Source organism: Scyliorhinus torazame, unplaced genomic scaffold, assembly GCF_047496885.1.
Source record: "Scyliorhinus torazame isolate Kashiwa2021f unplaced genomic scaffold, sScyTor2.1 scaffold_40, whole genome shotgun sequence".
Classification (NCBI taxonomy): Eukaryota; Metazoa; Chordata; class Chondrichthyes; order Carcharhiniformes; family Scyliorhinidae; genus Scyliorhinus; species Scyliorhinus torazame.
The window spans coordinates 1,731,763-1,799,234 of NW_027307767.1; positions in this window are offsets into that span (position 1 = coordinate 1,731,763).

Genomic DNA, 67,472 nt, shown 5'->3' on the forward strand with positions numbered 1-67,472 from the left:
AGTGTGTGAGGAGAGAGTGAGACAGTGTGTGAGGAGAGAGTGAGACAGTGTGTGAGGAGATAGAGAGACAAGGTGTGAGGAGAGAGAGAGACATTGTGTGAGGAGAGAGTGAGACAGATTGTGAGGGGAGAGGGAGACAGTGTGTGAGAAGAGAGAGTGAGGCAGTGTGTGAGGAGAGAGAGAGACATTGTGTGAGGAGAGAGAGAGAGACAGTGTGTGAGGAGAGAGAGTGAGACAGTGAGTGAGGTGAGAGTGAGACAGTGTGCGAGGAGAGAGTGAGAAATTGTGTGAGGAGAGAGACAGTGAGTGAGGAGAGAGTGAGACAGTGTGTGAGGAGACAGTGAGACAGTGTGTGAGGAAAGAGAGAGTGAGACAGTGTGTGAGGAAAGAGTGAGACAGTGTGTGAGGAGAGAGTGAGACAGTGTGTGAGGAGAGAGTGAGACAGTGTGTGAGGAGAGAGCGAGACAGGGTGTGAGGAGAGAGAGAGACATTGCGTGAGGAAAGAGTGAGACAGAGTGTGAAGGGAGAGTGAGACAGTGTGTGAGGAGCGAGAGTGAGACAGTGTGTGAGGAGAGAGTGAGACAGTGTGTGAGGAGAGAGAGTGAGACAGTGTGTGAGGAGAGAGTGAGACAGTATGTGAGGAGAGAGAGTGAGACAGTGTGTGAGGGGAGAGAGTGAGACAGTGTGTGAGGAGAGAGTGAGACAGTGTGTGAGGAGAGAGAGTGAGACAGTGTGTGAGGAGAGAGTGAGACAGTGTGTGAGGAGAGAGAATGAGACAGTGTGTGAGGGGAGAGAGTGAGACAGTGTGTGAGCAGAGAGTGAGACAGTGTGTGAGGAGAGAGAGTGAGACAGTGTGTGAGGAGAGAGTGAGACAGTGTGTGAGGAGAGAGAATGAGACAGTGTGTGAGGGGAGAGAGTGAGACAGTGTGTGAGGAGAGAGTGAGACAGTGTGTGAGGAGAGAGAGACAGTGTGTGAGAGGAGAGTGAGACAGTGTGTGAGGAGAGAGAGAGACAGTGAGTTAGGAGAGAGTGAGACAGTGTGTGAGGAGAGAGAGTGAGACAGTGTGTGAGGAGAGAGTGAGACAGTGTGTGAGGAGAGAGAGAGACAGTGAGTTAGGAGAGAGTGAGACAGTGTGTGAGGAGAGAGTGAGACAGTGTGTGAGGAGAGCGAGTGAGACAGTGTGTGAGGAGAGAGTGAGACAGTGTGTGAGGAGAGAGTAGGACAGTGTGTGAGGAGAGAGTGAGACTGTGTGTGAGGAGAGAGAGAAACAGCGAGTGAGGAGAGAGTGAGACAGTGTGTGAGGAGACAGTGAGACAGTGTGTGAGGAGAGAGAGAGTGAGACAGTGTGTGAGGAGCGAGAGTGGGACAGTGTGTGAGGAGAGAGTGAGACAGTGTGTGAGGAGAGAGTGAGACAGTGTGTGAGGAGAGAGTGAGACAGTGTGTGAGGAGAGAGAGAGGCAGTGAGTGAGGAGAGAGTGAGACAGTGTGCGAGGAGACAGTGAGACAGTGTGTGAGGAGAGAGAGAGTGAGACAGTGTGTGAGGAGAGAGAGTGAGACAGTGTGTGAGGAGAGAGTGAGACAGTGTGTGAGGAGACAGTGAGACAGTGTATGAGGGGAGAGAGAGAGAGACAGTGTGTGAGGAGAGAGAGTGAGACAGTGTGTGAGGAGAGAGTGAGACAGTGTGTGAGGAGAGACTGAGACAGTGTGTGAGGAGAGAGTGAGACAGTGTGTGAGGAGAGAGTGAGACAGAGTGTGAGCGGAGAGTGAGACAGTGTGTGAGAAGAGAGAGTGAGGCAGTGTGTGAGGAGAGAGAGAGAGACATTGTGTGAGGAGAGAGAGAGAGACAGTGTGTGAGGAGAGTGTGAGACAGTATGTGAGGGCAAAGAGTGAGACAGTGTGAGAGGAGAGAGAGTGAGACAGTGAGTGAGGAGAGAGTGAGACAGTGTGCGAGGAGAGAGAGAGGCAGTGAGTGAGGAGAGAGTGAGACAGTGTGCGAGGAGACAGTGAGACTGTGTGAGGAGAGAGAGAGTGAGACAGTGTGTGAGGAGAGAGAGTGAGACAGTGTGTGAGGAGAGAGTGAGAGAGTGTGTGAGGAGACAGTGAGACAGTGTATGAGGGGGGAGAGAGAGAGAGACAGTGTGTGAGGAGAGAGAGTGAGACAGTGTGTGAGGAGAGAGTGAGACAGTGTGTGAGGAGAGACTGAGACAGTGTGTGAGGAGAGAGTGAGACAGTGTGTGAGGAGAGAGTGAGACAGTGTGTGAGGAGAGAGAGAGACAGGGTGTGAGGAGAGAGAGAGAGACAGTGTGTGAGGAGAGTGTGAGACAGTATGTGAGGGGAAAGAGTGAGACAGTGTGTGAGGAGAGAGAGTGAGACAGTGAGTGAGGAGAGAGTGAGACAGTGTGCGAGGAGAGAGTGAGACAGTGTGTGAGGAGAGAGAGAGACAGTGAGTGAGGAGAGAGTGAGACAGTGTGTGAGGAGACAGTGAGACAGAGTGTGAAGGGAGAGTGAGACAGTGTGTGAGGAGCGAGAGTGAGACAGTGTGTGAGGAGAGAGTGAGACAGTGTGTGAGGAGAGAGTGAGACAGTCAGTGAGGAGAGAGAGTGAGACAGTGTGTGAGGAGAGAGTGAGACAGTGTGTGAGGAGAGAGAGACAGTGTGTGAGGCGAGAGTGAGACACTGTGTGAGGAGAGAGTGAGACAGTGTGTGAGGAGAGAGTGAGACAGTGTGTGAGGAGAGAGAGAGACAGGGTGTGAGGAGAGAGAGAGACATTGTGTGAGGAAAGAGTGAGACAGTGTGTGAGGAGAGAGTGAGACAGTGTGTGAGGAGAGAGTGAGACAGTGTGTGAGGAGAGAGAGAGACAGGGTGTGAGGAGAGAGAGAGACATTGTGTGAGGAAAGAGTGAGACAGAGTGTGAAGGGAGAGTGAGACAGTGTGTGAGGAGCGAGAGTGAGACAGTGTGTGAGGAGAGAGAGAGTGAGACAGTGTGTGAGGAGTGAGTGAGACAGTGTGTGAGGAGAGAGTGAGGCAGTGTGTGAGGGGAGAGAGTGAGACAGTGTGGGAGGAGAGAGTGAGACAGTGTGTGAGGGGAGAAAGTGAGACAGTGTGTGAGGGGAGAGTGAGACAGTGTGTGAGGAGAGAGTGAGACAGTGTGTGAGGAGAGAGTGAGACAGTGTGTGAGGAGAGCGAGAGACAGTGAGTGAGGAGAGAGTGAGACAGTGTGTGAGGAGAGAGAGTGAGACAGTGTGTGAGGAGAGAGAGTGAGACAGTGTGTGAGGAGAGAGTGAGTGAGACAGTGTGTGAGGAGAGAGTGAGACAGTGTGTGAGGAGAGAGTGAGACAGTGTGTGAGGAGAGAGAGAGTGAGACAGTGTGTGAGGGGAGAGAGTGAGACAGTGTGTGAGGAGCGAGAGTGAGAAGTGTGTGAGGAGAGAGTGAGACAGTGTGTGAGGAGAGAGTGAGACAGTGTGTGAGGAGAGAGAGAGTGAGACAGTGTGTGAGGGGAGAGAGTGAGACAGTGTGTGAGGAGCGAGAGTGAGAAGTGTGTGAGGAGAGAGTGAGACAGTGTGTGAGGAGAGAGTGAGACAGTGTGTGAGGAGAGCGAGTGAGACAGTGTGTGAGGAGAGAGTGAGACAGTGTGTGAGGAGAGAGTAGGACAGTGTGTGAGGAGAGAGTGAGACTGTGTGTGAGGCGAGAGAGAAACAGCGAGTGAGGAGAGAGTGAGACAGTGTGTGAGGAGACAGTGAGACAGTGTGTGAGGAGAGAGAGAGTGAGACAGTGTGTGAGGAGCGAGAGTGAGACAGTGTGTGAGGAGCGAGAGTGAGACAGTGTGTGAGGAGAGAGTGAGACAGAGTGTGAGGAGAGAGTGAGACAGTGTGTGAGGAGAGAATGAGACAGTGTGTGAGGAGAGCGAGAGACAGTGAGTGAGGAGAGAGTGAGACAGTGTGTGAGGAGAGAGTGAGACAGTGTGTGAGGAGAGAGTGAGACAGTGTGTGAGGAGAGAGAGAGACAGGGTGTGAGGAGAGAGAGAGACATTGTGTGAGGAAAGAGTGAGACAGAGTGTGAAGGGAGAGTGAGACAGTGTGTGAGGAGCGAGAGTGAGACAGTGTGTGAGGAGAGAGTGAGACAGAGTGTGAGGAGAGAGTGAGACAGTGTGTGAGGAGAGAGTGAGACAGTGTGTGAGGAGAGAGAGACAGTGAGTGAGGAGAGAGTGAGACAGTGTGTGAGGAGAGAGAGTGAGACAGTGTGTGAGGAAAGAGAGAGTGAGACAGTGTGTGAGGAAAGAGTGAGACAGTGTGTGAGGAGAGAGTGAGACAGTGTGTGAGGAGAGAGTGAGACAGTGTGTGAGGAGAGAGCGAGACAGTGAGTGAGGAGAGAGTGAGACAGTGTGTGAGGAGACAGTGAGACAGAGTGTGAAGGGAGAGTGAGACAGTGTGTGAGGAGCGAGAGTGAGACAGTGTGTGAGGAGAGAGTGAGACAGTGTGTGAGGAGAGAGTGAGACAGTCAGTGAGGAGAGAGAGTGAGACAGTGTGTGAGGAGAGAGTGAGACAGTGTGTGAGGAGAGAGAGACAGTGTGTGAGGAGAGAGTGAGACACTGTGTGAGGACAGAGTGAGACAGTGTGTGAGGAGAGAGTGAGACAGTGTGTGAGGAGAGAGTAGGACAGTGTGTGAGGAGAGAGTGAGACTCTGTGTGAGGCGAGAGAGAAACAGCGAGTGAGGAGAGAGTGAGACAGTGTGTGAGGAGACAGTGAGACAGTGTGTGAGGAGAGAGAGAGTGAGACAGTGTGTGAGGAGCGAGAGTGAGACAGTGTGTGAGGAGCGAGAGTGAGACAGTGTGTGAGGAGAGAGTGAGACAGAGTGTGAGGAGAGAGTGAGACAGTGTGTGAGGAGAGAGTGAGACAGTGTGTGAGGAGAGCGAGAGACAGTGAGTGAGGAGAGAGTGAGACAGTGTGTGAGGAGAGAGTGAGACAGTGTGTGAGGAGAGAATGAGACAGTGTGTGAGGAGAGAGAGAGACAGGGTGTGAGGAGAGAGAGAGACATTGTGTGAGGAAAGAGTGAGACAGAGTGTGAAGGGAGAGTGAGACAGTGTGTGAGGAGCGAGAGTGAGACAGTGTGTGAGGAGAGAGTGAGACAGTGTGTGAGGAGAGAGTGAGACAGTGTGTGAGGAGAGAGAGAGACAGTGAGTGAGGAGAGAGTGAGACAGTGTGTGAGGAGACAGTGAGACAGTGTGTGAGGAGAGAGAGAGTGAGACAGTGTGTGAGGAGAGAGAGTGAGACAGTGTGTGAGGAGAGATTGAGACAGTGTGTGAGGAGAGAGTGAGACAGTGTGTGAGGAGACAGTGAGACAGTGCATGAGGGGAGAGAGAGAGACAGTGTGTGAGGAGAGAGAGTGAGACAGTGTGTGAGGAGAGAGTGAGACAGTGTGTGAGGAGGGAGTGAGACAGTGTGTGAGGAGAGAGTGAGACAGTGTGTGAGGAGAGAGAGAGACAGGGTGTGAGGAGAGAGAGAGACATTGTGTGAGGAAAGAGTGAGACAGAGTGTGAAGGGAGAGTGAGACAGTGTGTGAGGAGCGAGAGTGAGACAGTGTGTGAGGAGAGAGTGAGACAGTGTGTGAGGAGAGAGTGAGACAGTGTGTGAGGAGAGAGAGAGACAGTGAGTGAGGAGAGAGTGAGACAGTGTGTGAGGAGACAGTGAGACAGTGTGTGAGGAGAGAGAGAGTGAGACAGTGTGTGAGGAGAGAGAGTGAGACAGTGTGTGAGGAGAGATTGAGACAGTGTGTGAGGAGAGAGTGAGACAGTGTGTGAGGAGACAGTGAGACAGTGCATGAGGGGAGAGAGAGAGACAGTGTGTGAGGAGAGAGAGTGAGACAGTGTGTGAGGAGAGAGTGAGACAGTGTGTGAGGAGAGAGTGAGACGGTGTGTGAGGAGAGATTGAGACAGTGTGTGAGGAGAGAGAGTGAGACAGTGTGTGAGGAGAGAGTGAGACAGTGTGTGAGGGGAGAGAGTAAGACAGTGTGTGAGGAGAGAGTGAGACAGTGTGTAAGGAGAGAGTGAGACAGTGTGAGAGGAGAGAGTGAGGCAGTGTGTGAGGGGAGAGTGAGATAGTGTGAGAGGAGAGAGAGTGAGACAGTGTGTGATGAGAGAGTGAGACAGTGTGTGAGGAGAGAGTGAGACAGTGTGTGCGGAGCGAGTAAGACAGTTTGTGAGGAGAGAGTGAGACAGTGTGTGAGGAGAGAGTGTGAGACAGTGTGTGAGGAGAGAGTGAGACAGTGTGTGAGGAGAGAGTGAGACAGTGTGTGAGGAGAGAGTGAGACAGTGTGAGAAGAGAGAGAGTGAGACAGTGTGTGAGGAGACAGTGAGACAGTGTGTGAGGAGAGAGTGAGACAGTGTGTGAGGAGAGAGTGAGACAGTGTGTGAAGAGAGAGAGTGAGACAGAGTGTGAGGAGAGAGTGAGACAGTGTGTGAGGAGAGAGTGAGACAGTGTGTGAGGAGAGAGTGAGACGGTGTCTGAGGAGAGAGAGACAGTGTGTGAGGAGAGTGTGAGACGGTGTGTGAGGGGAGAGTGAGACAATGTGTGAGGAGAGAGAGTGAGACAATGTGTGAGGAGAGAGTGAGACAGTGTGTGAGGAGAGAGTGAGACAGTGTGTGAGGTGAGAGTGAGACAGTGTGTGAGGAGAGAGTGAGACAGTGTGTGAGGAGAGAGTGAGACAGTGTGTGAGGAGAGAGACAGACAGTGTGTGTGGAGAGAGTGAGACAGTGTGTGAGCAGAGAGAGTGAGACAGTAGGTGAGGAGAGAGAGTGAGACAGTGAGTGAGCAGAGAGAGTGAGACATTAGGTGAGGAGAGAGAGTGAGACAGTGTGTGAGGAGAGAGTGAGACAGTGTGTGAGGAGAGAGACAGACAGTGTGTGTGGAGAGAGTGAGACAGTGTGTGAGCAGAGAGTGAGACAGTGGGCGAGGACAGAGAGTGAGACAGTGTGGGACGAGAGAGTGAGACAGTGTGTGAGCGGAGAGTGAGACAGTGTGTGAGGAGAGAGTGAGACAGTGTGTGAGGGGAGAGTGAGACAGTGTGTGAGGAGAGAGTGAGAGTGTGTGAGGAGAGAGAGAGACAGTGTGCGAGGAGAGAGTGAGACAGTGTGCGATGAGAGAGTGAGACAGTGTGTGAGGAGAGAGTGAGACAGTGTGTGAGGAGAGAGTGAGACAGTGTGTGAGGAGAGCGAGAGTGAGACAGTGTGTGAGGAGTTAGTGAGACAGTGTGTGAGGAGAGAGTGAGACAGTGTGTGAGGAGAAAGTGAGACGGTGTGTGAGGAGAGAGAGACAGTGAGTGAGGAGAGTGTGAGACAGTGTGTGAGGGGAGAGTGAGACAGTGTGTGAGGAGAGACAGTGAGACAGTGTGTGAGGAGAGAGTTAGACAGTGTGTGAGGAGAGAGTGAGACAGTGTGTGAGGAGAGAGTGAGACAGTGTGTAAGGTGAGAGTGAGACAGTGTGTGAGGAGAGAGTGAGACAGTGTGCGAGGAGAGAGTGAGACAGTGTGTGAGGAGAGAGTGAGACAGTGTGTGAGGTGAGAGGGAGAGACAGTGTGTGAGGAGAGAGTGAGACAGTATGTGAGGGGAGAGAGTGAGACAGTCAGTGAGGAGAGAGAGTGAGACAGTGTGTGAGGAGAGAGTGAGACAGTGTGTGAGGAGAGAGAGACAGTGTGTGAGGAGAGAGTGAGACAGTGTGTGAGGAGAGAGTGAGACAGTGTGTGAGGAGAGATTGAGACAGTGTGTGAGGAGAGAGAGAGACAGGGTGGGAGGAGAGAGAGAGACATTGTGTGAGGAGAGAGTGAGACAGTGTGGGAGGAGAGAGTGAGACAGTGTGTGAGGGGAGAGTGAGACAGTGTGTGAGGAGAGAGAGTGAGACTGTGTGTGAGGAGAGAGTGAGACAGTGTGTGAGGAGAGTGTGAGACAGTATGTGAGGGGAGAGAGTGAGACAGTGAGTGAGCAGAGAGAGTGAGACAGTAGGTGAGGAGAGAGAGTGAGACAGTGTGTGAGGAGAGAGTGAGACAGTGTGTGAGGAGAGAGACAGACAGTGTGTGTGGAGAGAGTGAGACAGTGTGTGAGCAGAGAGTGAGACAGTGGGCGAGGACAGAGAGTGAGACAGTGTGGGACGAGAGAGTGAGACAGTGTGTGAGCGGAGAGTGAGACAGTGTGTGAGGAGAGAGTGAGAGTGTGTGAGGAGAGAGAGAGACAGTGTGCGAGGAGAGAGTGAGACAGTGTGCGATGAGAGAGTGAGAGTGTGTGAGGAGAGAGTGAGACAGTGTGTGAGGAGAGAGTGAGACAGTGTGTGAGGAGAGGGAGAGTGAGACAGTGTGTGAGGAGTTAGTGAGACAGTGTGTGAGGAGAGAGTGAGACAGTGAGTGAGGAGAGAGTGAGACAGTGTGGGAGGAGACAGTGAGACAGTGTGTGAGGAGAGAGAGATTGAGACAGTGTGTGAGGAGAGAGAGTGAGACAGTTTGTGAGGAGAGAGTGAGGCAGTTTGTGAGGGGAGAGAGTGAGACAGTGTGGGAGGAGAGAGTGAGACAGTGTGTGAGGAGAGAGTGAGACAGTGTGTGAGGAGAGAGTGAGACAGTGTGTGAGGAGAGAGTGAGACAGTGTGTGAGGAGAGAGACAGACAGTGTGTGTGGAGAGAGTGAGACAGTGTGTGAGCAGAGAGAGTGAGACAGTAGGTGAGGAGAGAGAGTGAGACAGTGAGTGAGCAGAGAGAGTGAGACATTAGGTGAGGAGAGAGAGTGAGACAGTGTGTGAGGAGAGAGTGAGACAGTGTGTGAGGAGAGAGACAGACAGTGTGTGTGGAGAGAGTGAGACAGTGTGTGAGCAGAGAGTGAGACAGTGGGCGAGGACAGAGAGTGAGACAGTGTGGGACGAGAGAGTGAGACAGTGTGTGAGCGGAGAGTGAGACAGTGTGTGAGGAGAGAGTGAGACAGTGTGTGAGGGGAGAGTGAGACAGTGTGTGAGGAGAGAGTGAGAGTGTGTGAGGAGAGAGAGAGACAGTGTGCGAGGAGAGAGTGAGACAGTGTGCGATGAGAGAGTGAGACAGTGTGTGAGGAGAGAGTGAGACAGTGTGTGAGGAGAGAGTGAGACAGTGTGTGAGGAGAGCGAGAGTGAGACAGTGTGTGAGGAGTTAGTGAGACAGTGTGTGAGGAGAGAGTGAGACAGTGTGTGAGGAGAAAGTGAGACGGTGTGTGAGGAGAGAGAGACAGTGTGTGAGGAGAGTGTGAGACAGTGTGTGAGGGGAGAGTGAGACAGTGTGTGAGGAGAGACAGTGAGACAGTGTGTGAGGAGAGAGTTAGACAGTGTGTGAGGAGAGAGTGAGACAGTGTGTGAGGAGAGAGAGAGACAGTTTGCGAGGAGAGAGTGAGACAGTGTGTGAGGAGAGAGTGAGACAGTGTGTGAGGTGAGAGGGAGAGACAATGTGTGAGGAGAGAGAGAGACAGTGTGTGAGGAGAGAGAGTGAGACAGTGGGCGAGGAAAGAGAGTGAGACAGTGTGTGAGGAGAGAGCGAGACAGTGTGTGAGCGGAGAGTGAGACAGTGTGTGAGGAGAGAGTGAGACAGTGTGTGAGGGGAGAGTGAGACAGTGTGTGAGGAGAGAGTGAGACAGTGTGCGAGGAGAGAGTGAGACAGTGTGTGAGGAGAGAGTGAGACAGTGTGTGAGGTGAGAGGGAGAGACAGTGTGTGAGGAGAGAGTGAGACAGTATGTGAGGGCAGAGAGTGAGACAGTCAGTGAGGAGAGAGAGTGAGACAGTGTGTGAGGAGAGAGTGAGACAGTGTGTGAGGAGAGAGAGACAGTGTGTGAGGAGAGAGTGAGACAGTGTGTGAGGAGAGAGTGAGACAGTGTGTGAGGAGAGATTGAGACAGTGTGTGAGGAGAGAGAGAGACAGGGTGGGAGGAGAGAGAGAGACATTGTGTGAGGAGAGAGTGAGACAGTGTGGGAGGAGAGAGTGAGACAGTGTGTGAGGGGAGAGTGAGACAGTGTGTGAGGAGAGAGAGTGAGACTGTGTGTGAGGAGAGAGTGAGACAGTGTGTGAGGAGAGAGTGAGACAGTATGTGAGGGGAGAGAGTGAGACAGTGAGTGAGCAGAGAGAGTGAGACAGTAGGTGAGGAGAGAGAGTGAGACAGTGTGTGAGGAGAGAGTGAGACAGTGTGTGAGGAGAGAGACAGACAGTGTGTGTGGAGAGAGTGAGACAGTGTGTGAGCAGAGAGTGAGACAGTGGGCGAGGACAGAGAGTGAGACAGTGTGGGACGAGAGAGTGAGACAGTGTGTGAGCGGAGAGTGAGACAGTGTGTGAGGAGAGAGTGAGAGTGTGTGAGGAGAGAGAGAGACAGTGTGCGAGGAGAGAGTGAGACAGTGTGCGATGAGAGAGTGAGACAGTGTGTGAGGAGAGAGTGAGACAGTGTGTGAGGAGAGAGTGAGACAGTGTGTGAGGAGAGCGAGAGTGAGACAGTGTGTGAGGAGTTAGTGAGACAGTGTGTGAGGAGAGAGTGAGACAGTGTGTGAGGAGAGAGTGAGACAGTGTGTGAGGAGAGAGAGATACAGTGAGTGAGGAGAGAGTGAGACAGTGTGGGAGGAGACAGTGAGACAGTGTGTGAGGAGAGAGAGAGTGAGACAGTGTGTGAGGAGAGAGAGTGAGACAGTTTGTGAGGAGAGAGTGAGGCAGTTTGTGAGGGGAGAGAGTGAGACAGTGTGGGAGGAGAGAGTGAGACAGTGTGTGAGGAGAGAGTGAGACGGTGTGTGAGGAGAAAGTGAGACGGTGTGTGAGGAGAGAGAGACAGTGTGTGAGGAGAGTGTGAGACAATGTGTGAGGGGAGATTGAGACAGTGTGTGAGGAGAGAGTGAGACAGTGTGTGAGGAGAGAGTGAGACAGTGTGTGAGGAGAGAGTGAGACAGTGTGTGAGGAGAGAGTGAGACAGTGTGTGAGGAGTTAGTGAGACAGTGTGTGAGGAGAGAGAGAGACAGTGAGTGAGGAGAGAGTGAGACAGTGAGACAGTGTGGGAGGAGACAGTGAGACAGTGTGTGAGGAGAGAGAGAGTGAGACAGTGTGTGAGGAGAGAGAGTGAGACAGTTTGTGAGGAGAGAGTGAGGCAGTTTGTGAGGGGTGAGAGTGAGACAGTGTGGGAGGAGAGAGTGAGACAGTGTGTGAGGAGAGAGTGAGACAGTGTGTGAGCAGAAAGTGAGACGGTGTGTGAGGAGAGAGAGACAGTGTGTGAGGAGAGTGTGAGATAGTGTGTGAGGGGAGAGTGAGACAGTGTGTGAGGAGAGAGAGTGAGACAGTGTGTGAGGAGAGAGTGAGACAGTGTGTGAGGAGAGAGTGAGACAGTGTGTGAGGAGAGAGTGAGACAGTGTGTGAGGAGAGAGTGAGACAGTGTGTGAGGAGAGATTGAGACAGTGTGTGAGGAGAGAGTGAGACAGTGTGTGAGGAGAGAGTGAGACAGTGTGTGAGGGGAGAGAGTAAGACAGTGTGTGAGGAGAGAGTGAGACAGTGTGTAAGGAGAGAGTGAGACAGTGTGTGAGGAGAGAGTGAGGCAGTGTGTGAGGGGAGAGTGAGATAGTGTGAGAGGAGAGAGAGTGAGACAGTGTGTGAGGAGAGATTGAGACAGTGTGTGAGGAGAGAGAGTGAGACAGTGTGTGAGGAGATAGTGAGACAGTGTGTGAGGGGAGAGAGTGAGACAGTGTGTGAGGAGAGAGTGAGACAGTGTGTGAGGAGAGAGTGAGACAGTGTGTGAGGAGTTAGTGAGACAGTGTGTGAGGAGAGAGTGAGACAGTGTGTGAGGAGAGAGTGAGACAGTGTGTGAGGAGAGAGAGAGACAGTGAGTGAGGAGAGAGTGAGACAGTGAGACAGTGTGGGAGGAGACAGTGAGACAGTGTGTGAGGAGAGAGAGAGTGAGACAGTGTGTGAGGAGAGAGAGTGAGACAGTTTGTGAGGAGAGAGTGAGGCAGTTTGTGAGGGGTGAGAGTGAGACAGTGTGGGAGGAGAGAGTGAGACAGTGTGTGAGGAGAGAGTGAGACAGTGTGTGAGCAGAAAGTGAGACGGTGTGTGAGGAGAGAGAGACAGTGTGTGAGGAGAGTGTGAGATAGTGTGTGAGGGGAGAGTGAGACAGTGTGTGAGGAGAGAGAGTGAGACAGTGTGTGAGGAGAGAGTGAGACAGTGTGTGAGGAGAGAGTGAGACAGTGTGTGAGGAGAGAGTGAGACAGTGTGTGAGGAGAGAGTGAGACAGTGTGTGAGGAGAGATTGAGACAGTGTGTGAGGAGAGAGTGAGACAGTGTGTGAGGAGAGAGTGAGACAGTGTGTGAGGGGAGAGAGTAAGACAGTGTGTGAGGAGAGAGTGAGACAGTGTGTAAGGAGAGAATGAGACAGTGTGTGAGGAGAGAGTGAGGCAGTGTGTGAGGGGAGAGTGAGATAGTGTGAGAGGAGAGAGAGTGAGACAGTGTGTGATGAGAGAGTGAGACAGTGTGTGAGGAGAGAGTGAGACAGTGTGTGAGGAGCGAGTAAGACAGTTTGTGAGGAGAGAGTGAGACAGTGTGTGAGGAGAGAGTGTGAGACAGTGTGTGAGGAGAGAGTGAGACAGTGTGTGAGGAGAGAGTGAGACAGTGTGTGAGGAGAGAGTGAGACAGTGTGAGAAGAGAGAGAGTGAGACAGTGTGTGAGGAGACAGTGAGACAGTGTGTGAGGAGAGAGTGAGACAGTGTGTGAGGAGAGAGTGAGACAGTGTGTGAGGAGAGAGAGTGAGACAGTGTGTGAAGAGAGAGTGAGACAGTGTGTGAGAGAGAGTGAGACAGTGTGTGAGGAGAGCGAGAGTGAGACAGTGTGTGAGGAGTTAGTGAGACAGTGTGTGAGGAGAGAGTGAGACAGTGTGTGAGGAGAAAGTGAGACGGTGTGTGAGGAGAGAGAGACAGTGTGTGAGGAGAGTGTGAGACAGTGTGTGAGGGGAGAGTGAGACAGTGTGTGAGGAGAGACAGTGAGACAGTGTGTGAGGAGAGAGTTAGACAGTGTGTGAGGAGAGAGTGAGACAGTGTGTGAGGAGAGAGAGAGACAGTGTGCGAGGAGAGAGTGGGACAGTGTGTGAGGAGAGAGTGAGACAGTGTGTGAGGTGAGAGGGAGAGACAGTGTGTGAGGAGAGAGAGAGACAGTGTGTGAGGAGAGAGAGTGAGACAGTGGGCGAGGAAAGAGAGTGAGACAGTGTGTGAGGAGAGAGCGAGACAGTGTGTGAGCGGAGAGTGAGACAGTGTGTGAGGAGAGAGTGAGACAGTGTGTGAGGGGAGAGTGAGACAGTGTGTGAGGAGAGAGTGAGTCAGTGTGCGAGGAGAGAGTGAGACAGTGTGTGAGGAGAGAGTGAGACAGTGTGTGAGGTGAGAGGGAGAGACAGTGTGTGAGGAGAGAGTGAGACAGTATGTGAGGGGAGAGAGTGAGACAGTCAGTGAGGAGAGAGAGTGAGACAGTGTGTGAGGAGAGAGTGAGACAGTGTGTGAGGAGAGAGAGACAGTGTGTGAGGAGAGAGTGAGACAGTGTGTGAGGAGAGAGTGAGACAGTGTGTGAGGAGAGATTGAGACAGTGTGTGAGGAGAGAGAGAGACAGGGTGGGAGGAGAGAGAGAGACATTGTGTGAGGAGAGAGTGAGACAGTGTGGGAGGAGAGAGTGAGACAGTGTGTGAGGGGAGAGTGAGACAGTGTGTGAGGAGAGAGAGTGAGATTGTGTGTGAGGAGAGAGTGAGACAGTGTGTGAGGAGAGAGTGAGACAGTATGTGAGGGGAGAGAGTGAGACAGTGAGTGAGCAGAGAGAGTGAGACAGTTGGTGAGGAGAGAGAGTGAGACAGTGTGTGAGGAGAGAGTGAGACAGTGTGTGAGGAGAGAGACAGACAGTGTGTGTGGAGAGAGTGAGACAGTGTGTGAGCAGAGAGTGAGACAGTGGGCGAGGACAGAGAGTTAGACAGTGTGGGACGAGAGAGTGAGACAGTGTGTGAGCGGAGAGTGAGACAGTGTGTGAGGAGAGAGTGAGAGTGTGTGAGGAGAGAGTGAGACAGTGTGCGAGGAGAGAGTGAGACAGTGTGCGATGAGAGAGTGAGACAGTGTGTGAGGAGAGAGTGAGACAGTGTGTGAGGAGAGAGTGAGACAGTGTGTGAGGAGAGCGAGAGTGAGACAGTGTGTGAGGAGAGAGTGAGACAGTGTGTGAGGAGAGAGAGAGACAGTGAGTGAGGAGAGAGTGAGACAGTGTGGGAGGAGACAGTGAGACAGTGTGTGAGGAGAGAGAGAGTGAGACAGTGTGTGAGGAGAGAGAGTGAGACAGTTTGTGAGGAGAGAGTGAGGCAGTTTGTGAGGGGAGAGAGTGAGACAGTGTGGGAGGAGAGAGTGAGACAGTGTGTGAGGAGAGAGTGAGACGGTGTGTGAGGAGAAAGTGAGACGGTGTGTGAGGAGAGAGAGACAGTGTGTGAGGAGAGTGTGAGACAGTTTGTGAGGGGAGATTGAGACAGTGTGTGAGGAGAGAGTGAGACAGTGTGTGAGGAGAGAGTGAGACAGTGTGTGAGGAGAGCGAGAGTGAGACAGTGTGTGAGGAGAGAGTGAGACAGTGTGTGAGGAGAGAGAGAGACAGTGTGTGAGGAGAGAGTGAGACAGTGTGTGAGGAGAGAGTGAGACAGTGTGTGAGGAGAGAGTGAGACAGTGTGTGAGGAGAGAGTGAGACAGTGTGTGAGGAGAGATTGAGACAGTGTGTGAGGAGAGAGAGTGAGACAGTGTGTGAGGAGAGAGTGAGACAGTGTGTGAGGGGAGAGAGTGAGACAGTGTGTGAGGAGAGAGTGAGACAGTGTGTGAGGAGAGAGTGAGACAGTGTGTGAGGAGAGCGAGAGTGAGACAGTGTGTGAGGAGTTAGTGAGACAGTGTGTGAGGAGAGAGTGAGACAGTGTGAGGGGAGAGTGAGACAGTGTGTGAGGAGAGAGAGAGACAGTGAGTGAGGAGAGAGTGAGACAGTGAGACAGTGTGGGAGGAGACAGTGAGACAGTGTGTGAGGAGAGAGAGAGTGAGACAGTGTGTGAGGAGAGAGAGTGAGACAGTATGTGAGGAGAGAGTGAGGCAGTTTGTGAGGGGTGAGAGTGAGACAGTGTGGGAGGAGAGAGTGAGACAGTGTGTGAGGAGAGAGTGAGACAGTGTGTGAGCAGAAAGTGAGACGGTGTGTGAGGAGAGAGAGACAGTGTGTGAGGAGAGTGTGAGATAGTGTGTGAGGGGAGAGTGAGACAGTGTGTGAGGAGAGAGAGTGAGACAGTGTGTGAGGAGAGAGTGAGACAGTGTGTGAGGAGAGAGTGAGACAGTGTGTGAGGAGAGAGTGAGACAGTGTGTGAGGAGAGAGTGAGACAGTATGTGAGGAGAGATTGAGACAGTGTGTGAGGAGAGAGTGAGACAGTGTGTGAGGAGAGAGTGAGACAGTGTGTGAGGGGAGAGAGTAAGACAGTGTGTGAGGAGAGAGTGAGACAGTGTGTAAGGAGAGAGTGAGACAGTGTGTGAGGAGAGAGTGAGGCAGTGTGTGAGGGGAGAGTGAGATAGTGTGAGAGGAGAGAGAGTGAGACAGTGTGTGATGAGAGAGAGAGAGACATTGTGTGAGGAGAGAGTGAGACAGTGTGTGAGGAGAGAGTGAGACAGTGTGTGAGGAGAGAGTGAGACAGTGTGTGAGGAGAGAGTGAGACAGTGTGTGAGGAGAGAGTGAGACAGTGTGTGAGGAGCGAGTAAGACAGTTTGTGAGGAGAGAGTGAGACAGTGTGTGAGGAGAGAGTGTGAGACAGTGTGTGAGGAGAGAGTGAGACAGTGTGTGAGGAGAGAGTGAGACAGTGTGTGAGGAGAGAGTGAGACAGTGTGAGAAGAGAGAGAGTGAGACAGTGTGTGAGGAGACAGTGAGACAGTGTGTGAGGAGAGAGTGAGACAGTGTGTGAGGAGAGAGTGAGACAGTGTGTGAGGGGAGAGAGTGAGACAGTGTGTGAGGAGAGAGAGTGAGACAGTGTGTGAGGAGACAGTGAGACAGTGTGTGAGGAGAGAGTGAGACAGTGTGTGAGGAGAGAGAGAGACAGTTTGCGAGGAGAGAGTGAGACAGTGTGTGAGGAGAGAGTGAGACAGTGTGTGAGGTGAGAGGGAGAGACAATGTGTGAGGAGAGAGAGAGACAGTGTGTGAGGAGAGAGAGTGAGACAGTGGGCGAGGAAAGAGAGTGAGACAGTGTGTGAGGAGAGAGCGAGACAGTGTGTGAGCGGAGAGTGAGACAGTGTGTGAGGAGAGAGTGAGACAGTGTGTGAGGGGAGAGTGAGACAGTGTGTGAGGAGAGAGTGAGACAGTGTGCGAGGAGAGAGTGAGACAGTGTGTGAGGAGAGAGTGAGACAGTGTGTGAGGTGAGAGGGAGAGACAGTGTGTGAGGAGAGAGTGAGACAGTATGTGAGGGCAGAGAGTGAGACAGTCAGTGAGGAGAGAGAGTGAGACAGTGTGTGAGGAGAGAGTGAGACAGTGTGTGAGGAGAGAGAGACAGTGTGTGAGGAGAGAGTGAGACAGTGTGTGAGGAGAGAGTGAGACAGTGTGTGAGGAGAGATTGAGACAGTGTGTGAGGAGAGAGAGAGACAGGGTGGGAGGAGAGAGAGAGACATTGTGTGAGGAGAGAGTGAGACAGTGTGGGAGGAGAGAGTGAGACAGTGTGTGAGGGGAGAGTGAGACAGTGTGTGAGGAGAGAGAGTGAGACTGTGTGTGAGGAGAGAGTGAGACAGTGTGTGAGGAGAGAGTGAGACAGTATGTGAGGGGAGAGAGTGAGACAGTGAGTGAGCAGAGAGAGTGAGACAGTAGGTGAGGAGAGAGAGTGAGACAGTGTGTGAGGAGAGAGTGAGACAGTGTGTGAGGAGAGAGACAGACAGTGTGTGTGGAGAGAGTGAGACAGTGTGTGAGCAGAGAGTGAGACAGTGGGCGAGGACAGAGAGTGAGACAGTGTGGGACGAGAGAGTGAGACAGTGTGTGAGCGGAGAGTGAGACAGTGTGTGAGGAGAGAGTGAGAGTGTGTGAGGAGAGAGAGAGACAGTGTGCGAGGAGAGAGTGAGACAGTGTGCGATGAGAGAGTGAGACAGTGTGTGAGGAGAGAGTGAGACAGTGTGTGAGGAGAGAGTGAGACAGTGTGTGAGGAGAGCGAGAGTGAGACAGTGTGTGAGGAGTTAGTGAGACAGTGTGTGAGGAGAGAGTGAGACAGTGTGTGAGGAGAGAGTGAGACAGTGTGTGAGGAGAGAGAGATACAGTGAGTGAGGAGAGAGTGAGACAGTGTGGGAGGAGACAGTGAGACAGTGTGTGAGGAGAGAGAGAGTGAGACAGTGTGTGAGGAGAGAGAGTGAGACAGTTTGTGAGGAGAGAGTGAGGCAGTTTGTGAGGGGAGAGAGTGAGACAGTGTGGGAGGAGAGAGTGAGACAGTGTGTGAGGAGAGAGTGAGACGGTGTGTGAGGAGAAAGTGAGACGGTGTGTGAGGAGAGAGAGACAGTGTGTGAGGAGAGTGTGAGACAGTGTGTGAGGGGAGATTGAGACAGTGTGTGAGGAGAGAGTGAGACAGTGTGTGAGGAGAGAGTGAGACAGTGTGTGAGGAGAGAGTGAGACAGTGTGTGAGGAGAGAGTGAGACAGTGTGTGAGGAGAGATTGAGACAGTGTGTGAGGAGAGAGAGTGAGACAGTGTGTGAGGAGATAGTGAGACAGTGTGTGAGGGGAGAGAGTGAGACAGTGTGTGAGGAGAGAGTGAGACAGTGTGTGAGGAGAGAGTGAGACAGTGTGTGAGGAGTTAGTGAGACAGTGTGTGAGGAGAGAGTGAGACAGTGTGTGAGGAGAGAGTGAGACAGTGTGTGAGGAGAGAGAGAGACAGTGAGTGAGGAGAGAGTGAGACAGTGAGACAGTGTGGGAGGAGACAGTGAGACAGTGTGTGAGGAGAGAGAGAGTGAGACAGTGTGTGAGGAGAGAGAGTGAGACAGTTTGTGAGGAGAGAGTGAGGCAGTTTGTGAGGGGTGAGAGTGAGACAGTGTGGGAGGAGAGAGTGAGACAGTGTGTGAGGAGAGAGTGAGACAGTGTGTGAGCAGAAAGTGAGACGGTGTGTGAGGAGAGAGAGACAGTGTGTGAGGAGAGTGTGAGATAGTGTGTGAGGGGAGAGTGAGACAGTGTGTGAGGAGAGAGAGTGAGACAGTGTGTGAGGAGAGAGTGAGACAGTGTGTGAGGAGAGAGTGAGACAGTGTGTGAGGAGAGAGTGAGACAGTGTGTGAGGAGAGAGTGAGACAGTGTGTGAGGAGAGATTGAGACAGTGTGTGAGGAGAGAGTGAGACAGTGTGTGAGGAGAGAGTGAGACAGTGTGTGAGGGGAGAGAGTAAGACAGTGTGTGAGGAGAGAGTGAGACAGTGTGTGAGGAGAGAGTGAGGCAGTGTGTGAGGGGAGAGTGAGATAGTGTGAGAGGAGAGAGAGTGAGACAGTGTGTGATGAGAGAGTGAGACAGTGTGTGAGGAGAGAGTGAGACAGTGTGTGAGGAGCGAGTAAGACAGTTTGTGAGGAGAGAGTGAGACAGTGTGTGAGGAGAGAGTGTGAGACAGTGTGTGAGGAGAGAGTGAGACAGTGTGTGAGGAGAGAGTGAGACAGTGTGTGAGGAGAGAGTGAGACAGTGTGAGAAGAGAGAGAGTGAGACAGTGTGTGAGGAGACAGTGAGACAGTGTGTGAGGAGAGAGTGAGACAGTGTGTGAGGAGAGAGTGAGACAGTGTGTAAGGAGAGAGTGAGACAGTGTGTGAGGAGAGAGTGAGGCAGTGTGTGAGGGGAGAGTGAGATAGTGTGAGAGGAGAGAGAGTGAGACAGTGTGTGATGAGAGAGTGAGACAGTGTGTGAGGAGAGAGTGAGACAGTGTGTGAGGAGCGAGTAAGACAGTTTGTGAGGAGAGAGTGAGACAGTGTGTGAGGAGAGAGTGTGAGACAGTGTGTGAGGAGAGAGTGAGACAGTGTGTGAGGAGAGAGTGAGACAGTGTGTGAGGAGAGAGTGAGACAGTGTGAGAAGAGAGAGAGTGAGACAGTGTGTGAGGAGACAGTGAGACAGTGTGTGAGGAGAGAGTGAGACAGTGTGTGAGGAGAGAGTGAGACAGTGTGTGAGGAGAGAGAGTGAGACAGTGTGTGAAGAGAGAGTGAGACAGTGTGTGAGAGAGAGTGAGACAGTGTGTGAGGAGAGCGAGAGTGAGACAGTGTGTGAGGAGTTAGTGAGACAGTGTGTGAGGAGAGAGTGAGACAGTGTGTGAGGAGAAAGTGAGACGGTGTGTGAGGAGAGAGAGACAGTGTGTGAGGAGAGTGTGAGACAGTGTGTGAGGGGAGAGTGAGACAGTGTGTGAGGAGAGACAGTGAGACAGTGTGTGAGGAGAGAGTTAGACAGTGTGTGAGGAGAGAGTGAGACAGTGAGTGAGGAGAGAGTGAGACAGTGTGGGAGGAGACAGTGAGACAGTGTGTGAGGAGAGAGAGATTGAGACAGTGTGTGAGGAGAGAGAGTGAGACAGTTTGTGAGGAGAGAGTGAGGCAGTTTGTGAGGGGAGAGAGTGAGACAGTGTGGGAGGAGAGAGTGAGACAGTGTGTGAGGAGAGAGTGAGACAGTGTGTGAGGAGAGAGTGAGACAGTGTGTGAGGAGAGAGTGAGACAGTGTGTGAGGAGAGAGACAGACAGTGTGTGTGGAGAGAGTGAGACAGTGTGTGAGCAGAGAGAGTGAGACAGTAGGTGAGGAGAGAGAGTGAGACAGTGAGTGAGCAGAGAGAGTGAGACATTAGGTGAGGAGAGAGAGTGAGACAGTGTGTGAGGAGAGAGTGAGACAGTGTGTGAGGAGAGAGACAGACAGTGTGTGTGGAGAGAGTGAGACAGTGTGTGAGCAGAGAGTGAGACAGTGGGCGAGGACAGAGAGTGAGACAGTGTGGGACGAGAGAGTGAGACAGTGTGTGAGCGGAGAGTGAGACAGTGTGTGAGGAGAGAGTGAGACAGTGTGTGAGGGGAGAGTGAGACAGTGTGTGAGGAGAGAGTGAGAGTGTGTGAGGAGAGAGAGAGACAGTGTGCGAGGAGAGAGTGAGACAGTGTGCGATGAGAGAGTGAGACAGTGTGTGAGGAGAGAGTGAGACAGTGTGTGAGGAGAGAGTGAGACAGTGTGTGAGGAGAGCGAGAGTGAGACAGTGTGTGAGGAGTTAGTGAGACAGTGTGTGAGGAGAGAGTGAGACAGTGTGTGAGGAGAAAGTGAGACGGTGTGTGAGGAGAGAGAGACAGTGTGTGAGGAGAGTGTGAGACAGTGTGTGAGGGGAGAGTGAGACAGTGTGTGAGGAGAGACAGTGAGACAGTGTGTGAGGAGAGAGTTAGACAGTGTGTGAGGAGAGAGTGAGACAGTGTGTGAGGAGAGAGAGAGACAGTTTGCGAGGAGAGAGTGAGACAGTGTGTGAGGAGAGAGTGAGACAGTGTGTGAGGTGAGAGGGAGAGACAATGTGTGAGGAGAGAGAGAGACAGTGTGTGAGGAGAGAGAGTGAGACAGTGGGCGAGGAAAGAGAGTGAGACAGTGTGTGAGGAGAGAGCGAGACAGTGTGTGAGCGGAGAGTGAGACAGTGTGTGAGGAGAGAGTGAGACAGTGTGTGAGGGGAGAGTGAGACAGTGTGTGAGGAGAGAGTGAGACAGTGTGCGAGGAGAGAGTGAGACAGTGTGTGAGGAGAGAGTGAGACAGTGTGTGAGGTGAGAGGGAGAGACAGTGTGTGAGGAGAGAGTGAGACAGTATGTGAGGGCAGAGAGTGAGACAGTCAGTGAGGAGAGAGAGTGAGACAGTGTGTGAGGAGAGAGTGAGACAGTGTGTGAGGAGAGAGAGACAGTGTGTGAGGAGAGAGTGAGACAGTGTGTGAGGAGAGAGTGAGACAGTGTGTGAGGAGAGATTGAGACAGTGTGTGAGGAGAGAGAGAGACAGGGTGGGAGGAGAGAGAGAGACATTGTGTGAGGAGAGAGTGAGACAGTGTGGGAGGAGAGAGTGAGACAGTGTGTGAGGGGAGAGTGAGACAGTGTGTGAGGAGAGAGAGTGAGACTGTGTGTGAGGAGAGAGTGAGACAGTGTGTGAGGAGAGAGTGAGACAGTATGTGAGGGGAGAGAGTGAGACAGTGAGTGAGCAGAGAGAGTGAGACAGTAGGTGAGGAGAGAGAGTGAGACAGTGTGTGAGGAGAGAGTGAGACAGTGTGTGAGGAGAGAGACAGACAGTGTGTGTGGAGAGAGTGAGACAGTGTGTGAGCAGAGAGTGAGACAGTGGGCGAGGACAGAGAGTGAGACAGTGTGGGACGAGAGAGTGAGACAGTGTGTGAGCGGAGAGTGAGACAGTGTGTGAGGAGAGAGTGAGAGTGTGTGAGGAGAGAGAGAGACAGTGTGCGAGGAGAGAGTGAGACAGTGTGCGATGAGAGAGTGAGACAGTGTGTGAGGAGAGAGTGAGACAGTGTGTGAGGAGAGAGTGAGACAGTGTGTGAGGAGAGCGAGAGTGAGACAGTGTGTGAGGAGTTAGTGAGACAGTGTGTGAGGAGAGAGTGAGACAGTGTGTGAGGAGAGAGTGAGACAGTGTGTGAGGAGAGAGAGATACAGTGAGTGAGGAGAGAGTGAGACAGTGTGGGAGGAGACAGTGAGACAGTGTGTGAGGAGAGAGAGAGTGAGACAGTGTGTGAGGAGAGAGAGTGAGACAGTTTGTGAGGAGAGAGTGAGGCAGTTTGTGAGGGGAGAGAGTGAGACAGTGTGGGAGGAGAGAGTGAGACAGTGTGTGAGGAGAGAGTGAGACGGTGTGTGAGGAGAAAGTGAGACGGTGTGTGAGGAGAGAGAGACAGTGTGTGAGGAGAGTGTGAGACAATGTGTGAGGGGAGATTGAGACAGTGTGTGAGGAGAGAGTGAGACAGTGTGTGAGGAGAGAGTGAGACAGTGTGTGAGGAGAGAGTGAGACAGTGTGTGAGGAGAGAGTGAGACAGTGTGTGAGGAGTTAGTGAGACAGTGTGTGAGGAGAGAGAGAGACAGTGAGTGAGGAGAGAGTGAGACAGTGAGACAGTGTGGGAGGAGACAGTGAGACAGTGTGTGAGGAGAGAGAGAGTGAGACAGTGTGTGAGGAGAGAGAGTGAGACAGTTTGTGAGGAGAGAGTGAGGCAGTTTGTGAGGGGTGAGAGTGAGACAGTGTGGGAGGAGAGAGTGAGACAGTGTGTGAGGAGAGAGTGAGACAGTGTGTGAGCAGAAAGTGAGACGGTGTGTGAGGAGAGAGAGACAGTGTGTGAGGAGAGTGTGAGATAGTGTGTGAGGGGAGAGTGAGACAGTGTGTGAGGAGAGAGAGTGAGACAGTGTGTGAGGAGAGAGTGAGACAGTGTGTGAGGAGAGAGTGAGACAGTGTGTGAGGAGAGAGTGAGACAGTGTGTGAGGAGAGAGTGAGACAGTGTGTGAGGAGAGATTGAGACAGTGTGTGAGGAGAGAGTGAGACAGTGTGTGAGGAGAGAGTGAGACAGTGTGTGAGGGGAGAGAGTAAGACAGTGTGTGAGGAGAGAGTGAGACAGTGTGTAAGGAGAGAGTGAGACAGTGTGTGAGGAGAGAGTGAGGCAGTGTGTGAGGGGAGAGTGAGATAGTGTGAGAGGAGAGAGAGTGAGACAGTGTGTGAGGAGAGATTGAGACAGTGTGTGAGGAGAGAGAGTGAGACAGTGTGTGAGGAGATAGTGAGACAGTGTGTGAGGGGAGAGAGTGAGACAGTGTGTGAGGAGAGAGTGAGACAGTGTGTGAGGAGAGAGTGAGACAGTGTGTGAGGAGTTAGTGAGACAGTGTGTGAGGAGAGAGTGAGACAGTGTGTGAGGAGAGAGTGAGACAGTGTGTGAGGAGAGAGAGAGACAGTGAGTGAGGAGAGAGTGAGACAGTGAGACAGTGTGGGAGGAGACAGTGAGACAGTGTGTGAGGAGAGAGAGAGTGAGACAGTGTGTGAGGAGAGAGAGTGAGACAGTTTGTGAGGAGAGAGTGAGGCAGTTTGTGAGGGGTGAGAGTGAGACAGTGTGGGAGGAGAGAGTGAGACAGTGTGTGAGGAGAGAGTGAGACAGTGTGTGAGCAGAAAGTGAGACGGTGTGTGAGGAGAGAGAGACAGTGTGTGAGGAGAGTGTGAGATAGTGTGTGAGGGGAGAGTGAGACAGTGTGTGAGGAGAGAGAGTGAGACAGTGTGTGAGGAGAGAGTGAGACAGTGTGTGAGGAGAGAGTGAGACAGTGTGTGAGGAGAGAGTGAGACAGTGTGTGAGGAGAGAGTGAGACAGTGTGTGAGGAGAGATTGAGACAGTGTGTGAGGAGAGAGTGAGACAGTGTGTGAGGAGAGAGTGAGACAGTGTGTGAGGGGAGAGAGTAAGACAGTGTGTGAGGAGAGAGTGAGACAGTGTGTAAGGAGAGAATGAGACAGTGTGTGAGGAGAGAGTGAGGCAGTGTGTGAGGGGAGAGTGAGATAGTGTGAGAGGAGAGAGAGTGAGACAGTGTGTGATGAGAGAGTGAGACAGTGTGTGAGGAGAGAGTGAGACAGTGTGTGAGGAGCGAGTAAGACAGTTTGTGAGGAGAGAGTGAGACAGTGTGTGAGGAGAGAGTGTGAGACAGTGTGTGAGGAGAGAGTGAGACAGTGTGTGAGGAGAGAGTGAGACAGTGTGTGAGGAGAGAGTGAGACAGTGTGAGAAGAGAGAGAGTGAGACAGTGTGTGAGGAGACAGTGAGACAGTGTGTGAGGAGAGAGTGAGACAGTGTGTGAGGAGAGAGTGAGACAGTGTGTGAGGAGAGAGAGTGAGACAGTGTGTGAAGAGAGAGTGAGACAGTGTGTGAGAGAGAGTGAGACAGTGTGTGAGGAGAGCGAGAGTGAGACAGTGTGTGAGGAGTTAGTGAGACAGTGTGTGAGGAGAGAGTGAGACAGTGTGTGAGGAGAAAGTGAGACGGTGTGTGAGGAGAGAGAGACAGTGTGTGAGGAGAGTGTGAGACAGTGTGTGAGGGGAGAGTGAGACAGTGTGTGAGGAGAGACAGTGAGACAGTGTGTGAGGAGAGAGTTAGACAGTGTGTGAGGAGAGAGTGAGACAGTGTGTGAGGAGAGAGAGAGACAGTGTGCGAGGAGAGAGTGGGACAGTGTGTGAGGAGAGAGTGAGACAGTGTGTGAGGTGAGAGGGAGAGACAGTGTGTGAGGAGAGAGAGAGACAGTGTGTGAGGAGAGAGAGTGAGACAGTGGGCGAGGAAAGAGAGTGAGACAGTGTGTGAGGAGAGAGCGAGACAGTGTGTGAGCGGAGAGTGAGACAGTGTGTGAGGAGAGAGTGAGACAGTGTGTGAGGGGAGAGTGAGACAGTGTGTGAGGAGAGAGTGAGTCAGTGTGCGAGGAGAGAGTGAGACAGTGTGTGAGGAGAGAGTGAGACAGTGTGTGAGGTGAGAGGGAGAGACAGTGTGTGAGGAGAGAGTGAGACAGTATGTGAGGGGAGAGAGTGAGACAGTCAGTGAGGAGAGAGAGTGAGACAGTGTGTGAGGAGAGAGTGAGACAGTGTGTGAGGAGAGAGAGACAGTGTGTGAGGAGAGAGTGAGACAGTGTGTGAGGAGAGAGTGAGACAGTGTGTGAGGAGAGATTGAGACAGTGTGTGAGGAGAGAGAGAGACAGGGTGGGAGGAGAGAGAGAGACATTGTGTGAGGAGAGAGTGAGACAGTGTGGGAGGAGAGAGTGAGACAGTGTGTGAGGGGAGAGTGAGACAGTGTGTGAGGAGAGAGAGTGAGATTGTGTGTGAGGAGAGAGTGAGACAGTGTGTGAGGAGAGAGTGAGACAGTATGTGAGGGGAGAGAGTGAGACAGTGAGTGAGCAGAGAGAGTGAGACAGTTGGTGAGGAGAGAGAGTGAGACAGTGTGTGAGGAGAGAGTGAGACAGTGTGTGAGGAGAGAGACAGACAGTGTGTGTGGAGAGAGTGAGACAGTGTGTGAGCAGAGAGTGAGACAGTGGGCGAGGACAGAGAGTTAGACAGTGTGGGACGAGAGAGTGAGACAGTGTGTGAGCGGAGAGTGAGACAGTGTGTGAGGAGAGAGTGAGAGTGTGTGAGGAGAGAGTGAGACAGTGTGCGAGGAGAGAGTGAGACAGTGTGCGATGAGAGAGTGAGACAGTGTGTGAGGAGAGAGTGAGACAGTGTGTGAGGAGAGAGTGAGACAGTGTGTGAGGAGAGCGAGAGTGAGACAGTGTGTGAGGAGAGAGTGAGACAGTGTGTGAGGAGAGAGAGAGACAGTGAGTGAGGAGAGAGTGAGACAGTGTGGGAGGAGACAGTGAGACAGTGTGTGAGGAGAGAGAGAGTGAGACAGTGTGTGAGGAGAGAGAGTGAGACAGTTTGTGAGGAGAGAGTGAGGCAGTTTGTGAGGGGAGAGAGTGAGACAGTGTGGGAGGAGAGAGTGAGACAGTGTGTGAGGAGAGAGTGAGACGGTGTGTGAGGAGAAAGTGAGACGGTGTGTGAGGAGAGAGAGACAGTGTGTGAGGAGAGTGTGAGACAGTTTGTGAGGGGAGATTGAGACAGTGTGTGAGGAGAGAGTGAGACAGTGTGTGAGGAGAGAGTGAGACAGTGTGTGAGGAGAGCGAGAGTGAGACAGTGTGTGAGGAGAGAGTGAGACAGTGTGTGAGGAGAGAGAGAGACAGTGTGTGAGGAGAGAGTGAGACAGTGTGTGAGGAGAGAGTGAGACAGTGTGTGAGGAGAGAGTGAGACAGTGTGTGAGGAGAGAGTGAGACAGTGTGTGAGGAGAGATTGAGACAGTGTGTGAGGAGAGAGAGTGAGACAGTGTGTGAGGAGAGAGTGAGACAGTGTGTGAGGGGAGAGAGTGAGACAGTGTGTGAGGAGAGAGTGAGACAGTGTGTGAGGAGAGAGTGAGACAGTGTGTGAGGAGAGCGAGAGTGAGACAGTGTGTGAGGAGTTAGTGAGACAGTGTGTGAGGAGAGAGTGAGACAGTGTGAGGGGAGAGTGAGACAGTGTGTGAGGAGAGAGAGAGACAGTGAGTGAGGAGAGAGTGAGACAGTGAGACAGTGTGGGAGGAGACAGTGAGACAGTGTGTGAGGAGAGAGAGAGTGAGACAGTGTGTGAGGAGAGAGAGTGAGACAGTATGTGAGGAGAGAGTGAGGCAGTTTGTGAGGGGTGAGAGTGAGACAGTGTGGGAGGAGAGAGTGAGACAGTGTGTGAGGAGAGAGTGAGACAGTGTGTGAGCAGAAAGTGAGACGGTGTGTGAGGAGAGAGAGACAGTGTGTGAGGAGAGTGTGAGATAGTGTGTGAGGGGAGAGTGAGACAGTGTGTGAGGAGAGAGAGTGAGACAGTGTGTGAGGAGAGAGTGAGACAGTGTGTGAGGAGAGAGTGAGACAGTGTGTGAGGAGAGAGTGAGACAGTGTGTGAGGAGAGAGTGAGACAGTATGTGAGGAGAGATTGAGACAGTGTGTGAGGAGAGAGTGAGACAGTGTGTGAGGAGAGAGTGAGACAGTGTGTGAGGGGAGAGAGTAAGACAGTGTGTGAGGAGAGAGTGAGACAGTGTGTAAGGAGAGAGTGAGACAGTGTGTGAGGAGAGAGTGAGGCAGTGTGTGAGGGGAGAGTGAGATAGTGTGAGAGGAGAGAGAGTGAGACAGTGTGTGATGAGAGAGAGAGAGACATTGTGTGAGGAGAGAGTGAGACAGTGTGTGAGGAGAGAGTGAGACAGTGTGTGAGGAGAGAGTGAGACAGTGTGTGAGGAGAGAGTGAGACAGTGTGTGAGGAGAGAGTGAGACAGTGTGTGAGGAGCGAGTAAGACAGTTTGTGAGGAGAGAGTGAGACAGTGTGTGAGGAGAGAGTGTGAGACAGTGTGTGAGGAGAGAGTGAGACAGTGTGTGAGGAGAGAGTGAGACAGTGTGTGAGGAGAGAGTGAGACAGTGTGAGAAGAGAGAGAGTGAGACAGTGTGTGAGGAGACAGTGAGACAGTGTGTGAGGAGAGAGTGAGACAGTGTGTGAGGAGAGAGTGAGACAGTGTGTGAGGGGAGAGAGTGAGACAGTGTGTGAGGAGAGAGAGTGAGACAGTGTGTGAGGAGACAGTGAGACAGTGTGTGAGGAGAGAGTGAGACAGTGTGTGAGGAGAGAGAGAGACAGTTTGCGAGGAGAGAGTGAGACAGTGTGTGAGGAGAGAGTGAGACAGTGTGTGAGGTGAGAGGGAGAGACAATGTGTGAGGAGAGAGAGAGACAGTGTGTGAGGAGAGAGAGTGAGACAGTGGGCGAGGAAAGAGAGTGAGACAGTGTGTGAGGAGAGAGCGAGACAGTGTGTGAGCGGAGAGTGAGACAGTGTGTGAGGAGAGAGTGAGACAGTGTGTGAGGGGAGAGTGAGACAGTGTGTGAGGAGAGAGTGAGACAGTGTGCGAGGAGAGAGTGAGACAGTGTGTGAGGAGAGAGTGAGACAGTGTGTGAGGTGAGAGGGAGAGACAGTGTGTGAGGAGAGAGTGAGACAGTATGTGAGGGCAGAGAGTGAGACAGTCAGTGAGGAGAGAGAGTGAGACAGTGTGTGAGGAGAGAGTGAGACAGTGTGTGAGGAGAGAGAGACAGTGTGTGAGGAGAGAGTGAGACAGTGTGTGAGGAGAGAGTGAGACAGTGTGTGAGGAGAGATTGAGACAGTGTGTGAGGAGAGAGAGAGACAGGGTGGGAGGAGAGAGAGAGACATTGTGTGAGGAGAGAGTGAGACAGTGTGGGAGGAGAGAGTGAGACAGTGTGTGAGGGGAGAGTGAGACAGTGTGTGAGGAGAGAGAGTGAGACTGTGTGTGAGGAGAGAGTGAGACAGTGTGTGAGGAGAGAGTGAGACAGTATGTGAGGGGAGAGAGTGAGACAGTGAGTGAGCAGAGAGAGTGAGACAGTAGGTGAGGAGAGAGAGTGAGACAGTGTGTGAGGAGAGAGTGAGACAGTGTGTGAGGAGAGAGACAGACAGTGTGTGTGGAGAGAGTGAGACAGTGTGTGAGCAGAGAGTGAGACAGTGGGCGAGGACAGAGAGTGAGACAGTGTGGGACGAGAGAGTGAGACAGTGTGTGAGCGGAGAGTGAGACAGTGTGTGAGGAGAGAGTGAGAGTGTGTGAGGAGAGAGAGAGACAGTGTGCGAGGAGAGAGTGAGACAGTGTGCGATGAGAGAGTGAGACAGTGTGTGAGGAGAGAGTGAGACAGTGTGTGAGGAGAGAGTGAGACAGTGTGTGAGGAGAGCGAGAGTGAGACAGTGTGTGAGGAGTTAGTGAGACAGTGTGTGAGGAGAGAGTGAGACAGTGTGTGAGGAGAGAGTGAGACAGTGTGTGAGGAGAGAGAGATACAGTGAGTGAGGAGAGAGTGAGACAGTGTGGGAGGAGACAGTGAGACAGTGTGTGAGGAGAGAGAGAGTGAGACAGTGTGTGAGGAGAGAGAGTGAGACAGTTTGTGAGGAGAGAGTGAGGCAGTTTGTGAGGGGAGAGAGTGAGACAGTGTGGGAGGAGAGAGTGAGACAGTGTGTGAGGAGAGAGTGAGACGGTGTGTGAGGAGAAAGTGAGACGGTGTGTGAGGAGAGAGAGACAGTGTGTGAGGAGAGTGTGAGACAGTGTGTGAGGGGAGATTGAGACAGTGTGTGAGGAGAGAGTGAGACAGTGTGTGAGGAGAGAGTGAGACAGTGTGTGAGGAGAGAGTGAGACAGTGTGTGAGGAGAGAGTGAGACAGTGTGTGAGGAGAGATTGAGACAGTGTGTGAGGAGAGAGAGTGAGACAGTGTGTGAGGAGATAGTGAGACAGTGTGTGAGGGGAGAGAGTGAGACAGTGTGTGAGGAGAGAGTGAGACAGTGTGTGAGGAGAGAGTGAGACAGTGTGTGAGGAGTTAGTGAGACAGTGTGTGAGGAGAGAGTGAGACAGTGTGTGAGGAGAGAGTGAGACAGTGTGTGAGGAGAGAGAGAGACAGTGAGTGAGGAGAGAGTGAGACAGTGAGACAGTGTGGGAGGAGACAGTGAGACAGTGTGTGAGGAGAGAGAGAGTGAGACAGTGTGTGAGGAGAGAGAGTGAGACAGTTTGTGAGGAGAGAGTGAGGCAGTTTGTGAGGGGTGAGAGTGAGACAGTGTGGGAGGAGAGAGTGAGACAGTGTGTGAGGAGAGAGTGAGACAGTGTGTGAGCAGAAAGTGAGACGGTGTGTGAGGAGAGAGAGACAGTGTGTGAGGAGAGTGTGAGATAGTGTGTGAGGGGAGAGTGAGACAGTGTGTGAGGAGAGAGAGTGAGACAGTGTGTGAGGAGAGAGTGAGACAGTGTGTGAGGAGAGAGTGAGACAGTGTGTGAGGAGAGAGTGAGACAGTGTGTGAGGAGAGAGTGAGACAGTGTGTGAGGAGAGATTGAGACAGTGTGTGAGGAGAGAGTGAGACAGTGTGTGAGGAGAGAGTGAGACAGTGTGTGAGGGGAGAGAGTAAGACAGTGTGTGAGGAGAGAGTGAGACAGTGTGTGAGGAGAGAGTGAGGCAGTGTGTGAGGGGAGAGTGAGATAGTGTGAGAGGAGAGAGAGTGAGACAGTGTGTGATGAGAGAGTGAGACAGTGTGTGAGGAGAGAGTGAGACAGTGTGTGAGGAGCGAGTAAGACAGTTTGTGAGGAGAGAGTGAGACAGTGTGTGAGGAGAGAGTGTGAGACAGTGTGTGAGGAGAGAGTGAGACAGTGTGTGAGGAGAGAGTGAGACAGTGTGTGAGGAGAGAGTGAGACAGTGTGAGAAGAGAGAGAGTGAGACAGTGTGTGAGGAGACAGTGAGACAGTGTGTGAGGAGAGAGTGAGACAGTGTGTGAGGAGAGAGTGAGACAGTGTGTAAGGAGAGAGTGAGACAGTGTGTGAGGAGAGAGTGAGGCAGTGTGTGAGGGGAGAGTGAGATAGTGTGAGAGGAGAGAGAGTGAGACAGTGTGTGATGAGAGAGTGAGACAGTGTGTGAGGAGAGAGTGAGACAGTGTGTGAGGAGCGAGTAAGACAGTTTGTGAGGAGAGAGTGAGACAGTGTGTGAGGAGAGAGTGTGAGACAGTGTGTGAGGAGAGAGTGAGACAGTGTGTGAGGAGAGAGTGAGACAGTGTGTGAGGAGAGAGTGAGACAGTGTGAGAAGAGAGAGAGTGAGACAGTGTGTGAGGAGACAGTGAGACAGTGTGTGAGGAGAGAGTGAGACAGTGTGTGAGGAGAGAGTGAGACAGTGTGTGAGGAGAGAGAGTGAGACAGTGTGTGAAGAGAGAGTGAGACAGTGTGTGAGAGAGAGTGAGACAGTGTGTGAGGAGAGCGAGAGTGAGACAGTGTGTGAGGAGTTAGTGAGACAGTGTGTGAGGAGAGAGTGAGACAGTGTGTGAGGAGAAAGTGAGACGGTGTGTGAGGAGAGAGAGACAGTGTGTGAGGAGAGTGTGAGACAGTGTGTGAGGGGAGAGTGAGACAGTGTGTGAGGAGAGACAGTGAGACAGTGTGTGAGGAGAGAGTTAGACAGTGTGTGAGGAGAGAGTGAGACAGTGTGTGAGGAGAGAGAGAGACAGTGTGCGAGGAGAGAGTGGGACAGTGTGTGAGGAGAGAGTGAGACAGTGTGTGAGGTGAGAGGGAGAGACAGTGTGTGAGGAGAGAGAGAGACAGTGTGTGAGGAGAGAGAGTGAGACAGTGGGCGAGGAAAGAGAGTGAGACAGTGTGTGAGGAGAGAGCGAGACAGTGTGTGAGCGGAGAGTGAGACAGTGTGTGAGGAGAGAGTGAGACAGTGTGTGAGGGGAGAGTGAGACAGTGTGTGAGGAGAGAGTGAGTCAGTGTGCGAGGAGAGAGTGAGACAGTGTGTGAGGAGAGAGTGAGACAGTGTGTGAGGTGAGAGGGAGAGACAGTGTGTGAGGAGAGAGTGAGACAGTATGTGAGGGGAGAGAGTGAGACAGTCAGTGAGGAGAGAGAGTGAGACAGTGTGTGAGGAGAGAGTGAGACAGTGTGTGAGGAGAGAGAGACAGTGTGTGAGGAGAGAGTGAGACAGTGTGTGAGGAGAGAGTGAGACAGTGTGTGAGGAGAGATTGAGACAGTGTGTGAGGAGAGAGAGAGACAGGGTGGGAGGAGAGAGAGAGACATTGTGTGAGGAGAGAGTGAGACAGTGTGGGAGGAGAGAGTGAGACAGTGTGTGAGGGGAGAGTGAGACAGTGTGTGAGGAGAGAGAGTGAGATTGTGTGTGAGGAGAGAGTGAGACAGTGTGTGAGGAGAGAGTGAGACAGTATGTGAGGGGAGAGAGTGAGACAGTGAGTGAGCAGAGAGAGTGAGACAGTTGGTGAGGAGAGAGAGTGAGACAGTGTGTGAGGAGAGAGTGAGACAGTGTGTGAGGAGAGAGACAGACAGTGTGTGTGGAGAGAGTGAGACAGTGTGTGAGCAGAGAGTGAGACAGTGGGCGAGGACAGAGAGTGAGACAGTGTGGGACGAGAGAGTGAGACAGTGTGTGAGCGGAGAGTGAGACAGTGTGTGAGGAGAGAGTGAGAGTGTGTGAGGAGAGAGAGAGACAGTGTGCGAGGAGAGAGTGAGACAGTGTGCGATGAGAGAGTGAGACAGTGTGTGAGGAGAGAGTGAGACAGTGTGTGAGGAGAGAGTGAGACAGTGTGTGAGGAGAGCGAGAGTGAGACAGTGTGTGAGGAGAGAGTGAGACAGTGTGTGAGGAGAGAGAGAGACAGTGAGTGAGGAGAGAGTGAGACAGTGTGGGAGGAGACAGTGAGACAGTGTGTGAGGAGAGAGAGAGTGAGACAGTGTGTGAGGAGAGAGAGTGAGACAGTTTGTGAGGAGAGAGTGAGGCAGTTTGTGAGGGGAGAGAGTGAGACAGTGTGGGAGGAGAGAGTGAGACAGTGTGTGAGGAGAGAGTGAGACGGTGTGTGAGGAGAAAGTGAGACGGTGTGTGAGGAGAGAGAGACAGTGTGTGAGGAGAGTGTGAGACAGTGTGTGAGGGGAGATTGAGACAGTGTGTGAGGAGAGAGTGAGACAGTGTGTGAGGAGAGAGTGAGACAGTGTGTGAGGAGAGCGAGAGTGAGACAGTGTGTGAGGAGAGAGTGAGACAGTGTGTGAGGAGAGAGAGACAGTGTGTGAGGAGAGAGTGAGACAGTGTGTGAGGAGAGAGTGAGACAGTGTGTGAGGAGAGAGTGAGACAGTGTGTGAGGAGAGAGTGAGACAGTGTGTGAGGAGAGATTGAGACAGTGTGTGAGGAGAGAGAGTGAGACAGTGTGTGAGGAGAGAGTGAGACAGTGTGTGAGGGGAGAGAGTGAGACAGTGTGTGAGGAGAGAGTGAGACAGTGTGTGAGGAGAGAGTGAGACAGTGTGTGAGGAGAGCGAGAGTGAGACAGTGTGTGAGGAGTTAGTGAGACAGTGTGTGAGGAGAGAGTGAGACAGTGTGAGGGGAGAGTGAGACAGTGTGTGAGGAGAGAGAGAGACAGTGAGTGAGGAGAGAGTGAGACAGTGAGACAGTGTGGGAGGAGACAGTGAGACAGTGTGTGAGGAGAGAGAGAGTGAGACAGTGTGTGAGGAGAGAGAGTGAGACAGTATGTGAGGAGAGAGTGAGGCAGTTTGTGAGGGGTGAGAGTGAGACAGTGTGGGAGGAGAGAGTGAGACAGTGTGTGAGGAGAGAGTGAGACAGTGTGTGAGCAGAAAGTGAGACGGTGTGTGAGGAGAGAGAGACAGTGTGTGAGGAGAGTGTGAGATAGTGTGTGAGGGGAGAGTGAGACAGTGTGTGAGGAGAGAGAGTGAGACAGTGTGTGAGGAGAGAGTGAGACAGTGTGTGAGGAGAGAGTGAGACAGTGTGTGAGGAGAGAGTGAGACAGTGTGTGAGGAGAGAGTGAGACAGTATGTGAGGAGAGATTGAGACAGTGTGTGAGGAGAGAGTGAGACAGTGTGTGAGGAGAGAGTGAGACAGTGTGTGAGGGGAGAGAGTAAGACAGTGTGTGAGGAGAGAGTGAGACAGTGTGTAAGGAGAGAGTGAGACAGTGTGTGAGGAGAGAGTGAGGCAGTGTGTGAGGGGAGAGTGAGATAGTGTGAGAGGAGAGAGAGTGAGACAGTGTGTGATGAGAGAGTGAGACAGTGTGTGAGGAGAGAGTGAGACAGTGTGTGAGGAGCGAGTAAGACAGTTTGTGAGGAGAGAGTGAGACAGTGTGTGAGGAGAGAGTGTGAGACAGTGTGTGAGGAGAGAGTGAGACAGTGTGTGAGGAGAGAGTGAGACAGTGTGTGAGGAGAGAGTGAGACAGTGTGAGAAGAGAGAGAGTGAGACAGTGTGTGAGGAGACAGTGAGACAGTGTGTGAGGAGAGAGTGAGACAGTGTGTGAGGAGAGAGTGAGACAGTGTGTGAGGGGAGAGAGTGAGACAGTGTGTGAGGAGAGAGAGTGAGACAGTGTGTGAGGAGACAGTGAGACAGTGTGTGAGGAGAGAGTGAGACAGTGTGTGAGGAGAGAGTGAGACAGTGTGTGAGGAGAGTGTGAGACAGTGTGTGAGGAGAGAGAGTGAGACAGTGTGTGAAGAGAGAGTGAGACAGTGTGTGAGGGGAGAGAGTGAGACAGTGTGTGAGGAGAGAGTGAGACAGTGTGTGAGGAGAGAGTGAAACAGTGTGTGAGGAGAGCGAGAGTGGGACAGTGTGTGCGGAGTTAGTGAGACAGTGTGTGAGGAGAGAGTGAGACAGTGTGTGAGGAGAGAGTGAGACAGTGTGTGAGGAGAGAGAGAGACAGTGAGTGAGGAGAGAGTGAGACAGTGTGGGAGGAGACAGTGAGACAGTGTGTGAGGAGAGAGAGAGTGAGACAGTGTGTGAGGGGAGAGAGTGAGACAGTGTGGGAGGAGAGAGTGAGACAGTGTGTGAGGAGAGAGTGAGACGGTGTGTGAGGAGAAAGTGAGACGGTGTGTGAGGAGAGAGAGACAGTGTGTGAGGAGAGTGTGAGACAGTGTGTGAGGGGAGATTGAGACAGTGTGTGAGGAGAGAGAGTGAGACAGTGTGTGAGGAGAGAGTGAGACAGTGTGTGAGGAGAGAGTGAGACAGTGTGTGAGGAGAGAGTGAGACAGTGTGTGAGGAGAGAGTGAGACAGTGTGTGAGGAGAGATTGAGACAGTGTGTGAGGAGAGAGAGTGAGACAGTGTGTGAGGAGAGAGTGAGACAGTGTGTGAGGGGAGAGAGTGAGACAGTGTGTGAGGAGAGAGTGAGACAGTGTGTGAGGAGAGAGTGAGACAGTGTGTGAGGAGAGCGAGAGTGAGACAGTGTGTGAGGAGTTAGTGAGACAGTGTGTGAGGAGAGAGTGAGACAGTGTGAGGGGAGAGTGAGACAGTGTGTGAGGAGAGAGAGAGACAGTGAGTGAGGAGAGAGTGAGACAGTGAGACAGTGTGGGAGGAGACAGTGAGACAGTGTGTGAGGAGAGAGAGAGTGAGACAGTGTGTGAGGAGAGAGAGTGAGACAGTTTGTGAGGAGAGAGTGAGGCAGTTTGTGAGGGGTGAGAGTGAGACAGTGTGGGAGGAGAGAGTGAGACAGTGTGTGAGGAGAGAGTGAGACAGTGTGTGAGCAGAAAGTGAGACGGTGTGTGAGGAGAGAGAGACAGTGTGTGAGGAGAGTGTGAGATAGTGTGTGAGGGGAGAGTGAGACAGTGTGTGAGGAGAGAGAGTGAGACAGTGTGTGAGGAGAGAGTGAGACAGTGTGTGAGGAGAGAGTGAGACAGTGTGTGAGGAGAGAGTGAGACAGTGTGTGAGGAGAGAGTGAGACAGTATGTGAGGAGAGATTGAGACAGTGTGTGAGGAGAGAGTGAGACAGTGTGTGAGGAGAGAGTGAGACAGTGTGTGAGGAGAGAGTGAGACAGTGTGTGAGGAGAGAGTGAGGCAGTGTGTGAGGGGAGAGTGAGATAGTGTAAGAGGAGAGAGAGTGAGACAGTGTGTGATGAGAGAGTGAGACAGTGTGTGAGGAGAGAGTGAGACAGTGTGTGAGGAGCGAGTAAGACAGTTTGTGAGGAGAGAGTGAGACAGTGTGTGAGGAGAGAGTGTGAGACAGTGTGTGAGGAGAGAGTGAGACAGTGTGTGAGGAGAGAGTGAGACAGTGTGTGAGGAGAGAGTGAGACAGTGTGAGAAGAGAGAGAGTGAGACAGTGTGTGAGGAGACAGTGAGACAGTGTGTGAGGAGAGAGTGAGACAGTGTGTGAGGAGAGAGTGAGACAGTGTGTGAGGGGAGAGAGTGAGACAGTGTGTGAGGAGAGAGAGTGAGACAGTGTGTGAGGAGACAGTGAGACAGTGTGTGAGGGGAGAGAGTGAGACAGTGTGTGAGGGGAGAGAGTGAGACAGTGTGTGAGGAGAGAGAGAGAGACAGTGTGTGAGGAGAGAGTGAGACAGTGTGTGAGGAGAGAGTGAGACAGTGTGTGAGGAGAGAGTGAGACAGTGTGTGAGGAGAGTGTGAGACAGTGTGTGAGGAGAGAGAGTGAGACAGTGTGTGAAGAGAGAGTGAGACAGTGTGTGAGGGGAGAGAGTGAGACAGTGTGTGAGGAGAGAGTGAGACAGTGTGTGAGGAGAGAGTGAAACAGTGTGTGAGGAGAGCGAGAGTGGGACAGTGTGTGCGGAGTTAGTGAGACAGTGTGTGAGGAGAGAGTGAGACAGTGTGTGAGGAGAGAGTGAGACAGTGTGTGAGGAGAGAGAGAGACAGTGAGTGAGGAGAGAGTGAGACAGTGTGGGAGGAGACAGTGAGACAGTGTGTGAGGAGAGAGAGAGTGAGACAGTGTGTGAGGGGAGAGAGTGAGACAGTGTGGGAGGAGAGAGTGAGACAGTGTGTGAGGAGAGAGTGAGACGGTGTGTGAGGAGAAAGTGAGACGGTGTGTGAGGAGAGAGAGACAGTGTGTGAGGAGAGTGTGAGACAGTGTGTGAGTGGAGATTGAGACAGTGTGTGAGGAGAGAGAGTGAGACAGTGTGTGAGGAGAGAGTGAGACAGTGTGTGAGGAGAGAGTGAGACAGTGTGTGAGGAGAGAGTGAGACAGTGTGTGAGGAGAGAGTGAGACAGTGTGTGAGGAGAGAGTGAGACAGTGTGTGAGGGGAGAGAGTGAGACAGTGTGTGAGGAGAGAGAGTGAGACAGTGTGTGAGGAGACAGTGAGACAGTGTGTGAGGGGAGAGAGTGAGACAGTGTGTGAGGAGAGAGTGAGACAGTGTGTGAGGAGAGAGTGAGACAGTGTGTGAGGAGAGAGTGAGACAGTGTGTGAGGAGAGAGTGAGACAGTGTGTGAGGAGAGAGTGAGACAGTGTGTGAGGGGAGAGTGTGAGATAGTGTGTGAGGGGAGAGTGAGACAGTGTGTGAGGAGAGAGAGTGAGACAGTGTGTGAGGAGAGAGTGAGACAGTGTGTGAGGAGAGAGTGAGACAGTGTGTGAGGAGAGAGTGAGACAGTGTGTGAGGAGAGAGTGAGACAGTATGTGAGGAGAGATTGAGACAGTGTGTGAGGAGAGAGTGAGACAGTGTGTGAGGAGAGAGTGAGACAGTGTGTGAGGAGAGAGTGAGACAGTGTGTGAGGAGAGAGTGAGGCAGTGTGTGAGGGGAGAGTGAGATAGTGTAAGAGGAGAGAGAGTGAGACAGTGTGTGATGAGAGAGTGAGACAGTGTGTGAGGAGAGAGTGAGACAGTGTGTGAGGAGCGAGTAAGACAGTTTGTGAGGAGAGAGTGAGACAGTGTGTGAGGAGAGAGTGTGAGACAGTGTGTGAGGAGAGAGTGAGACAGTGTGTGAGGAGAGAGTGAGACAGTGTGTGAGGAGAGAGTGAGACAGTGTGAGAAGAGAGAGAGTGAGACAGTGTGTGAGGAGACAGTGAGACAGTGTGTGAGGAGAGAGTGAGACAGTGTGTGAGGAGAGAGTGAGACAGTGTGTGAGGGGAGAGAGTGAGACAGTGTGTGAGGAGAGAGAGTGAGACAGTGTGTGAGGAGACAGTGAGACAGTGTGTGAGGGGAGAGAGTGAGACAGTGTGTGAGGGGAGAGAGTGAGACAGTGTGTGAGGAGAGAGAGAGAGACAGTGTGTGAGGAGAGAGTGAGACAGTGTGTGAGGAGAGAGTGAGACAGTGTGTGAGGAGAGAGTGAGACAGTGTGTGAGGAGAGTGTGAGACAGTGTGTGAGGAGAGAGAGTGAGACAGTGTGTGAAGAGAGAGTGAGACAGTGTGTGAGGGGAGAGAGTGAGACAGTGTGTGAGGAGAGAGTGAGACAGTGTGTGAGGAGAGAGTGAAACAGTGTGTGAGGAGAGCGAGAGTGGGACAGTGTGTGCGGAGTTAGTGAGACAGTGTGTGAGGAGAGAGTGAGACAGTGTGTGAGGAGAGAGTGAGACAGTGTGTGAGGAGAGAGAGAGACAGTGAGTGAGGAGAGAGTGAGACAGTGTGGGAGGAGACAGTGAGACAGTGTGTGAGGAGAGAGAGAGTGAGACAGTGTGTGAGGGGAGAGAGTGAGACAGTGTGGGAGGAGAGAGTGAGACAGTGTGTGAGGAGAGAGTGAGACGGTGTGTGAGGAGAAAGTGAGACGGTGTGTGAGGAGAGAGAGAGTGTGTGAGGAGAGTGTGAGACAGTGTGTGAGGGGAGATTGAGACAGTGTGTGAGGAGAGAGAGTGAGACAGTGTGTGAGGAGAGAGTGAGACAGTGTGTGAGGAGAGAGTGAGACAGTGTGTGAGGAGAGAGTGAGACAGTGTGTGAGGAGAGAGTGAGACAGTGTGTGAGGAGAGATTGAGACAGTGTGTGAGGAGAGAGAGTGAGACAGTGTGTGAGGAGAGAGTGAGACAGTGTGTGAGGGGAGAGAGTGAGACAGTGTGTGAGGAGAGAGTGAGACAGTGTGTGAGGAGAGAGTGAGACAGTGTGTGAGGAGAGCGAGAGTGAGACAGTGTGTGAGGAGTTAGTGAGACAGTGTGTGAGGAGAGAGTGAGACAGTGTGAGGGGAGAGTGAGACAGTGTGTGAGGAGAGAGAGAGACAGTGAGTGAGGAGAGAGTGAGACAGTGAGACAGTGTGGGAGGAGACAGTGAGACAGTGTGTGAGGAGAGAGAGAGTGAGACAGTGTGTGAGGAGAGAGAGTGAGACAGTTTGTGAGGAGAGAGTGAGGCAGTTTGTGAGGGGTGAGAGTGAGACAGTGTGGGAGGAGAGAGTGAGACAGTGTGTGAGGAGAGAGTGAGACAGTGTGTGAGCAGAAAGTGAGACGGTGTGTGAGGAGAGAGAGACAGTGTGTGAGGAGAGTATGAGATAGTGTGTGAGGGGAGAGTGAGACAGTGTGTGAGGAGAGAGAGTGAGACAGTGTGTGAGGAGAGAGTGAGACAGTGTGTGAGGAGAGAGTGAGACAGTGTGTGAGGAGAGAGTGAGACAGTGTGTGAGGAGAGAGTGAGACAGTATGTGAGGAGAGATTGAGACAGTGTGTGAGGAGAGAGTGAGACAGTGTGTGAGGAGAGAGTGAGACAGTGTGTGAGGGGAGAGAGTAAGACAGTGTGTGAGGAGAGAGTGAGACAGTGTGTAAGGAGAGAGTGAGACAGTGTGTGAGGAGAGAGTGAGGCAGTGTGTGAGGGGAGAGTGAGATAGTGTGAGAGGAGAGAGAGTGAGACAGTGTGTGATGAGAGAGTGAGACAGTGTGTGAGGAGAGAGTGAGACAGTGTGTGAGGAGCGAGTAAGACAGTTTGTGAGGAGAGAGTGAGACAGTGTGTGAGGAGAGAGTGTGAGACAGTGTGTGAGGAGAGAGTGAGACAGTGTGTGAGGAGAGAGTGAGACAGTGTGTGAGGAGAGAGTGAGACAGTGTGAGAAGAGAGAGAGTGAGACAGTGTGTGAGGAGACAGTGAGACAGTGTGTGAGGAGAGAGTGAGACAGTGTGTGAGGAGAGAGTGAGACAGTGTGTGAGGGGAGAGAGTGAGACAGTGTGTGAGGAGAGAGAGTGAGACAGTGTGTGAGGAGACAGTGAGACAGTGTGTGAGGAGAGAGTGAGACAGTGTGTGAGGAGAGAGTGAGACAGTGTGTGAGGAGAGTGTGAGACAGTGTGAGGAGAGAGAGTGAGACAGTGTGTGAAGAGAGAGTGAGACAGTGTGTGAGGGGAGAGAGTGAGACAGTGTGTGAGGAGAGAGTGAGACAGTGTGTGAGGAGAGAGTGAAACAGTGTGTGAGGAGAGCGAGAGTGGGACAGTGTGTGCGGAGTTAGTGAGACAGTGTGTGAGGAGAGAGTGAGACAGTGTGTGAGGAGAGAGTGAGACAGTGTGTGAGGAGAGAGAGAGACAGTGAGTGAGGAGAGAGTGAGACAGTGTGGGAGGAGACAGTGAGACAGTGTGTGAGGAGAGAGAGAGTGAGACAGTGTGTGAGGAGAGAGAGTGAGACAGTTTGTGAGGAGAGAGTGAGGCAGTTTGTGAGGGGAGAGAGTGAGACAGTGTGGGAGGAGAGAGTGAGACACTGTGTGAGGAGAGAGTGAGACAGTGTGTGAGGAGAAAGTGAGACGGTGTGTGAGGAGAGAGAGACAGTGTGTGAGGAGAGTGTGAGACAGTGTGTGAGGGGAGAGTGAGACAGTGTGTGAGGAGAGAGTGAGACAGTGTGTGAGGAGAGAGTGAGACAGTGTGTGAGGAGAGATTGAGACAGTGTGTGAGGAGAGAGAGTGAGACAGTGTGTGAGGAGAGAGTGAGACAGTGTGTGAGGGGAGAGAGTAAGACAGTGTGTGAGGAGAGAGTGAGACAGTGTGTAAGGAGAGAGTGAGACAGTGTGAGAGGAGAGAGTGAGGCAGTGTGTGAGGGGAGAGTGAGATAGTGTGAGAGGAGAGAGAGTGAGACAGTGTGTGATGAGAGAGTGAGACAGTGTGTGAGGAGAGAGTGAGACAGTGTGTGCGGAGCGAGTAAGACAGTTTGTGAGGAGAGAGTGAGACAGTGAGTGAGGAGAGAGTGTGAGACAGTGTGTGAGGAGAGAGTGAGACAGTGTGTGAGGAGAGAGTGAGACAGTGTGTGAGGAGAGAGTGAGACAGTGTGTGAGGAGAGAGTGAGACAGTGTGAGAAGAGAGAGAGTGAGACAGTGTGTGAGGAGACAGTGAGACAGTGTGTGAGGAGAGAGTGAGACAGTGTGTGAGGAGAGAGTGAGACAGTGTGTGAAGAGAGAGAGTGAGACAGAGTGTGAGGAGAGAGTGAGACAGTGTGTGAGGAGAGAGTGAGACAGTGTGTGAGGAGAGAGTGAGACGGTGTCTGAGGAGAGAGAGACAGTGTGTGAGGAGAGTGTGAGACGGTGTGTGAGGGGAGAGTGAGACAATGTGTGAGGAGAGAGAGTGAGACAATGTGTGAGGAGAGAGTGAGACAGTGTGTGAGGAGAGAGTGAGACAGTGTGTAAGGTGAGAGTGAGACAGTGTGTGAGGAGAGAGTGAGACAGTGTGTGAGGAGAGAGTGAGACAGTGTGTGAGGAGAGAGACAGACAGTGTGTGTGGAGAGAGTGAGACAGTGTGTGAGCAGAGAGAGTGAGACAGTAGGTGAGGAGAGAGAGTGAGACAGTGAGTGAGCAGAGAGAGTGAGACAGTAGGTGAGGAGAGAGAGTGAGACAGTGTGTGAGGAGAGAGTGAGACAGTGTGTGAGGAGAGAGACAGACAGTGTGTGTGGAGAGAGTGAGACAGTGTGTGAGCAGAGAGTGAGACAGTGTGCGAGGACAGAGAGTGAGACAGTGTGGGACGAGAGAGTGAGACAGTGTGTGAGCGGAGAGTGAGACAGTGTGTGAGGAGAGAGTGAGACAGTGTGTGAGGGGAGAGTGAGACAGTGTGTGAGGAGAGAGTGAGAGTGTGTGAGGAGAGAGAGAGACAGTGTGCGAGGAGAGAGTGAGACAGTGTGCGATGAGAGAGTGAGACAGTGTGTGAGGAGAGAGTGAGACAGTGTGTGAGGAGAGAGTGAGACAGTGTGTGAGGAGAGCGAGAGTGAGACAGTGTGTGAGGAGTTAGTGAGACAGTGTGTGAGGAGAGAGTGAGACAGTGTGTGAGGAGAGAGTGAGACAGTGTGTGAGGAGAGAGAGAGACAGTGAGTGAGGAGAGAGTGAGACAGTGTGGGAGGAGACAGTGAGACAGTGTGTGAGGAGAGAGAGAGTGAGACAGTGTGTGAGGAGAGAGAGTGAGACAGTTTGTGAGGAGAGAGTGAGGCAGTTTGTGAGGGGAGAGAGTGAGACAGTGTGGGAGGAGAGAGTGAGACAGTGTGTGAGGAGAGAGTGAGACGGTGTGTGAGGAGAAAGTGAGACGGTGTGTGAGGAGAGAGAGACAGTGTGTGAGGAGAGTGTGAGACAGTGTGTGAGGGGAGATTGAGACAGTGTGTGAGGAGAGAGAGTGAGACAGTGTGTGTGGAGAGAGTGAGACAGTGTGTGAGGAGAGAGTGAGACAGTGTGTGAGGAGAGAGTGAGACAGTGTGTGAGGAGAGAGTGAGACAGTGTGTGAGGAGAGATTGAGACAGTGTGTGAGGAGAGAGAGTGAGACAGTGTGTGAGGAGAGAGTGAGACAGTGTGTGAGGGGAGAGAGTGAGACAGTGTGTGAGGAGAGAGTGAGACAGTGTGTGAGGAGAGAGTGAGACAGTGTGTGAGGAGAGCGAGAGTGAGACAGTGTGTGAGGAGTTAGTGAGACAGTGTGTGAGGAGAGAGTAAGACAGTGTGTGAGGAGAGAGTGAGACAGTGTGTGAGGAGAGAGAGAGAGAGTGAGTGAGGAGAGAGTGAGACAGTGAGACAGTGTGGGAGGAGACAGTGAGACAGTGTGTGAGGAGAGAGAGAGTGAGACAGTGTGTGAGGAGAGAGAGTGAGACAGTTTGTGAGGAGAGAGTGAGGCAGTTTGTGAGGGGTGAGAGTGAGACAGTGTGGGAGGAGAGAGTGAGACAGTGTGTGAGGAGAGAGTGAGACAGTGTGTGAGGAGAAAGTGAGACGGTGTGTGAGGAGAGAGAGACAGTGTGTGAGGAGAGTGTGAGACAGTGTGTGAGGGGAGAGTGAGACAGTGTGTGAGGAGAGAGAGTGAGACAGTGTGTGAGGAGAGAGTGAGACAGTGTGTGAGGAGAGAGTGAGACAGTGTGTGAGGAGAGAGTGAGACAGTGTGTGAGGAGAGAGTGAGACAGTGTGTGAGGAGAGATTGAGACAGTGTGTGAGGAGAGAGGGAGACAGTGTGTGAGGAGAGAGTGAGACAGTGTGTGAGGGGAGAGAGTAAGACAGTGTGTGAGGAGAGAGTGAGACAGTGTGTAAGGAGAGAGTGAGACAGTGTGTGAGGAGAGAGTGAGGCAGTGTGTGAGGGTAGAGTGAGATAGTGTGAGAGGAGAGAGAGTGAGACAGTGTGTGATGAGAGAGTGAGACAGTGTGTGAGGAGAGAGTGAGACAGTGTGTGAGGAGCGAGTAAGACAGTTTGTGAGGAGAGAGTGAGACAGTGTGTGAGGAGAGAGTGTGAGACAGTGTGTGAGGAGAGAGTGAGACAGTGTGTGAGGAGAGAGTGAGACAGTGTGTGAGGAGAGAGTGAGACAGTGTGAGAAGAGAGAGAGTGAGACAGTGTGTGAGGAGACAGTGAGACAGTGTGTGAGGAGAGAGTGAGACAGTGTGTGAGGAGAGAGTGAGGCAGTGTGTGAGGAGAGAGAGTGAGACAGTGTGTGAAGAGAGAGTGAGACAGTGTGTGAGGGGAGAGAGTGAGACAGTGTGTGAGGAGAGAGTGAGACAGTGTGTGAGGAGAGAGTGAAACAGTGTGTGAGGAGAGCGAGAGTGAGACAGTGTGTGCGGAGTTAGTGAGACAGTGTGTGAGGAGAGAGTGAGACAGTGTGTGAGGAGAGAGTGAGACAGTGTGTGAGGAGAGAGAGAGACAGTGAGTGAGGAGAGAGTGAGACAGTGTGGGAGGAGACAGTGAGACAGTGTGTGAGGAGAGAGAGAGTGAGACAGTGTGTGAGGAGAGAGAGTGAGACAGTTTGTGAGGAGAGAGTGAGGCAGTTTGTGAGGGGAGAGAGTGAGACAGTGTGGGAGGAGAGAGTGAGACAGTGTGTGAGGAGAGAGTGAGACAGTGTGTGAGGAGAAAGTGAGACGGTGTGTGAGGAGAGAGAGACAGTGTGTGAGGAGAGTGTGAGACAGTGTGTGAGGGGAGAGTGAGACAGTGTGTGAGGAGAGAGTGAGACAGTGTGTGAGGAGAGAGTGAGACAGTGTGTGAGGAGAGATTGAGACAGTGTGTGAGGAGAGAGAGTGAGACAGTGTGTGAGGAGAGAGTGAGACAGTGTGTGAGGGGAGAGAGTAAGACAGTGTGTGAGGAGAGAGTGAGACAGTGTGTAAGGAGAGAGTGAGACAGTGTGAGAGGAGAGAGTGAGGCAGTGTCTGAGGGGAGAGTGAGATAGTGTGAGAGGAGAGAGAGTGAGACAGTGTATGATGAGAGAGTGAGACAGTGTGTGAGGAGAGAGTGAGACAGTGTGTGCGGAGCGAGTAAGACAGTTTGTGAGGAGAGAGTGAGACAGTGTGTGAGGAGAGAGTGTGAGACAGTGTGTGAGGAGAGAGTGAGACAGTGTGTGAGGAGAGAGTGAGACAGTGTGTGAGGAGAGAGTGAGACAGTGTGAGAAGAGAGAGAGTGAGACAGTGTGTGAGGAGACAGTGAGACAGTGTGTGAGGAGAGAGTGAGACAGTGTGTGAGGAGAGAGTGAGACAGTGTGTGAAGAGAGAGAGTGAGACAGTGTGTGAGGAGAGAGTGAGACAGTGTGTGAGGAGAGAGTGAGACAGTGTGTGAGGAGAGAGTGAGACGGTGTCTGAGGAGAGAGAGACAGTGTGTGAGGAGAGTGTGAGACAGTGTCTGAGGGGAGAGTGAGACAATGTGTGAGGAGAGAGAGTGAGACAATGTGTGAGGAGAGAGTGAGACAGTGTGAGAAGAGAGAGAGTGAGACAGTGTGTGAGGAGACAGTGAGACAGTGTGTGAGGAGAGAGTGAGACAGTGTGTAAGGTTAGAGTGAGACAGTGTGTGAGGAGAGAGTGAGACAGTGTGTGAGGAGAGAGTGAGACAGTGTGTGAGGAGAGATAGTGAAACAGTGTGTGAGGAGAGACAGTGAGACAGTGTGTGAGGAGAGAGTTAGACAGTGTGTGAGGAGAGAGTGAGACAGTGTGTGAGGAGAGAGAGAGACAGTGTGTGAGGAGAGAGAGTGAGTCAGTGGGCGAGGAAAGAGAGTGAGACAGTGTGTGAGGAGAGAGCGAGACAGTGTGTGAGCGGAGAGTGAGACAGTGTGTGAGGAGAGAGTGAGACAGTGTGTGAGGGGAGAGTGAGACAGTGTGTGAGGAGAGAGTGAGACAGTGTGCGAGGAGAGAGTGAGACAGTGTGCGAGGAGAGAGTGACACAGTGTGTGAGGAGAGAGTGAGACAGTGTGTGAGGTGAGAGGGAGAGACAGTGTGTGAGGAGAGAGTGAGACAGTATGTGAGGGGAGAGAGTGAGACAGTCAGTGAGGAGAGAGAGTGAGACAGTGTGTGAGGAGAGAGTGAGACAGTGTGTGAGGAGAGAGAGACAGTGTGTGAGGAGAGAGTGAGACAGTGTGTGAGGAGAGAGTGAGACAGTGTGTGAGGAGAGATTGAGACAGTGTGTGAGGAGAGAGAGAGACAGGGTGGGAGGAGAGAGAGAGACATTGTGTGAGGAGAGAGTGAGACAGTGTGGGAGGAGAGAGTGAGACAGTGTGTGAGGGGAGAGTGAGACAGTGTGTGAGGAGAGAGAGTGAGACTGTGTGTGAGGAGAGAGTGAGACAGTGTGTGAGGAGAGAGAGAGAGAGACAGTGTGTGAGGAGAGAGTGAGACAGTATGTGAGGGGAGAGAGTGAGACAGTGAGTGAGCAGAGAGAGTGAGACAGTAGGTGAGGAGAGATAGTGAGACAGTGTGTGAGGAGAGAGTGAGACAGTGTGTGAGGAGAGAGACAGACAGTGTGTGTGGTGAGAGTGAGACAGTGTGTGAGCAGAGAGTGAGACAGTGGGCGAGGACAGAGAGTGAGACAGTGTGGGACGAGAGAGTGAGACAGTGTGTGAGCGGAGAGTGAGACAGTGTGTGAGGAGAGAGTGAGACAGTGTGTGAGGGGAGAGTGAGACAGTGTGTGAGGAGAGAGTGAGAGTGTGTGAGGAGAGAGAGAGACAGTGTGCGAGGAGAGAGTGAGACAGTGTGCGATGAGAGAGTGAGACAGTGTGTGAGGAGAGAGTGAGAAAGTGTGTGAGGAGAGAGTGAGACAGTGTGTGAGGGGAGAGAGTGAGACAGTGTGTGAGGAGTTAGTGAGACAGTGTGTGAGGAGAGAGTGAGACAGTGTGTGAGGAGAGAGTGAGACAGTGTGTGAGGAGAGAGAGAGACAGTGAGTGAGGAGAGAGTGAGACAGTGTGGGAGGAGACAGTGAGACAGTGTGTGAGGAGAGAGAGAGTGAGACAGTTTGTGAGGAGAGAGAGTGAGACAGTTTGTGAGGAGAGAGTGAGGCAGTTTGTGAGGGGAGAGAGTGAGACAGTGTGGGAGGAGAGAGTGAGACAGTGTGTGAGGAGAGAGTGAGACAGTGTGTGAGGAGAAAGTGAGACGGTGTGTGAGGAGAGAGAGACAGTGTGTGAGGAGAGTGTGAGACAGTGTGTGAGGGGAGAGTGAGACAGTGTGTGAGGAGAGAGAGTGAGACAGTGTGTGAGGAGAGAGTGAGACAGTGTGTGAGGAGAGAGTGAGACAGTGTGTGAGGAGAGAGTGAGACAGTGTGTGAGGGGAGAGAGTGAGACAGTGTGTGAGGAGAGAGAGTGAGACAGTGTGTGAGGAGACAGTGAGACAGTGTGTGAGGAGAGAGTGAGACAGTGTGTGAGGAGAGAGTGAGACAGTGTGTGAGGAGAGTGTGAGACAGTGTGTGAGGAGAGAGAGTGAGACAGTGTGTGAAGAGAGAGTGAGACAGTGTGTGAGGGGAGAGAGTGAGACAGTGTGTGAGGAGAGAGTGAGACAGTGTGTGAGGAGAGAGTGAAACAGTGTGTGAGGAGAGCGAGAGTGGGACAGTGTGTGCGGAGTTAGTGAGACAGTGTGTGAGGAGAGAGTGAGACAGTGTGTGAGGAGAGAGTGAGACAGTGTGTGAGGAGAGAGAGAGACAGTGAGTGAGGAGAGAGTGAGACAGTGTGGGAGGAGACAGTGAGACAGTGTGTGAGGAGAGAGAGAGTGAGACAGTGTGTGAGGGGAGAGAGTGAGACAGTGTGGGAGGAGAGAGTGAGACAGTGTGTGAGGAGAGAGTGAGACGGTGTGTGAGGAGAAAGTGAGACGGTGTGTGAGGAGAGAGAGACAGTGTGTGAGGAGAGTGTGAGACAGTGTGTGAGGGGAGATTGAGACAGTGTGTGAGGAGAGAGAGTGAGACAGTGTGTGAGGAGAGAGTGAGACAGTGTGTGAGGAGAGAGTGAGACAGTGTGTGAGGAGAGAGTGAGACAGTGTGTGAGGAGAGAGTGAGACAGTGTGTGAGGAGAGATTGAGACAGTGTGTGAGGAGAGAGAGTGAGACAGTGTGTGAGGAGAGAGTGAGACAGTGTGTGAGGGGAGAGAGTGAGACAGTGTGTGAGGAGAGAGTGAGACAGTGTGTGAGGAGAGAGTGAGACAGTGTGTGAGGAGAGCGAGAGTGAGACAGTGTGTGAGGAGTTAGTGAGACAGTGTGTGAGGAGAGAGTGAGACAGTGTGAGGGGAGAGTGAGACAGTGTGTGAGGAGAGAGAGAGACAGTGAGTGAGGAGAGAGTGAGACAGTGAGACAGTGTGGGAGGAGACAGTGAGACAGTGTGTGAGGAGAGAGAGAGTGAGACAGTGTGTGAGGAGAGAGAGTGAGACAGTTTGTGAGGAGAGAGTGAGGCAGTTTGTGAGGGGTGAGAGTGAGACAGTGTGGGAGGAGAGAGTGAGACAGTGTGTGAGGAGAGAGTGAGACAGTGTGTGAGCAGAAAGTGAGACGGTGTGTGAGGAGAGAGAGACAGTGTGTGAGGAGAGTGTGAGATAGTGTGTGAGGGGAGAGTGAGACAGTGTGTGAGGAGAGAGTGAGACAGTGTGTGAGGAGAGAGTGAGACAGTGTGTGAGGAGAGAGTGAGACAGTGTGTGAGGAGAGAGTGAGACAGTGTGTGAGGAGAGAGTGAGACAGTGTGTGAGGAGAGAGTGAGACAGTGTGTGAGGAGAGAGTGAGACAGTGTGTGAGGAGAGAGTGAGACAGTGTGTGAGGAGAGAGTGAGACAGTATGTGAGGAGAGATTGAGACAGTGTGTGAGGAGAGAGTGAGACAGTGTGTGAGGAGAGAGTGAGACAGTGTGTGAGGGGAGAGAGTAAGACAGTGTGTGAGGAGAGAGTGAGACAGTGTGTAAGGAGAGAGTGAGACAGTGTGTGAGGAGAGAGTGAGGCAGTGTGTGAGGGGAGAGTGAGATAGTGTAAGAGGAGAGAGAGTGAGACAGTGTGTGATGAGAGAGTGAGACAGTGTGTGAGGAGAGAGTGAGACAGTGTGTGAGGAGCGAGTAAGACAGTTTGTGAAGAGAGAGTGAGACAGTGTGTGAGGAGAGAGTGTGAGACAGTGTGTGAGGAGAGAGTGAGACAGTGTGTGAGGAGAGAGTGAGACAGTGTGTGAGGAGAGAGTGAGACAGTGTGAGAAGAGAGAGAGTGAGACAGTGTGTGAGGAGACAGTGAGACAGTGTGTGAGGAGAGAGTGAGACAGTGTGTGAGGAGACAGTGAGACAGTGTGTGAGGGGAGAGAGTGAGACAGTGTGTGAGGGGAGAGAGTGAGACAGTGTGTGAGGAGAGAGAGAGAGACAGTGTGTGAGGAGAGAGTGAGACAGTGTGTGAGGAGAGAGTGAGACAGTGTGTGAGGAGAGAGTGAGACAGTGTGTGAGGAGAGTGTGAGACAGTGTGTGAGGAGAGAGAGTGAGACAGTGTGTGAAGAGAGAGTGAGACAGTGTGTGAGGGGAGAGAGTGAGACAGTGTGTGAGGAGAGAGTGAGACAGTGTGTGAGGAGAGAGTGAAACAGTGTGTGAGGAGAGCGAGAGTGGGACAGTGTGTGCGGAGTTAGTGAGACAGTGTGTGAGGAGAGAGTGAGACAGTGTGTGAGGAGAGAGTGAGACAGTGTGTGAGGAGAGAGAGAGACAGTGAGTGAGGAGAGAGTGAGACAGTGTGGGAGGAGACAGTGAGACAGTGTGTGAGGAGAGAGAGAGTGAGACAGTGTGTGAGGGGAGAGAGTGAGACAGTGTGGGAGGAGAGAGTGAGACAGTGTGTGAGGAGAGAGTGAGACGGTGTGTGAGGAGAAAGTGAGACGGTGTGTGAGGAGAGAGAGACAGTGTGTGAGGAGAGTGTGAGACAGTGTGTGAGGGGAGATTGAGACAGTGTGTGAGGAGAGAGAGTGAGACAGTGTGTGAGGAGAGAGTGAGACAGTGTGTGAGGAGAGAGTGAGACAGTGTGTGAGGAGAGAGTGAGACAGTGTGTGAGGAGAGAGTGAGACAGTGTGTGAGGAGAGATTGAGACAGTGTGTGAGGAGAGAGAGTGAGACAGTGTGTGAGGAGAGAGTGAGACAGTGTGTGAGGGGAGAGAGTGAGACAGTGTGTGAGGAGAGAGTGAGACAGTGTGTGAGGAGAGAGTGAGACAGTGTGTGAGGAGAGCGAGAGTGAGGCAGTGTGTGAGGAGTTAGTGAGACAGTGTGTGAGGAGAGAGTGAGACAGTGTGAGGGGAGAGTGAGACAGTGTGTGAGGAGAGAGAGAGACAGTGAGTGAGGAGAGAGTGAGACAGTGAGACAGTGTGGGAGGAGACAGTGAGACAGTGTGTGAGGAGAGAGAGAGTGAGACAGTGTGTGAGGAGAGAGAGTGAGACAGTTTGTGAGGAGAGAGTGAGGCAGTTTGTGAGGGGTGAGAGTGAGACAGTGTGGGAGGAGAGAGTGAGACAGTGTGTGAGGAGAGAGTGAGACAGTGTGTGAGCAGAAAGTGAGACGGTGTGTGAGGAGAGAGAGACAGTGTGTGAGGAGAGTGTGAGATAGTGTGTGAGGGGAGAGTGAGACAGTGTGTGAGGAGAGAGAGTGAGACAGTGTGTGAGGAGAGAGTGAGACAGTGTGTGAGGAGAGAGTGAGACAGTGTGTGAGGAGAGAGTGAGACAGTGTGTGAGGAGAGAGTGAGACAGTATGTGAGGAGAGATTGAGACAGTGTGTGAGGAGAGAGTGAGACAGTGTGTGAGGAGAGAGTGAGACAGTGTGTGAGGGGAGAGAGTAAGACAGTGTGTGAGGAGAGAGTGAGACAGTGTGTAAGGAGAGAGTGAGACAGTGTGTGAGGAGAGAGTGAGGCAGTGTGTGAGGGGAGAGTGAGATAGTGTGAGAGGAGAGAGAGTGAGACAGTGTGTGATGAGAGAGTGAGACAGTGTGTGAGGAGAGAGTGAGACAGTGTGTGAGGAGCGAGTAAGACAGTTTGTGAGGAGAGAGTGAGACAGTGTGTGAGGAGAGAGTGTGAGACAGTGTGTGAGGAGAGAGTGAGACAGTGTGTGAGGAGAGAGTGAGACAGTGTGTGAGGAGAGAGTGAGACAGTGTGAGAAGAGAGAGAGTGAGACAGTGTGTGAGGAGACAGTGAGACAGTGTGTGAGGAGAGAGTGAGACAGTGTGTGAGGAGAGAGTGAGACAGTGTGTGAGGGGAGAGAGTGAGACAGTGTGTGAGGAGAGAGAGTGAGACAGTGTGTGAGGAGACAGTGAGACAGTGTGTGAGGAGAGAGTGAGACAGTGTGTGAGGAGAGAGTGAGACAGTGTGTGAGGAGAGTGTGAGACAGTGTGTGAGGAGAGAGAGTGAGACAGTGTGTGAAGAGAGAGTTAGACAGTGTGTGAGGGGAGAGAGTGAGACAGTGTGTGAGGAGAGAGTGAGACAGTGTGTGAGGAGAGAGTGAAACAGTGTGTGAGGAGAGCGAGAGTGGGACAGTGTGTGCGGAGTTAGTGAGACAGTGTGTGAGGAGAGAGTGAGACAGTGTGTGAGGAGAGAGTGAGACAGTGTGTGAGGAGAGAGAGAGACAGTGAGTGAGGAGAGAGTGAGACAGTGTGGGAGGAGACAGTGAGACAGTGTGTGAGGAGAGAGAGAGTGAGACAGTGTGTGAGGAGAGAGAGTGAGACAGTTTGTGAGGAGAGAGTGAGGCAGTTTGTGAGGGGAGAGAGTGAGACAGTGTGGGAGGAGAGAGTGAGACACTGTGTGAGGAGAGAGTGAGACAGTGTGTGAGGAGAAAGTGAGACGGTGTGTGAGGAGAGAGAGACAGTGTGTGAGGAGAGTGTGAGACAGTGTGTGAGGGGAGAGTGAGACAGTGTGTGAGGAGAGAGTGAGACAGTGTGTGAGGAGAGAGTGAGACAGTGTGTGAGGAGAGATTGAGACAGTGTGTGAGGAGAGAGAGTGAGACAGTGTGTGAGGAGAGAGTGAGACAGTGTGTGAGGGGAGAGAGTAAGACAGTGTGTGAGGAGAGAGTGAGACAGTGTGTAAGGAGAGAGTGAGACAGTGTGAGAGGAGAGAGTGAGGCAGTGTGTGAGGGGAGAGTGAGATAGTGTGAGAGGAGAGAGAGTGAGACAGTGTGTGATGAGAGAGTGAGACAGTGTGTGAGGAGAGAGTGAGACAGTGTGTGCGGAGCGAGTAAGACAGTTTGTGAGGAGAGAGTGAGACAGTGAGTGAGGAGAGAGTGTGAGACAGTGTGTGAGGAGAGAGTGAGACAGTGTGTGAGGAGAGAGTGAGACAGTGTGTGAGGAGAGAGTGAGACAGTGTGTGAGGAGAGAGTGAGACAGTGTGAGAAGAGAGAGAGTGAGACAGTGTGTGAGGAGACAGTGAGACAGTGTGTGAGGAGAGAGTGAGACAGTGTGTGAGGAGAGAGTGAGACAGTGTGTGAAGAGAGAGAGTGAGACAGAGTGTGAGGAGAGAGTGAGACAGTGTGTGAGGAGAGAGTGAGACAGTGTGTGAGGAGAGAGTGAGACGGTGTCTGAGGAGAGAGAGACAGTGTGTGAGGAGAGTGTGAGACGGTGTGTGAGGGGAGAGTGAGACAATGTGTGAGGAGAGAGAGTGAGACAATGTGTGAGGAGAGAGTGAGACAGTGTGTGAGGAGAGAGTGAGACAGTGTGTAAGGTGAGAGTGAGACAGTGTGTGAGGAGAGAGTGAGACAGTGTGTGAGGAGAGAGTGAGACAGTGTGTGAGGAGAGAGACAGACAGTGTGTGTGGAGAGAGTGAGACAGTGTGTGAGCAGAGAGAGTGAGACAGTAGGTGAGGAGAGAGAGTGAGACAGTGAGTGAGCAGAGAGAGTGAGACAGTAGGTGAGGAGAGAGAGTGAGACAGTGTGTGAGGAGAGAGTGAGACAGTGTGTGAGGAGAGAGACAGACAGTGTGTGTGGAGAGAGTGAGACAGTGTGTGAGCAGAGAGTGAGACAGTGTGTGAGGAGAGAGTGAGAGTGTGTGAGGAGAGAGAGAGACAGTGTGCGAGGAGAGAGTGAGACAGTGTGCGATGAGAGAGTGAGACAGTGTGTGAGCGGAGAGTGAGACAGTGTGTGAGGAGAGAGTGAGACAGTGTGTGAGGGGAGAGTGAGACAGTGTGTGAGGAGAGAGTGAGAGTGTGTGAGGAGAGAGAGAGACAGTGTGCGAGGAGAGAGTGAGACAGTGTGCGATGAGAGAGTGAGACAGTGTGTGAGGAGAGAGTGAGACAGTGTGTGAGGAGAGAGTGAGACAGTGTGTGAGGAGAGCGAGAGTGAGACAGTGTGTGAGGAGTTAGTGAGACAGTGTGTGAGGAGAGAGTGAGACAGTGTGTGAGGAGAGAGTGAGACAGTGTGTGAGGAGAGAGAGAGACAGTGAGTGAGGAGAGAGTGAGACAGTGTGGGAGGAGACAGTGAGACAGTGTGTGAGGAGAGAGAGAGTGAGACAGTGTGTGAGGAGAGAGAGTGAGACAGTTTGTGAGGAGAGAGTGAGGCAGTTTGTGAGGGGAGAGAGTGAGACAGTGTGGGAGGAGAGAGTGAGACAGTGTGTGAGGAGAGAGTGAGACGGTGTGTGAGGAGAAAGTGAGACGGTGTGTGAGGAGAGAGAGACAGTGTGTGAGGAGAGTGTGAGACAGTGTGTGAGGGGAGATTGAGACAGTGTGTGAGGAGAGAGAGTGAGACAGTGTGTGTGGAGAGAGTGAGACAGTGTGTGAGGAGAGAGTGAGACAGTGTGTGAGGAGAGAGTGAGACAGTGTGTGAGGAGAGAGTGAGACAGTGTGTGAGGAGAGATTGAGACAGTGTGTGAGGAGAGAGAGTGAGACAGTGTGTGAGGAGAGAGTGAGACAGTGTGTGAGGGGAGAGAGTGAGACAGTGTGTGAGGAGAGAGTGAGACAGTGTGTGAGGAGAGAGTGAGACAGTGTGTGAGGAGAGCGAGAGTGAGACAGTGTGTGAGGAGTTAGTGAGACAGTGTGTGAGGAGAGAGTAAGACAGTGTGTGAGGAGAGAGTGAGACAGTGTGTGAGGAGAGAGAGAGAGAGTGAGTGAGGAGAGAGTGAGACAGTGAGACAGTGTGGGAGGAGACAGTGAGACAGTGTGTGAGGAGAGAGAGAGTGAGACAGTGTGTGAGGAGAGAGAGTGAGACAGTTTGTGAGGAGAGAGTGAGGCAGTTTGTGAGGGGTGAGAGTGAGACAGTGTGGGAGGAGAGAGTGAGACAGTGTGTGAGGAGAGAGTGAGACAGTGTGTGAGGAGAAAGTGAGACGGTGTGTGAGGAGAGAGAGACAGTGTGTGAGGAGAGTGTGAGACAGTGTGTGAGGGGAGAGTGAGACAGTGTGTGAGGAGAGAGAGTGAGACAGTGTGTGAGGAGAGAGTGAGACAGTGTGTGAGGAGAGAGTGAGACAGTGTGTGAGGAGAGAGTGAGACAGTGTGTGAGGAGAGAGTGAGACAGTGTGTGAGGAGAGATTGAGACAGTGTGTGAGGAGAGAGGGAGACAGTGTGTGAGGAGAGAGTGAGACAGTGTGTGAGGGGAGAGAGTAAGACAGTGTGTGAGGAGAGAGTGAGACAGTGTGTAAGGAGAGAGTGAGACAGTGTGTGAGGAGAGAGTGAGGCAGTGTGTGAGGGTAGAGTGAGATAGTGTGAGAGGAGAGAGAGTGAGACAGTGTGTGATGAGAGAGTGAGACAGTGTGTGAGGAGAGAGTGAGACAGTGTGTGAGGAGCGAGTAAGACAGTTTGTGAGGAGAGAGTGAGACAGTGTGTGAGGAGAGAGTGTGAGACAGTGTGTGAGGAGAGAGTGAGACAGTGTGTGAGGAGAGAGTGAGACAGTGTGTGAGGAGAGAGTGAGACAGTGTGAGAAGAGAGAGAGTGAGACAGTGTGTGAGGAGACAGTGAGACAGTGTGTGAGGAGAGAGTGAGACAGTGTGTGAGGAGAGAGTGAGGCAGTGTGTGAGGAGAGAGAGTGAGACAGTGTGTGAAGAGAGAGTGAGACAGTGTGTGAGGGGAGAGAGTGAGACAGTGTGTGAGGAGAGAGTGAGACAGTGTGTGAGGAGAGAGTGAAACAGTGTGTGAGGAGAGCGAGAGTGAGACAGTGTGTGCGGAGTTAGTGAGACAGTGTGTGAGGAGAGAGTGAGACAGTGTGTGAGGAGAGAGTGAGACAGTGTGTGAGGAGAGAGAGAGACAGTGAGTGAGGAGAGAGTGAGACAGTGTGGGAGGAGACAGTGAGACAGTGTGTGAGGAGAGAGAGAGTGAGACAGTGTGTGAGGAGAGAGAGTGAGACAGTTTGTGAGGAGAGAGTGAGGCAGTTTGTGAGGGGAGAGAGTGAGACAGTGTGGGAGGAGAGAGTGAGACAGTGTGTGAGGAGAGAGTGAGACAGTGTGTGAGGAGAAAGTGAGACGGTGTGTGAGGAGAGAGAGACAGTGTGTGAGGAGAGTGTGAGACAGTGTGTGAGGGGAGAGTGAGACAGTGTGTGAGGAGAGAGTGAGACAGTGTGTGAGGAGAGAGTGAGACAGTGTGTGAGGAGAGATTGAGACAGTGTGTGAGGAGAGAGAGTGAGACAGTGTGTGAGGAGAGAGTGAGACAGTGTGTGAGGGGAGAGAGTAAGACAGTGTGTGAGGAGAGAGTGAGACAGTGTGTAAGGAGAGAGTGAGACAGTGTGAGAGGAGAGAGTGAGGCAGTGTGTGAGGGGAGAGTGAGATAGTGTGAGAGGAGAGAGAGTGAGACAGTGTATGATGAGAGAGTGAGACAGTGTGTGAGGAGAGAGTGAGACAGTGTGTGCGGAGCGAGTAAGACAGTTTGTGAGGAGAGAGTGAGACAGTGTGTGAGGAGAGAGTGTGAGACAGTGTGTGAGGAGAGAGTGAGACAGTGTGTGAGGAGAGAGTGAGACAGTGTGTGAGGAGAGAGTGAGACAGTGTGAGAAGAGAGAGAGTGAGACAGTGTGTGAGGAGACAGTGAGACAGTGTGTGAGGAGAGAGTGAGACAGTGTGTGAGGAGAGAGTGAGACAGTGTGTGAAGAGAGAGAGTGAGACAGTGTGTGAGGAGAGAGTGAGACAGTGTGTGAGGAGAGAGTGAGACAGTGTGTGAGGAGAGAGTGAGACGGTGTCTGAGGAGAGAGAGACAGTGTGTGAGGAGAGTGTGAGACAGTGTCTGAGGGGAGAGTGAGACAATGTGTGAGGAGAGAGAGTGAGACAATGTGTGAGGAGAGAGTGAGACAGTGTGAGAAGAGAGAGAGTGAGACAGTGTGTGAGGAGACAGTGAGACAGTGTGTGAGGAGAGAGTGAGACAGTGTGTAAGGTTAGAGTGAGACAGTGTGTGAGGAGAGAGTGAGACAGTGTGTGAGGAGAGAGTGAGACAGTGTGTGAGGAGAGATAGTGAAACAGTGTGTGAGGAGAGACAGTGAGACAGTGTGTGAGGAGAGAGTTAGACAGTGTGTGAGGAGAGAGTGAGACAGTGTGTGAGGAGAGAGAGAGACAGTGTGTGAGGAGAGAGAGTGAGTCAGTGGGCGAGGAAAGAGAGTGAGACAGTGTGTGAGGAGAGAGCGAGACAGTGTGTGAGCGGAGAGTGAGACAGTGTGTGAGGAGAGAGTGAGACAGTGTGTGAGGGGAGAGTGAGACAGTGTGTGAGGAGAGAGTGAGACAGTGTGCGAGGAGAGAGTGAGACAGTGTGCGAGGAGAGAGTGACACAGTGTGTGAGGAGAGAGTGAGACAGTGTGTGAGGTGAGAGGGAGAGACAGTGTGTGAGGAGAGAGTGAGACAGTATGTGAGGGGAGAGAGTGAGACAGTCAGTGAGGAGAGAGAGTGAGACAGTGTGTGAGGAGAGAGTGAGACAGTGTGTGAGGAGAGAGAGACAGTGTGTGAGGAGAGAGTGAGACAGTGTGTGAGGAGAGAGTGAGACAGTGTGTGAGGAGAGATTGAGACAGTGTGTGAGGAGAGAGAGAGACAGGGTGGGAGGAGAGAGAGAGACATTGTGTGAGGAGAGAGTGAGACAGTGTGGGAGGAGAGAGTGAGACAGTGTGTGAGGGGAGAGTGAGACAGTGTGTGAGGAGAGAGAGTGAGACTGTGTGTGAGGAGAGAGTGAGACAGTGTGTGAGGAGAGAGAGAGAGAGACAGTGTGTGAGGAGAGAGTGAGACAGTATGTGAGGGGAGAGAGTGAGACAGTGAGTGAGCAGAGAGAGTGAGACAGTAGGTGAGGAGAGATAGTGAGACAGTGTGTGAGGAGAGAGTGAGACAGTGTGTGAGGAGAGAGACAGACAGTGTGTGTGGTGAGAGTGAGACAGTGTGTGAGCAGAGAGTGAGACAGTGGGCGAGGACAGAGAGTGAGACAGTGTGGGACGAGAGAGTGAGACAGTGTGTGAGCGGAGAGTGAGACAGTGTGTGAGGAGAGAGTGAGACAGTGTGTGAGGGGAGAGTGAGACAGTGTGTGAGGAGAGAGTGAGAGTGTGTGAGGAGAGAGAGAGACAGTGTGCGAGGAGAGAGTGAGACAGTGTGCGATGAGAGAGTGAGACAGTGTGTGAGGAGAGAGTGAGAAAGTGTGTGAGGAGAGAGTGAGACAGTGTGTGAGGGGAGAGAGTGAGACAGTGTGTGAGGAGTTAGTGAGACAGTGTGTGAGGAGAGAGTGAGACAGTGTGTGAGGAGAGAGTGAGACAGTGTGTGAGGAGAGAGAGAGACAGTGAGTGAGGAGAGAGTGAGACAGTGTGGGAGGAGACAGTGAGACAGTGTGTGAGGAGAGAGAGAGTGAGACAGTTTGTGAGGAGAGAGAGTGAGACAGTTTGTGAGGAGAGAGTGAGGCAGTTTGTGAGGGGAGAGAGTGAGACAGTGTGGGAGGAGAGAGTGAGACAGTGTGTGAGGAGAGAGTGAGACAGTGTGTGAGGAGAAAGTGAGACGGTGTGTGAGGAGAGAGAGACAGTGTGTGAGGAGAGTGTGAGACAGTGTGTGAGGGGAGAGTGAGACAGTGTGTGAGGAGAGAGAGTGAGACAGTGTGTGAGGAGAGAGTGAGACAGTGTGTGAGGAGAGAGAGAGACAGTGTGTGAGGAGAGAGTGAGACAGTGTGTGAGGAGAGAGTGAGACAGTGTGTGAGGAGAGAGTGAGACAGTGTGTGAGCAGAGAGTGAGACAGTGGGCGAGGACAGAGAGTGAGACAGTGTGGGACGAGAGAGTGAGACAGTGTGTGAGCGGAGAGTGAGACAGTGTGTGAGGAGAGAGTGAGACAGTGTGTGAGGGGAGAGTGAGACAGTGTGTGAGGAGAGAGTGAGAGTGTGTGAGGAGAGAGAGAGACAGTGTGCGAGGAGAGAGTGAGACAGTGTGCGATGAGAGAGTGAGACAGTGTGTGAGGAGAGAGTGAGACAGTGTGTGAGGAGAGAGTGAGACAGTGTGTGAGGAGAGCGAGAGTGAGACAGTGTGTGAGGAGTTAGTGAGACAGTGTGTGAGGAGAGAGTGAGACAGTGTGTGAGGAGAGAGTGAGACAGTGTGGGAGGAGACAGTGAGACAGTGTGTGAGGAGAGAGAGAGTGAGACAGTGTGTGAGGAGAGAGAGTGAGACAGTTTGTGAGGAGGGAGTGAGGCAGTTTGTGAGGGGAGAGAGTGAGACAGTGTGGGAGGAGAGAGTGAGACAGTGTGTGAGGAGAGAGTGAGACGGTGTGTGAGGAGAAAGTGAGACGGTGTGTGAGGAGAGAGAGACAGTGTGTGAGGAGAGTGTGAGACAGTGTGTGAGGGGAGATTGAGACAGTGTGTGAGGAGAGAGAGTGAGACAGTGTGTGTGGAGAGAGTGAGACAGTGTGTGAGGAGAGAGTGAGACAGTGTGTGAGGAGAGAGTGAGACAGTGTGTGAGGAGAGAGTGAGACAGTGTGTGAGGAGAGATTGAGACAGTGTGTGAGGAGAGAGAGTGAGACAGTGTGTGAGGAGAGAGTGAGACAGTGTGTGAGGGGAGAGAGTGAGACAGTGTGTGAGGAGAGAGTGAGACAGTGTGTGAGGAGAGAGTGAGACAGTGTGTGAGGAGAGCGAGAGTGAGACAGTGTGTGAGGAGTTAGTGAGACAGTGTGTGAGGAGAGAGTAAGACAGTGTGTGAGGAGAGAGTGAGACAGTGTGTGAGGAGAGAGAGAGAGAGAGTGAGTGAGGAGAGAGTGAGACAGTGAGACAGTGTGGGAGGAGACAGTGAGACAATGTGTGAGGAGAGAGAGAGTGAGACAGTGTGTGAGGAGAGAGAGTGAGACAGTTTGTGAGGAGAGAGTGAGGCAGTTTGTGAGGGGTGAGAGTGAGACAGTGTGGGAGGAGAGAGTGAGACAGTGTGTGAGGAGAGAGTGAGACAGTGTGTGAGGAGAAAGTGAGACGGTGTGTGAGGAGAGAGAGACAGTGTGTGAGGAGAGTGTGAGACAGTGTGTGAGGGGAGAGTGAGACAGTGTGTGAGGAGAGAGAGTGAGACAGTGTGTGAGGAGAGAGTGAGACAGTGTGTGAGGAGAGAGTGAGACAGTGTGTGAGGAGAGAGTGAGACAGTGTGTGAGGAGAGAGTGAGACAGTGTGTGAGGAGAGATTGAGACAGTGTGTGAGGAGAGAGGGAGACAGTGTGTGAAGAGAGAGTGAGACATTGTGTGAGGGGAGAGAGTAAGACAGTGTGTGAGGAGAGAGTGAGACAGTGTGTAAGGAGAGAGTGAGACAGTGTGTGAGGAGAGAGTGAGGCAGTGTGTGAGGGTAGAGTGAGATAGTGTGAGAGGAGAGAGAGTGAGACAGTGTGTGATGAGAGAGTGAGACAGTGTGTGAGGAGAGAGTGAGACAGTGTGTGAGGAGCGAGTAAGACAGTTTGTGAGGAGAGAGTGAGACAGTGTGTGAGGAGAGAGTGTGAGACAGTGTGTGAGGAGAGAGTGAGACAGTGTGTGAGGAGAGAGTGAGACAGTGTGTGAGGAGAGAGTGAGACAGTGTGAGAAGAGAGAGAGTGAGACAGTGTGTGAGGAGACAGTGAGACAGTGTGTGAGGAGAGAGTGAGACAGTGTGTGAGGAGAGAGTGAGACAGTGTGTGAGGAGAGAGAGTGAGACAGTGTGTGAAGAGAGAGTGAGACAGTGTGTGAGGGGAGAGAGTGAGACAGTGTGTGAGGAGAGAGTGAGACAGTGTGTGAGGAGAGAGTGAAACAGTGTGTGAGGAGAGCGAGAGTGAGACAGTGTGTGCGGAGTTAGTGAGACAGTGTGTGAGGAGAGAGTGAGACAGTGTGTGAGGAGAGAGTGAGACAGTGTGTGAGGAGAGAGAGAGACAGTGAGTGAGGAGAGAGTGAGACAGTGTGGGAGGAGACAGTGAGACAGTGTGTGAGGAGAGAGAGAGTGAGACAGTGTGTGAGGGGAGAGTGAGACAGTGTGTGAGGAGAGAGTGAGACAGTGTGTGAGGAGAGAGTGAGACAGTGTGTGAGGAGAGATTGAGACAGTGTGTGAGGAGAGAGAGTGAGACAGTGTGTGAGGAGAGAGTGAGACAGTGTGTGAGGGGAGAGAGTAAGTCAGTGTGTGAGGAGAGAGTGAGACAGTGTGTAAGGAGAGAGTGAGACAGTGTGAGAGGAGAGAGTGAGGCAGTGTGTGAGGGGAGAGTGAGATAGTGTGAGAGGAGAGAGAGTGAGACAGTGTATGATGAGAGAGTGAGACAGTGTGTGAGGAGAGAGTGAGACAGTGTGTGCGGAGCGAGTAAGACAGTTTGTGAGGAGAGAGTGAGACAGTGTGTGAGGAGAGAGTGTGAGACAGTGTGTGAGGAGAGAGTGAGACAGTGTGTGAGGAGAGAGTGAGACAGTGTGTGAGGAGAGAGTGAGACAGTGTGAGAAGAGAGAGAGTGAGACAGTGTGTGAGGAGACAGTGAGACAGTGTGTGAGGAGAGAGTGAGACAGTGTGTGAGGAGAGAGTGAGACAGTGTGTGAAGAGAGAGAGTGAGACAGTGTGTGAGGAGAGAGTGAGACAGTGTGTGAGGAGAGAGTGAGACAGTGTGTGAGGAGAGAGTGAGACGGTGTCTGAGGAGAGAGAGACAGTGTGTGAGGAGAGTGTGAGACAGTATCTGAGGGGAGAGTGAGACAATGTGTGAGGAGAGAGAGTGAGACAATGTGTGAGGAGAGAGTGAGACAGTGTGAGAAGAGAGAGAGTGAGACAGTGTGTGAGGAGACAGTGAGACAGTGTGTGAGGAGAGAGTAAGACAGCGTGTGAGGAGAGAGTGAGACAGTGTGTGAGGAGAGAGAGTGAGACAGTGTGTGAGAGAGTGAGACAGTGTGTGAGGGGAGAGAGTGAGACAGTGAGAGGAGAGAGTGAGACAGTATGTGAGGAGAGAGTGAGACAGTGTGTGAGGAGAGAGAGAGAGACAGTCTGTGGGGAGAGAGTGAGACAGTGTGAAAGGAGAGAGTAAGACAGTGTGTGAGGAGAGAGAGTGAGACAGTGTGTGAGGGGAGAGAGTGAGACAGTGTGTGAGGGGAGAGAGTGAGACAGTGTGTGAGGAGAGATTGAGACAGTGTGTGAGGAGAGAGAGTGAGACAGTGTGTGAGGAGAGAGTGAGACAGTGTGTGAGGGGAGAGAGTGAGACAGTGTGTGAGGAGAGAGTGAGACAGTGTGTGAGGAGAGAGTGAGACAGTGTGTGAGGAGAGCGAGAGTGAGACAGTGTGTGAGGAGTTAGTGAGACAGTGTGTGAGGAGAGAGTAAGACAGTGTGTGAGGAGAGAGTGAGACAGTGTGTGAGGAGAGAGAGAGAGAGAGTGAGTGAGGAGAGAGTGAGACAGTGAGACAGTGTGGGAGGAGACAGTGAGACAATGTGTGAGGAGAGAGAGAGTGAGACAGTGTGTGAGGAGAGAGAGTGAGACAGTTTGTGAGGAGAGAGTGAGGCAGTTTGTGAGGGGTGAGAGTGAGACAGTGTGGGAGGAGAGAGTGAGACAGTGTGTGAGGAGAGAGTGAGACAGTGTGTGAGGAGAAAGTGAGACGGTGTGTGAGGAGAGAGAGACAGTGTGTGAGGAGAGTGTGAGACAGTGTGTGAGGGGAGAGTGAGACAGTGTGTGAGGAGAGAGAGTGAGACAGTGTGTGAGGAGAGAGTGAGACAGTGTGTGAGGAGAGAGTGAGACAGTGTGTGAGGAGAGAGTGAGACAGTGTGTGAGGAGAGAGTGAGACAGTGTGTGAGGAGAGATTGAGACAGTGTGTGAGGGGAGAGAGTAAGACAGTGTGTGAGGAGAGAGTGAGACAGTGTGTAAGGAGAGAGTGAGACAGTGTGTGAGGAGAGAGTGAGGCAGTGTGTGAGGGTAGAGTGAGATAGTGTGAGAGGAGAGAGAGTGAGACAGTGTGTGATGAGAGAGTGAGACAGTGTGTGAGGAGCGAGTAAGACAGTTTGTGAGGAGAGAGTGAGACAGTGTGTGAGGAGAGAGTGTGAGACAGTGTGTGAGGAGAGAGTGAGACAGTGTGTGAGGAGAGAGTGAGACAGTGTGTGAGGAGAGAGTGAGACAGTGTGAGAAGAGAGAGAGTGAGACAGTGTGTGAGGAGACAGTGAGACAGTGTGTGAGGAGAGAGTGAGACAGTGTGTGAGGAGAGAGTGAGACAGTGTGTGAGGAGAGAGAGTGAGACAGTGTGTGAAGAGAGAGTGAGACAGTGTGTGAGGGGAGAGAGTGAGACAGTGTGTGAGGAGAGAGTGAGACAGTGTGTGAGGAGAGAGTGAAACAGTGTGTGAGGAGAGCGAGAGTGAGACAGTGTGTGCGGAGTTAGTGAGACAGTGTGTGAGGAGAGAGTGAGACAGTGTGTGAGGAGAGAGTGAGACAGTGTGTGAGGAGAGAGAGAGACAGTGAGTGAGGAGAGAGTGAGACAGTGTGGGAGGAGACAGTGAGACAGTGTGTGAGGAGAGAGAGAGTGAGACAGTGTGTGAGGAGAGAGAGTGAGACAGTTTGTGAGGAGAGAGTGAGGCAGTTTGTGAGGGGAGAGAGTGAGACAGTGTGGGAGGAGAGAGTGAGACAGTGTGTGAGGAGAGAGTGAGACAGTGTGTGAGGAGAAAGTGAGACGGTGTGTGAGGAGAGAGAGACAGTGTGTGAGGAGAGTGTGAGACAGTGTGTGAGGGGAGAGTGAGACAGTGTGTGAGGAGAGAGAGTGAGACAGTGTGTGAGGAGAGAGTGAGACAGTGTGTGAGGAGAGATTGAGACAGTGTGTGAGGAGAGATAGTGAGACAGTGTGTGAGGAGAGAGTGAGACAGTGTGTGAGGGGAGAGAGTAAGACAGTGTGTGAGGAGAGAGTGAGACAGTGTGTAAGGAGAGAGTGAGACAGTGTGAGAGGAGAGAGTGAGGCAGTGTGTGAGGGGAGAGTGATAGTGTGAGAGGAGAGAGAGTGAGACAGTGTATGATGAGAGAGTGAGACAGTGTGTGAGGAGAGAGTGAGACAGTGTGTGCGGAGCGAGTAAGACAGTTTGTGAGGAGAGAGTGAGACAGTGTGTGAGGAGAGAGTGTGAGACAGTGTGTGAGGAGAGAGTGAGACAGTGTGTGAGGAGAGAGTGAGACAGTGTGTGAGGAGAGAGTGAGACAGTGTGAGAAGAGAGAGAGTGAGACAGTGTGTGAGGAGACAGTGAGACAGTGTGTGAGGAGAGAGTGAGACAGTGTGTGAGGAGAGAGTGAGACAGTGTGTGAGGTGAGAGGGAGAGACAGTGTGTGAGGAGAGAGTGAGACAGTATGTGAGGGGAGAGAGTGAGACAGTCAGTGAGGAGAGAGAGTGAGACAGTGTGTGAGGAGAGAGTGAGACAGTGTGTGAGGAGAGAGAGACAGTGTGTGAGGAGAGAGTGAGACAGTGTGTGAGGAGAGAGTGAGACAGTGTGTGAGGAGAGATTGAGACAGTGTGTGAGGAGAGAGAGAGACAGGGTGGGAGGAGAGAGAGAGACATTGTGTGAGGAGAGAGTGAGACAGTGTGGGAGGAGAGAGTGAGACAGTGTGTGAGGGGAGAGTGAGACAGTGTGTGAGGTGAGAGAGTGAGACTGTGTGTGAGGAGAGAGTGAGACAGTGTGTGATAGAGAGAGAGAGACAGTGTGTGAGGAGAGAGTGAGACAGTATGTGAGGGGAGAGAGTGAGACAGTGAGTGAGCAGAGAGAGTGAGACAGTAGGTGAGGAGAGATAGTGAGACAGTGTGTGAGGAGAGAGTGAGACAGTGTGTGAGGAGAGAGACAGACAGTGTGTGTGGTGAGAGTGAGACAGTGTGTGAGCAGAGAGTGAGACAGTGGGCGAGGACAGAGAGTGAGACAGTGTGGGACGAGAGAGTGAGACAGTGTGTGAGCGGAGAGTGAGACAGTGTGTGAGGAGAGAGTGAGACAGTGTGTGAGGGGAGAGTGAGACAGTGTGTGAGGAGAGAGTGAGAGTGTGTGAGGAGAGAGAGAGACAGTGTGCGAGGAGAGAGTGAGACAGTGTGCGATGAGAGAGTGAGACAGTGTGTGAGGAGAGAGTGAGAAAGTGTGTGAGGAGAGAGTGAGACAGTGTGTGAGGGGAGAGAGTGAGACAGTGTGTGAGGAGTTAGTGAGACAGTGTGTGAGGAGAGAGTGAGACAGTGTGTGAGGAGAGAGTGAGACAGTGTGTGAGGAGAGAGAGAGACAGTGAGTGAGGAGAGAGTGAGACAGTGTGGGAGGAGACAGTGAGACAGTGTGTGAGGAGAGAGAGAGTGAGACAGTTTGTGAGGAGAGAGAGTGAGACAGTTTGTGAGGAGAGAGTGAGGCAGTTTGTGAGGGGAGAGAGTGAGACAGTGTGGGAGGAGAGAGTGAGACAGTGTGTGAGGAGAGAGTGAGACAGTGTGTGAGGAGAAAGTGAGACGGTGTGTGAGGAGAGAGAGACAGTGTGTGAGGAGAGTGTGAGACAGTGTGTGAGGGGAGAGTGAGACAGTGTGTGAGGAGAGAGAGTGAGACAGTGTGTGAGGAGAGAGTGAGACAGTGTGTGAGGAGAGAGAGAGACAGTGTGTGAGGAGAGAGTGAGACAGTGTGTGAGGAGAGAGTGAGACAGTGTGTGAGGAGAGAGTGAGACAGTGTGTGAGGAGAAAGTGAGACGGTGTGTGAGGAGAGAGAGACAGTGTGTGAGGAGAGTGTGAGACAGTGTGTGAGGGGAGAGTGAGACAGTGTGTGAGGAGAGAGAGTGAGACAGTGTGTGAGGAGAGAGTGAGACAGTGTGTGAGGAGAGAGTGAGACAGTGTGTGAGGAGAGAGTGAGACAGTGTGTGAGGAGAGAGTGAGACAGTGTGTGAGGAGAGATTGAGACAGTGTGTGAGGAGAGAGAGTGAGACAGTGTGTGAGGAGGAAGTGAGACAGTGTGTGAGGGGAGAGAGTGAGACAGTGTGTGAGGAGAGAGTGAGACAGTTTGTGAGGAGAGAGAGAGACAGTGAGTGAGGAGAGAGTGAGACAGTGTGGGAGGAGACAGTGAGACAGTGTGTGAGGAGAGAGAGAGTGAGACAGTGTGTGAGGAGAGAGAGTGAGACAGTTTGTGAGGAGAGAGTGAGGCAGTTTGTGAGGGGTGAGAGTGAGACAGTGTGGGAGGAGAGAGTGAGACAGTGTGTGAGGAGAGAGTGAGACAGTGTGTGAGGAGAAAGTGAGACGGTGTGTGAGGAGAGAGAGACAGTGTGTCAGGAGAGTGTGAGACAGTGTCTGAGGGGAGAGTGAGACAGTGTGTGAGGAGAGAGAGTGAGACAGTGTGTGAGGAGAGAGTGAGACAGTGTGTGAGGAGAGAGTGAGACAGTGTGTGAGGAGAGAGTGAGACAGTGTGTGAGGAGAGAGTGAGACAGTGTGTGAGGAGAGATTGAGACAGTGTGTGAGGAGAGAGAGTGAGACAGTGTGTGAGGAGAGAGTGAGACAGTGTGTGAGGGGAGAGAGTAAGACAGTGTGTGAGGAGAGAGTGAGACAGTGTGTAAGGAGAGAGTGAGACAGTGTGTGAGGAGAAAGTGAGGCAGTGTGTGAGGGGAGAGTGAGACAGTGTGTGAGGAGCGAGTAAGACAGTTTGTGAGGAGAGAGTGAGACAGTGTGTGAGGAGAGAATGTGAGACAGTGTGTGAGGAGAGAGTGAGACAGTGTGTGAGGAGAGAGTGAGACAGTGTGTGAGGAGAGAGTGAGACAGTGTAAGAAGAGAGAGGGTGAGACAGTGTGTGAGGAGACAGTGAGACAGTGTGTGAGGAGAGAGTGAGACAGTGTGTGAGGAGAGAGTGAGACAGTGTGTGAGGAGAGAGAGTGAGACAGTGTGTGAGGAGAGAGTGAGACAGTGTGTGAGGGGAGAGAGTGAGACAGTGTGTGAGGAGAGAGTGAGACAGTGTGTGAGGAGAGCGAGAGTGAGACAGTGTGTGAGGAGTTACTGAGACAGTGTGTGAGGAGAGAGTGAGACAGTGTGTGAGGAGAGAGTGAGACAGTGTGTGAGGAGAGAGAGAGACAGTGAGTGAGGAGAGTGTGAGACAGTGTGGGAGGAGACAGTGAGACAGTGTGTGAGGAGAGAGAGAGTGAGACAGTGTGTGAGGAGAGAGAGTGAGACAGTTTGTGAGGAGAGAGTGAGGCAGTTTGTGAGGGGAGAGAGTGAGACAGTGTGGGAGGAGAGAGTGAGACAGTGAGTGAGGAGAGAGTGAGACAGTGTGTGAGGAGAAAGTGAGACGGTGTGTGAGGAGAGAGAGACAGTGTGTGAGGAGAGTGTGAGACAGTGTGTGAGGGGAGAGTGAGACAGTGTGTGAGGAGAGAGAGTGAGACAGTGTGTGAGGAGAGAGTGAGACAGTGTGTGAGGAGAGAGTGAGACAGTGTGTGAGGAGAGAGTGAGACAGTGTGTGAGGAGAGAGTGAGACAGTGTGTGAGGAGAGATTGAGACAGTGTGTGAGGAGAGAGAGTGAGACAGTGTGTGAGGAGAGAGTGAGACAGTGTGTGAGGGGAGAGAGTAAGACAGTGTGTGAGGAGAGAGTGAGACAGTGTGTAAGGAGAGAGTGAGACAGTGTGAGAGGAGAGAGTGAGGCAGTGTGTGAGGTGAGAGTGAGATAGTGTGAGAGGAGAGAGAGTGAGACAGTGTGTGATGAGAGAGTGAGACAGTGTGTGAGGAGAGAGTGAGACAGTGTGTGAGGAGCGAGTAAGACAGTTTGTGAGGAGAGAGTGAGACAGTGTGTGAGGAGAGAGAGTGAGACAGTGTGTGAGGAGAGACTGAGACAGTGTGTGAGGAGAGAGTGAGACAGTGTGAGAAGAGAGAGAGTGAGACAGTGTGTGAGGAGGGAGTGAGGCAGTTTGTGAGGGGAGAGAGTGAGACAGTGTGGGAGGAGAGAGTGAGACAGTGTGTGAGGAGAGAGTGAGACGGTGTGTGAGGAGAAAGTGAGACGGTGTGTGAGGAGAGAGAGACAGTGTGTGAGGAGAGTGTGAGACAGTGTGTGAGGGGAGATTGAGACAGTGTGTGAGGAGAGAGAGTGAGACAGTGTGTGTGGAGAGAGTGAGACAGTGTGTGAGGAGAGAGTGAGACAGTGTGTGAGGAGAGAGTGAGACAGTGTGTGAGGAGAGAGTGAGACAGTGTGTGAGGAGAGATTGAGACAGTGTGTGAGGAGAGAGAGTGAGACAGTGTGTGAGGAGAGAGTGAGACAGTGTGTGAGGGGAGAGAGTGAGACAGTGTGTGAGGAGAGAGTGAGACAGTGTGTGAGGAGAGAGTGAGACAGTGTGTGAGGAGAGCGAGAGTGAGACAGTGTGTGAGGAGTTAGTGAGACAGTGTGTGAGGAGAGAGTAAGACAGTGTGTGAGGAGAGAGTGAGACAGTGTGTGAGGAGAGAGAGAGAGAGAGTGAGTGAGGAGAGAGTGAGACAGTGAGACAGTGTGGGAGGAGACAGTGAGACAATGTGTGAGGAGAGAGAGAGTGAGACAGTGTGTGAGGAGAGAGAGTGAGACAGTTTGTGAGGAGAGAGTGAGGCAGTTTGTGAGGGGTGAGAGTGAGACAGTGTGGGAGGAGAGAGTGAGACAGTGTGTGAGGAGAGAGTGAGACAGTGTGTGAGGAGAAAGTGAGACGGTGTGTGAGGAGAGAGAGACAGTGTGTGAGGAGAGTGTGAGACAGTGTGTGAGGGGAGAGTGAGACAGTGTGTGAGGAGAGAGAGTGAGACAGTGTGTGAGGAGAGAGTGAGACAGTGTGTGAGGAGAGAGTGAGACAGTGTGTGAGGAGAGAGTGAGACAGTGTGTGAGGAGAGAGTGAGACAGTGTGTGAGGAGAGATTGAGACAGTGTGTGAGGAGAGAGGGAGACAGTGTGTGAAGAGAGAGTGAGACATTGTGTGAGGGGAGAGAGTAAGACAGTGTGTGAGGAGAGAGTGAGACAGTGTGTAAGGAGAGAGTGAGACAGTGTGTGAGGAGAGAGTGAGGCAGTGTGTGAGGGTAGAGTGAGATAGTGTGAGAGGAGAGAGAGTGAGACAGTGTGTGATGAGAGAGTGAGACAGTGTGTGAGGAGAGAGTGAGACAGTGTGTGAGGAGCGAGTAAGACAGTTTGTGAGGAGAGAGTGAGACAGTGTGTGAGGAGAGAGTGTGAGACAGTGTGTGAGGAGAGAGTGAGACAGTGTGTGAGGAGAGAGTGAGACAGTGTGTGAGGAGAGAGTGAGACAGTGTGAGAAGAGAGAGAGTGAGACAGTGTGTGAGGAGACAGTGAGACAGTGTGTGAGGAGAGAGTGAGACAGTGTGTGAGGAGAGAGTGAGACAGTGTGTGAGGAGAGAGAGTGAGACAGTGTGTGAAGAGAGAGTGAGACAGTGTGTGAGGGGAGAGAGTGAGACAGTGTGTGAGGAGAGAGTGAGACAGTGTGTGAGGAGAGAGTGAAACAGTGTGTGAGGAGAGCGAGAGTGAGACAGTGTGTGCGGAGTTAGTGAGACAGTGTGTGAGGAGAGAGTGAGACAGTGTGTGAGGAGAGAGTGAGACAGTGTGTGAGGAGAGAGAGAGACAGTGAGTGAGGAGAGAGTGAGACAGTGTGGGAGGAGACAGTGAGACAGTGTGTGAGGAGAGAGAGAGTGAGACAGTGTGTGAGGAGAGAGAGTGAGACAGTTTGTGAGGAGAGAGTGAGGCAGTTTGTGAGGGGAGAGAGTGAGACAGTGTGGGAGGAGAGAGTGAGACAGTGTGTGAGGAGAGAGTGAGACAGTGTGTGAGGAGAAAGTGAGACGGTGTGTGAGGAGAGAGAGACAGTGTGTGAGGAGAGTGTGAGACAGTGTGTAAGGGGAGAGTGAGACAGTGTGTGAGGAGAGAGTGAGACAGTGTGTGAGGAGAGAGTGAGACAGTGTGTGAGGAGAGATTGAGACAGTGTGTG